The 72,089-nt window shown below is 34.7% G+C and overlaps 2 protein-coding genes across 2 annotated transcripts; both read right to left on the bottom strand.

Annotated features, from left to right (window-relative positions):
- Positions 1-13,649: 13,649 nt before the first annotated feature.
- On the bottom strand, positions 13,650-19,296 carry LOC146139058 (kelch-like protein 12). The gene is made up of 8 exons (XM_083391602.1): positions 19,076-19,296; positions 18,774-18,894; positions 17,370-17,523; positions 15,909-16,126; positions 15,304-15,453; positions 14,905-15,016; positions 14,611-14,690; positions 13,650-14,177 (listed from the first exon to the last, which is right to left on the bottom strand). The coding sequence occupies exons 1-8, from the start codon at positions 19,171-19,173 to the stop codon at positions 13,887-13,889; spliced, it is 1,224 nt and encodes a 407-aa protein (XP_083247728.1). The 5' UTR covers positions 19,174-19,296; the 3' UTR covers positions 13,650-13,886.
- Positions 19,297-32,272: 12,976 nt separating this feature from the next.
- Positions 32,273-68,258, bottom strand: LOC146139057 (uncharacterized). Its single transcript, XM_083391561.1, has 26 exons — positions 68,009-68,258; positions 59,536-59,654; positions 57,861-58,453; positions 57,199-57,360; positions 55,326-55,695; positions 54,314-54,419; positions 53,456-53,556; positions 52,809-52,954; positions 51,425-51,524; positions 49,969-50,288; positions 46,933-47,043; positions 43,380-43,517; positions 41,749-41,877; positions 40,959-41,114; positions 40,323-40,433; positions 39,557-39,760; positions 39,014-39,101; positions 38,515-38,646; positions 37,682-37,913; positions 37,296-37,382; positions 36,687-36,768; positions 34,841-34,948; positions 34,129-34,253; positions 33,618-33,712; positions 33,140-33,222; positions 32,273-32,859 (listed from the first exon to the last, which is right to left on the bottom strand). The coding sequence occupies exons 1-26, from the start codon at positions 68,227-68,229 to the stop codon at positions 32,707-32,709; spliced, it is 4,272 nt and encodes a 1,423-aa protein (XP_083247687.1). The 5' UTR covers positions 68,230-68,258; the 3' UTR covers positions 32,273-32,706.
- Between the last annotated feature and the right edge of the window lie 3,831 nt (positions 68,259-72,089).

The raw sequence follows: 72,089 nt of genomic DNA, 5'->3' as shown, positions 1-72,089 counted from the left end.
TTCGCGTCACAGCCGGCCAACTTGTATTGTTTAAAATTTAATATTACGCTGTAGTTACAATGTATGTTGAATTACAGTCAGTAGTACTTGGTGGCTTGAAATGCAGACGTCGTTAAACACGTAAATAACATTAATTTTACTCTGTATTGTATTACTTACAGCAATTGCTCTTTTAGAAATTTACTATTGGTTAAAACATGCAAGGGTGCTCAGATACTAAAGCCAGTATTTACAAAGCTAAAACTTTTGAACTTGCGGAGGAATTAAAGTCATTATGTTACGCAAACGGAAAGGAACGTGATGTAAGACAATCCGCCAAAGTTATCCATCAACTCGGCCGGGCATATCACGAAATAGCTGATGTATTACCCGAGGGCAGAGACAAGAAAATATCTCTTATTCGCAGCGCTGTGTTGTTAAACGCAGCTGTTGTGAGGAAACCTGACAACGTTGCTGAGGTTGAGAAAGATCTCGTTGAGCTTTGTTCGCGTGTTCTTCAACTTGCTGGCAGACATGACACCAGTGTGGACAGTTTGAAGCAACTGGTTGAAGCATCTGTCACTAAAGTGAAGGACTTTCGGTGTTGGATAAAGGATATTGCGCTAAAAGCAATTTCACTTGCAGAAACCGATCAACGTAGAACTATTCTGATAGAGAGTTTACAAAAAATCATCACAGAAAAATACAAATGGCTCATGGCAGATATAATGGAGTTTTGTGTGGAAGCTACAGGTCCAGCTCCTTGTAAATATGCTTTGGTTGGAATGGGATCACTTGCTAGAAATGAAATCACTCCTTATTCAGATTTCGAGCACATCTATTTGTTGGAAGAAGGTGTTCAAAATCGTTCAGATTATGAGGAAGTACTTCAATATTTCCGTTGGGTGTCTGTGATGTTTCAAGTTGTGGTTGTAAACTTTGGTGAAACACTAATACCTCACGTTTCGTTGCCATTCATTAATAAGCCTGAGGAAAATATTGGTAAGGGCTGGTTCTTTGATGCGCACACACCTCGTGGTATTTCGTTTGATGGAATGGTTACTTTTGCTTGCAAGTTCCCACTTGGTAGGTCAGCTACACCGAACAAACCCTGGGATACTGAGCTGATCAAACCTGTTTCTGAAATGCTTGAATATCTTGGACGGGATATTGACCTTAAAAACGGTTACCACTTGGGTGATATTTTAACTAAAATATGCTTTGTTTGTGGCGATGATGCAATCTACGATCAAATGAAGATAAAAACAATTGACATCTTGCAACAATCTCGTTTCGATGAGAATTTAGAAAAACAACTAAAGGAGGATACTGACAAATTCAACATAGATGAATGCTTGACTTTGATGTATATTGAAAACACAGTAAACATCAAAAGCGTCGTATTTCGAAGCGTCACTTTGTTTATAGCAGCACTTGGTAGACGACATAATTGCAAATCGTCGTCTTCTTTCGATATTCTGCGGGAATTGACTCCAAGCCAAATATCACAACAACAATCTGATGATTTTATGTTCGCACTTGCTTTCGCCTGCGAAGTTAGGTTGCGGGTTTACTTCAAATACTCCGGCCAGTGCGATTATCTTGACGCAAGATTCGAACCTTTTCATGATTTGTTGCTCGAAGTATTTGGAAAATCAAGAATTGTTGAATTTTTCTCTTTAGCTTCCACTTTGCAAACGTTCACCAACAAGCAGTCTGAACCAAAAAAATCAACTTGGATTCGTGGAATATTTTCGCTTATGTCTTTACGTTTGTATAACGAAGCAATTAAGGTCATAAAAAAATGCAAAAGTAAAAATATATTTGAGTTAAAAAAAGCAAAAGCAAACATAACGTATATGGAAGGCTTTTGTTACAATCAACTCAAACAGCATAAAACCACCTTAATTTGCTTTCAACATGCTTTAGATTTTATGCAAGAAAACGATCCAATGCGGGCTGCAATTTTATGTGACATGGGACGTTGTTACGATAAGCTTGAATTGAACTTGGATGCAATCAATTGTTACCAAAAAGCTTTGCATTCAGACAGCACAGATATGGTTAGGCAAAAAGTCCAACGTTATTTGTTCGGAGTGTATGTTTATGGAGGTTTATTTGACCATGCTGGTAACATGCTTAACCTTGTACTTAATGACAATGTTTCAGAAGGTGCACAACAACATGTTTCACGATACTATAATGGAATTGGTAAATACAAAGAAAGCATTAAATACGGCGAGAAACATCTACTTCAATGTCGTGAAAAGGCCTTCGATCAATTGCGTTGGTAGATCTTGGTGAAACTTACATCGCTATGGAAAACTGCACAGAAGCTGAAAATGCAATTAAAATGGCGGAAAATATTTCAAAGAGTAAACATTATGTTCCAAACAACAAATATTATCTCTCTGCTGAATGTAAACGGCTCTGGGCTAAAATCCACCGAATAAAGAAAAACTTTCTACGAGCAAGTGATTTGTACAAGGAAGCTTATGAGCTGTACCCATCAAGTAAACAATTTCAGCGACGCAAAGTTCTTGTCAGAGCTGATATGTATATGTGTATTGCAGTGAATAATGATAACAACAAATTAAAGTTAGATTATTTTAAAGAAGTAATCTCCATATGTGATGGACATCTCTTCATGACTTCATGATGTTAGTTGCAAATGCGCAATTAAACGCTGGAGTTTGTCTCAACCAACTCAAACGATACGATAAAGCTTATAATACACTGGAAACTTCCCTTGGAATGCTTGTAGGTTTTCATAAAACTGTAGTGCGAGATGCCATGATTGGAAAATGTTGTAGGGAACTCATTGGATGCAGCTTTGAATTTAACAAACCTGAGCAAGTTGTTTTTTGTTTTAAAAAATGGCAAGAATATATAAAACTAGTTCCATTAGAAGAACAATTTGTTTTGTTTTATTATGTCGGTTGTTCCTATCAACAACTTAACAAGTGTGAAAAAGCAATGAAATGCTTCGAACAAGGAATCAAACTTCATTCGACATCGGAATCTAACAAAGAAATAGCAATGTGTTTTGCAGATTGTCACTTGAGAATCAGTGGATGTTATTTGCAGATGAAGCTACCTGACAAAGCAATGCAGAGTTCGAAAACAGCAATCAAGTTGTGCAGAAATATCAACCATCCTTTGGCCAGTGGGGCAATTAAAGAATGTGACAAAATGATACAATTTGCCGAGCTTATTTTTAATCATTGAAAATAAACTTCGTTCCAGTTTAATTATTGAGCTCCTTTGAATGAGTTGATGTCCCCCAATTGTCTTAAGTATTCCTGTTATTGCCAAAAAACTATTTTTCGATCGTTTGTTTCGACCCCCAGTGCCTTTCAACAATTATTTACAGCGTCAATATGATTTTAGGATGTTATTGACAAAGTTAAGAAGATCTGTGATGTTCCTGACATATTATTTAATTAAATTCGAAAAAATTAAACTTTGTTTTATTTTTATTAAAACATATTTTGTTCACTTTGTTGTTAGTTTAGTTGGTAGAGCAGTGGTCGCCTATTCTAGCATACAAGTTAAATATCAAGCGAACAAGAGTTTATCGAGCTTAGCTATGACGTCACATTCTAGAAAGTATAAACCAAAAAATGTATAAATTTTAATTTTTGATACTTTACATAGGCGGTCGGCAAACTATTTTTGTCGCGGCCCAAAGCACTTTTTTCCGAGCTATTAAAGGCTCACTATGTAAAACCACTACAGCCGGAAAAACAGTGGATGATTTAGAATATTTGTTTTAATTTACGTCAAAAACAATTGTTCTTGGAAATACTTGATGTTCTCGAACAAACTCGTGCGCAAATATGAAGCTAAACGTCATTTGGCGAATCGTTTACGTTAGACGTGTATACTTTCAAAATTACCACTATATGTGAAACGTTCGCACGAAACGCAAAATTGCATACATTACGTTAATCTTGAAGTAAAATTTGTATAAATATTACTTACGATACAATAGCAATATTACAATGCTACACAAAAAAAACATAAACTAGATATATTTTTAGGGGTCCAAGTCCACACAGCGTTAGGCTGTGGACACCAAGAAATGGTGAAATATTAGACGACGCCTCAACATGCCGAAAACTCTGCCAAGCCATAGTGTAAAGCATACTATAAAACGAAGAATGTAGATGCGAAAAAAGTTGGCAAAAATTATAGTTTTAAAAATTATATACCCCTCAGGTACACTTTTGGCAAGCGGACCTGAACCACGTTGAGACATTATAACATTTCTTAGCCAGACCAACTTCAAAAATGCAATACAATATATGTACAGCATTAATGCGGCCCACAACTACATAGTGATAAAATCAGACTATTAAAAAATAGCTCGGACCACAGTTTGCCGACCACTGATTTACAGCATCAATATGATTTTAGAATGTTCAATATAAAGCTAGGTATATATATATGTATGTGTGTTGTTCCTAATATGTTATTCATTTAAAATCTAAACAAATTAAACTTTTTTTCAAATTTTAATGAAACATATTTTGTTCACTTTGTTGATAGTTCAGTTGATTGAGCAGTGGTTATTACCATGCTATTAATTCTTAATTGCATGTTGGTTTTGTTGAGTTCTAGTATGATTTATAACGTTGTAATTAGGATGTCCGATAATATCGGATCTGGGCCGATACCTGATACCAAGTGGAAGTATCGGTGCTCATTTGATATCACGGTGGTAATTTAGCCCAATAACATGAGAAAATTTATTTTTTAACGTTTTAATTGTTTTTTTTGTTTGATAACAAAACTAATGACGTCATAGGTATCGGATCGGATCGCGATAGTTTTGGTTTAAAATATCGATATCGATATCGGATCCACACGCTAAGTATCGTACATCCCTAGTTGTAATTATCGAACAAGTTTTACTGTAGAATAATTTTTTTGTTAATTTTTTTTTTTTTTTTTTTTTTTTTTGTTCCGCATACAAGTTAAATATCAAGCGATTTCAAGCAAAACCAGAGTTTATCGCGCTTAGCGATGACGTCACATTCTAGACCTGAAGCCATTGTTTGCCAACACGCGTCACAATACAGCGCAGCGCTCGGTATTGTTATGTAACACCTCCTACAATCGAGGCAGTGATTAAATAAAAACAACAAAACTTTCAAAGTTTTCTCAAGTAACCTGGTCAAGTAACTACGCAATGCTCTAAACGCACCTAAACCAACAAAAATGGTAAAATACCCGCTGAAGGGTCATTTTTAAAAATTTATTTTGTATTGGCAGCTAAAGTTTAGTAACCGCTAGTATACTAGTTTATTTATACGTTGAAAGTGTCCGCAAAAACCGGCAAAGTCATAAGATTAAAACTTTCATAAACGGATTTCTGTTGATTTTTCAAGATAAAAATGTGAAGAAACACAGAAACCGCCGGCAGACAAATTTATAACAGAAAATTAACTAGAAACGAACTAATTGTCACAAATCACACATTTTTAACTAAAATGTCCGTTTTCTTAATTGATATTTCTTTCATAAAGTTGATTTTTTGCTGCAACTACATGCCATTCATTGCCAAAAGGTAATCCCACAAATGTGCAGAGCTTTTAATAACTTACAATATTTTTGTTAAGGAAGTTGTAAATAATTCTGCATCAGTTTGAAACCTGAATAAAAAAAATATAAAAATAAACTCAATTGCTTTCGCCAACAATTCGAAAAATCTACTTAGGAACAATAATTACAAGATATTACAACTTAAAATATTTTCTAAAAGGAAAGTCTAAACGAATTAAAACTATTTTGTTTTAAAAAAAATTGTTTGATGTTCACAGATTTTAACTGAAACATAAAATGGATTATAGATGCGAAAAAAACAAGTCTAGTAAGGTAACAAAATACGAAGAATATTGATTTAAATGCAGAAAATCGTTTTATCTGCTATCTCGAATTTACAGTTTACAAAATAAAGTGCATTTTAAATAGATGACTATTGTCAAAGTTTAGCAAATGATATCACCAGACAAAGAAAAGGGCAACTTATAGGTTTTCTTACGGCTGATTGATAAAACGATTTTGATAAACGACGGATACTTTTTTCCTAGAGTTGGCGCGTTTTGTAAACTAAACAACTAACGAGCAACAAAAGTCTCCCAGCACTTCAATTGTCTGGTCGTGACTAAAAGAGGATATTAGTTCGATAAATATCTTATTGGATCTTGTCCGGGGACTGATGGATGCCGATACTACCACATAATGTTTTGATTTTTGCAAACATGGACGTTTTTAAAGACTCAAGTTCGTATCTATATTGGCTTATAATGTAAAATATCTAAACAAGAGCACTATATAGGTTGAATCGGCTAGTTTTTTGGTTGGCCAATTGAGTTGTGCTGTTTTTTTGGTTATTTATGCTGTTTTATCCGAGCTGATGTACAGTGATTGAAAGGTATTGCTGTATTTTCGGCTTTCCTAATCAGAAACTGCAATCGAAGGCAATCGGTTACTTTCAGCTTTAACCGGCGTTTGAAAAGTAAAAAAAATATCGTTCTATATTTAACTGTATTTCAACCGAGTATACTTTGCAGTATATACAAACAGAGAACGGTTGTAATTCTAGCCCAGGCTCAGCGAAAATAACTTTACACAAGCCAGCATTTGTTGTGTAAGTGCGACTTGTTAACGAAGTGATGTTAGATGAATTGTCAATCTATAAAAGCAAACAAGTTTCAAAAAAAGTAATTTATTGACAAAGATAGCTGGCGAAACACGAAAAGAAATTCGATGATTGTAGAATATTCAAATTGCAACGTTTTTACGTTTATGCTGGCGTTAGTTAACAAACGTACTTTGCGAAAAGAAGGGGGGTTAGCGTAGTAAAAAAGGACTTTTCTTTCATTGTATTCATATATTAGAGTTTCTTTATAATTAGCGTTTCGATAATTTATTTTCGTTTGTACGGTAATATTTAGTATATTTACTTTAAGCATAGTTTACTTCAAACATTTGTACTGTTTGCAGGCTTCGTATCAAATTTTAAAGAATAAATGAGGGATTTTAAAGGCCGGGCCAGTTTTGGCGGCTGTTCCAACGCCAAAATCGATCTGGCCGGACCGATTTTGGCGTGACAGGTCATTGTGAGGTGAGGACTCTAAGGTCTTCATGTATTCCCGGTATCCCTCAGCTCCTGTAACGATCACGTCCATCCATATCCGCATCTCACCACCAGAGGGAGCCACCATGTAGAAGAGTCGGTCGTAGCATTTCACGCAGAAGGTTAGCGAAGGATTGGGTCTCTGGGCAGAAAAATGGGTTAAAATGAGGGTAAAAAGTTGTAATATTTTAAACTTTATACTTTGTTAAATTTTAAAACCCTAACGTGGTATTGAAAGATAGCAGATAAAACTGGATGTTTAGACTGTTTGATAAACAGGTAAAACGATTGGTAACAGTAGTTCATAAAACTTAGCACATAAATTGCGACAATTGTTCGGATTACCTTTATGAAAATGTTGTCAATTAACTCCAAGTTCTTACCCTTTTTGATTTTTAATTTTTGATGAAAAGGTCCTCCATTGACTGAAAGTAAATTATTTTCGTCTCGTGTTTGTCTGAAAATAAATGTTACCATTGAGAAGATAATAGAGTTAGTTCCACCAGGCAACATATTGTATAGAAATATATAGAAATCGTTTTTTCTGGTGTAAACAAAGTATAAACCGACGTTTCGGCAGCAGATACCAGCTGACCTCATCAGGGTTAATAAGTAACACCAGAATGCGGTAGCCATCTTATATACTGAGAAGTAAAATACAAAAATCTAAAGTTTAAAAAAATAATTTAGATGTTGGGAAACGTAGGTTTACAACTTTAATTTAAAATCAGGCAAAGAGACAAAATATATATAAGACAAAATTGTAACAAATTATTCGAAATGCTGATTGTAAAACAACTGAGGACTATATTTGGTTGTCCTAATGTTTGTACGGTTCACTACCAACAACAAAACAATCAGTTCAAAAAAGTAAAAATTATACTTCTACAATTTTTATTAAATTAGTGTATAAAATCGTATTTCCTAAAAAACGGCCTAAAAATTGTGGGTTAAAACTGTTTGGGGGGGAATAATATGATGCCTGGTGGCAACAGCTTACATATTATTTGTAAAACTTGCATGCCTAATTTATTGATTGACATTTAGGCTTTCATTACCTAAAAATACCTGTTTAGTTTCTGTAGATTCTATGAAGCACAAAGTCTCTGCAAAACCTGGAGGTCCATAGTTGAGCAAATACATTCTTTTGAAAACTGCGAAGTAAATGAGTAACTTATCAGAAAGTCTAATTTAGTGTTTATCAAAATTGCAAAAAAAATATTTACAAAAACCTTGTCTAAAAAATACACAAAACACAGACAAAAAAATATAATTTTTGTTTTGTTTGTTCATATATTTAGATTGGTATTACAACTTTAAGTTACAAAGAAATGTTTGCAGGTCAATTGTAATTTTAGATTTCAACAAAGTTGTAACACACAAGCAACTTGAATTAAAATTTAACATTGTAAATCAAAATCTATGATTAAGTAAATGAATTATTTTTTTAACAAATGTGACAGTTTTTACAAATTTTGAACAGCATTCTGCTTAGGGTTTTCATAAGAATAAACTGTTTATTTTTTTTCACAAACTTTTTGGTATTTATAAGAACAAATGGACATATTGAGCCATGGCTGTACCACTTGCACCGGGTATTGGCTTCAATCCGATATTATCAAACATCTCTAGTTTTGCATTTCAAAAAATAAAGTGCAAATATAAAGGTATAACCTCCAGTATAGGAAGCATTTTTATGAATGGGGACAAGTGATTGATTAATTATTATTAAGGTTTCATTTTAAAAAGCTTTATTTGGTAATTTTTTAAAAACAAGCGCTTACTTTAATCAACATTATGGAGGCTGTCTGCAAGATGTTGGTTATGTTCGCTTCAGTTAAATAAATACATCCAGTGTAAATATATTCCAACACGTTTTCAACGGCAACTTCATTCAATTGGTTAAGTTCGACTTTCTGGAAATTTTGCTCCAACATCTGAAAAAACAAAAGTTTTAATGAATATGATTTTAAGTTACTTTAAGTAATAAGAGTTCCTAAATTAAAACTAGGAGAAAAATGTTAAGGCGTAAATAATGAACAAAAAAGTAAACTTCAGGTGATAAGAAAGTTTTACCGGCTCACAATTCACATCATTGAAGTTTATTGATAATAAATATTTTAACAGTAAAGAAAATAGTTTGTATGATTTAATAAGATATTGTTTTGTTTTTTTCTAAAATTATGGATCCTTCCAATATTAAGTAGGCAAAAAAGTTCGAGAACCACAACCTTAGCCCATTAAATAAAATGTTATACAAAATCGAAAACTTTCTAAAACAAAATACTCAATTTTTTCTATTATTTAATTCCAAAAGTGAATATATGTTTTTTGGAGAATAATGGTTTGAGTTAGACATAGTAGGAATGTGAAATCCCATATAAAAGTGGAAAGCATTTGAACACATATACGGAATATTTAAAATGTTACCTACTTATATGGGCTTTAATACATGCCTTTCTGTGCTACTGTACTTCCATGACAGAACTTTAGTTGAAAATCGCAACTCACATTTGAACAAAACATTGCGTTGAAATATTCGCTACTTGAAGAAAGAACATTTCTATGAACCAGGAAAATTTTGCTGTTGACAAGGATCTCCACATCGCAAAACAAACCAATCGATCTTTGCCTTTAAAACAAAAAACTTAAAATTTGAGTCAAATAAAGGTTTGTAATATTTTTGTGATTAGGCTGAAGACACAGTTATTAGTTGTTTTAAAACCTGCATCGTTTTATTGCCTATTATTTTAAATTACAACGTCTTAGAAATAAAACGTATAACTACACAAAAGCAATAGATTGTGATTTTTTTATGGAAAAGCAAAAGTTTGGAGAAAACAAAAACATTTGGAAAGTTTAACAGGCTTTTATGGACTCCAGCCTTAAGACCGAAATTAGAGCAACATAACGCAAGAACCTAAATGGCCAGAATTAGGCCGATAAAACCTGTCACCTTAACCCAATCCCAAAAACTTATTCCGACTTTTTTGACATTTTAGTTATTAATCTGTCGTCGTTAATGTGTTGCGTTTCAATTTCATGACTAGACATTGCATAAAAGATGGTCATTAAAAGTAATCTGTATTTTTTCAATTATTGAAATTAGGCATTTTTAAATGGTCCTATAGAAGCTTTTAATGATAGCACCACTCGAAAAAAATGATATAAATTTAGAACATTTATTTACTAGGACACCTGTTTCAATTAAATAGTAATTTACAGATATTTTAAATCAACTTACTCGTTCAGTTTCTAAAGAATTTCGCAAGAATGATCTTCAACAAAAACACTTTTTTCTTTCAAATTAAATTCCGAACAACTTTTAAAATCAACCTCCATAATTACAATCATATTTTGTCTGTGTTGTAAAATTAAATAGTTATTAATAAAATGTACTTATTTTAATGCTAGCACAATTTACTGTGTCATGGTGCTCTTTTTATAGCCTAATTGAAGTTGTTTTTAATTTTCTTTAATATTGTAGTTCTGTCGTTATTGTAGGTTATCCACAGAAAACCTAATAATAGTTTATATTTAATAAAATAAAAATACATTGACAGGTAAACAAAAACAATAGCTCAGTATACAAAAAATATGGATCTCACAATTTTTTTTATTTAGGCGTTTACGCGGCGCAGGTTTAGTATCCCAACACATATTTGGCCAACATTATTTCGGTAAGAGTGCTAGTTAGCGTTTATTCTCCCATATTTCATTCTTTCTTGCAATTTAAACTTTTGACAACTCGCTTCTTTCCTGTTGAAAAAGTGGCAGAATTCTAGCAAGCGCCCGTCTACGCTAATAACTTACAATTCCAACGGACCGACCTCAATTAAATACATGCCGCATAGTTATTCATATAACTGCAACATATTTTGGAAAAACGCCAAACGTTTTTAAAAGCACTATTAGCTTTGAACTATATTTGGGGAATACCCAGTACTATTACTACACACTGGTTTTAAATTTCAAGGGGATTTCTTGTAAAAATGCGACGCCATTTTTTATCTAATTGTACTAAACATGTTGGGTTTGAAAACTGTTTCTCGCTAAACCACATATTAAGTTGCGCGCGAGATTCAGTTTAAAAATAAAACCGTTAATTTCTTTCAGTTACATTGTTAAGTAGCTAAAAGTGGAAAGAAAACTAGGCAAACAGAATTAGAAAAAGCAAGCTGGGCTCTCTAAACTCAATCTTGTTGCAGGCCTACTGGATTCAAGTCTGCTTTCTAAAACTGCAATTTTTATGATGATGACTCTGTGTGAAGTGTATCGGTGCCGATTCGATGCCAAATTGATTTAAGAATGTAAGACATCGTTTGGGATAAAACGCAGCGCTTGAATTTTATTACAAAAAAAAATACCGCATTGCTTTGTAGATGAAAAACGATTGGAACGAACAATCATTATATACAATATTGTTTTTTTGCATATTAATCAAAATTAAAGCATGAAATAGAAAAACGTAAAAAAGGATTTAAAAAATATCCAAACAACACTTGTTTAACAAGAAGTGCATCTTTCTCAATATTTACAATGCTGTATTTTTGACACTGTAAAAAATTAAAGCATAACAAAGTATTCAAAGGCTTAAAAAATATCACATTAACGGAAATATCTCCAAAATAATAATTACAAGATCAGCATCTTTATCAATTGCATGTTATACACCAATTTATAATAGAAATTACCGAAAAAACAAAAATGGGTATAAACACTACAGAAAAATTTCCCAGAAAATGTTTGTAACATTTCCTTGTTTACACAATTTGTTGGTGCCGAAATAATTTTCCACTTGCAACAGTAGAGTTGGTTAAAGAACATAAACGAACATCGTCGCTTTGCTGAGCAGCTGGAAACAGAAAATTACTTGGGAGATTACATTTCATTAACATTAGAAATCATTTCCTAACCACTCTCAATAAAGGTGATTTAATAAAAGCGAACTATAATTCAGCCTATTAAAATTTATAGAGAGCCAAACAATAACTTTATTATAATTAATTTTTTTATAATCTTCTTCATTGTTTATTTTTTCTAACTCACAAAACACCAGATATATTGAGTAAACAGACCTGGGCAGATGTGGCCCAAACAATTCAATCAGACTGGCTTGTTTTTAATAAAACTTTTTACACAAAAATAAGTCTATTTCCATCTTTTAGAATATGTTGGTAAATAAGTTACACTTGCAAGGCATCCTCACCTATTCCTACTATTACCAGCTTGTCAAAATTAGGATATTGACAGATTTTTTTAACAAAATCACACTTAATATTAGGTCCAAGACGTTTTGTTCCTAGAGCGACCCTTTGTCTAAAATAATTGCGCACTTGGTTTAAAACACCATAGATTCAGTAGATGCTGGTTACCTGTTGAACTTCTGGTAAAATTATCTTTCCAACTTTGGTCCACGACATCAAAGCATAGAGCTTTACCAGATCTACACAAAAGCATAACGTAGTATTGAATATATACAAATGTAAAATACATCAAAATTAAACATGTACAGCATAAAATAAGCTTTTAACTATCCAACACATAACATAATATTAGGTATTTCTTTAAGGTTCTAGGCAAATGCGGGTTTATATTGTGGAAATATATTATCAAGTTTCAAGTTTGAAGTATTCACAAATAACACAACTCACCGTCCAAGAACCAGCACTTGGTTGTCTGAGTAAAACTCTGCAGAAGTAATTCCAAGTTGAACACTGGGTGAAGTCAATCGTGTGTAGCGGCTGTTATTACCAGGATTTTTACAGAACTCGGCTGTATTTAATAGCTGGTTGTTTTTTCCGACACCACCTGAAATAGTAATTGATAAAACTGATATAGACAAACCATTAGTAGGATTGATACCCGCCAGATACTAGTGTGGTTTTAGTGCTGACTTATTCTTTTAAATTTTTTGTCCAAAAATCAAAAAACAATTAAATTCGTCTTACAAAAAAAATATTTTCATAAACTGAAGCACAAAAAGGAATTATTGGTCGCCACATTATACTTACCAAATAGAAATATTGTTGTGCCATTTACAGCACATCCAAAGTTAGCCCTAGCTTCAGTAAGATAGGAATAACAATCAGTATATGCTCCAGTTGGCTGTATATGCTCTACGTGTTTGTAAGCGGCAACTAAACAGGTCAAACCAATTTATTGGTTGTGTAAGAAAAAAACAAAATTAAAAACTAAGGTTACCAAAAAAACGCTTTGTACCTTGTCTTTGATTTGGCAATGTAGAAAATCCTCCAATAACATGAATCATACCTAACGAAAAACACATAATTTCAATATTTTCATTTAGTTTGGATAAATTATATAAACTATAATACAACCATTTAAATATACAGCTGATCCACATAAACTGTTATACAACCATTTAAATATACAGCTGATCCACATCTTCTGTTATACTCCAAGCTTTCATTTGTGTGAATTTTACAAGTTCCATTTTTTAATTCCTCGGTCATGTTCACAAACTGTCCATTGTTTTCACCACCAAAAATAAAAAGGCTCTCTGCAAATTATGCAAGCAATTAGTTAAAACAGTATTTACAAAGTGTATTATCGGATTTAAATGGCTACGTTTGTTATTGGCAACAAATTGCTTTTCGAAAAGTAGCTTGCAAAAAAACACATTTTGCAATTTAAACAAAATATCAACTAAAGGTACTTGGTCACAATTGTTGAAATTAATTATCGCTTTGTTAACTTCAAGAAAACATAGAGTCAGTGTTTCCAATTTGATATTTTATTGTTAGTAAGAGATCAAAACAAGTAATGGGTGAAAATCCCAGTTAAAAAATAGATTAATAACAAAACGATAGAATAGAATATTTTTGTAGATACCTCCATAAAACACAGCCATTGCATTAGCTCTTGCATACGTCATATTACCAACGACTTTCCATGTTTGACCATCAAATGAAATGATGGTGTTTGAAGCTTGTGTGTTGCTGTCTTTCACAAAACCACCACAAAAGTAAACAACATTTCCTCGAACAGCAACCGCACTTGAGTAACTTATGTGCATTTCGGGAATAATTTCCTGTGAAACACTCATTTAAAATACTAAAAGGTAAATTTATAGTTATTAAAAAAATCATCAGGCTTTCTTATTGCAAATATCTGATTACACAAGCAGACCAATTAGTAGTATTTGAGCTTAATTTAATCAAATTAAAAGAAAAAATTTATTCACTGTTTGTGCTCGGCAGAATTAAATGATAACTATTGGTGACATAAGACTTGTTAAACAGATTTTTAGGCTGTGTTGCATTGGCTGAAAATTTATTGTTACTTCCATTGTTATAAATAAGTCACATATTAGTTGCAGGAATGAAAGTACTCCTCAGTTTCAGCATTAACAGACAAATCTAGGATTTTTAGGGTATTTTTTTAGGGTTCATAAAGGGCTATGCAGGTATTTTTAAGGACTATGAAGTACAGAACTTTTAAATTCTAGTAGTGTAGTACTTTACCTCCCCAGTTTGCAAAGTGTCTCTGAAGTGCAAAGGTTGTATTGCTGATTGTTCGTTCAGTAAACACATGCGAATTGGATCTAATATAAACATTTCTTCTTTTCTTACATAGATCATAATTTAGCTTTACTATAAAAATCTAAAAATTAATGCTAATTTTCCAAGCGAAAAAAAATTAATGTTATATAAATTTTTGGTATGAAACACAGTTTAAATATATACATGACATAAATCAAATTTTCAAAAAGGAATGACTCTAATTTTACATAAGCTGCCAATATGAAAGTAGCATACCATTGTCAGTGAAACATCTTCTTTTCTGCTTCGCAAATTTATCAGGTTGAAATTGAAAGTGAAAAGCATCGTCTACCAAATCTCTACAGCCATGGTCACCCTTAACAAGTTTCTACAGAGTAAAGATTTTCAATATAATAATGTTTAAGTAATAGTTAATTATTAACAGTTTTGACAACGTTCACAACTTGAAAAGATGGAATGGCTAAATATATCTATGCTTGCCAGCAATGTAAGTGATATTAACAATTATAAAATTAACAGTTAAGCATAAAAATAATGAATATATATATATAAAAACAAATTAAAACGGTGAACCAGACATAGTTATGAATATAAAAGCCTTCCTATAATTCTGTATTTAAAAAATGACCACAATTTTGTGACTTTGATAAATACCTCATTCCTGATGGTGTTGAGCAGAAAATCTTTGGTGACATGTTGGAGACGAATAAAGCGAAAAAGCTTGCTGAAATGTTCTTGCCTTTTCATCAAATCACTTGAAATCCAACTCATGAGTGCTTTGAACATAACATCTTCAGTTTCAACCTAAAAAACACAAATACAATAGGACACAGATTATGTAGCACGAATAGCACAAATAAAAAAGGGGGAATTCTTAAAGTGCAGACTTCTTGTGTGTTGCTTAAACTTTACAAAAAGATTTAAGTTTCCATAAAGATGATTTTTTAGGCAGTTGTTTTTTATGTTTAACTTTTTTAGCTGTACATCTCTATATCGCACATGGCGGCCCCCAAAAAAGTTTTTGTCGCAGCGCTCATACAATTTTAACCAGGCCTGCTTTACATGTAAATATATAATTATATGTATGTATATAATTATATGTATGTATATAATTATATGTATGTATGTATAGTTCAGTAAAAAATAAACAATTTAACTTTTAATGTGAAATTTCAGTTTAGAATATTTATCAACTGTCACTGTGGACAAAAATATAAATTTGTTATTGATAGAACGGAATAAAAATAAAATTACTTAACCTGTATTTCATTGGAGGCAAAATAAACTTTCACATCGTGAAGTGACAATTGTTTGAATTCTTCCTGGTCACTAACAACAGCAAAGTTTTCCAGAATGCAATCTTCAACTTTCTTCTGAAGTGAATCCAATGAAAACAAAATCCCTATTTTTCTAAATTTCAGACAATTTTCAGGACAAACAGATTTGAGCAAAAAGTTGTCGATTTCTTTCAACAAATCTAAAACAATTTGAAAGAGTCATTACTATAAATAGTTATTATAAATGACAAAATATGATAAACACATAATAACCAAATGCAATGTCATGTTGCTTAAAAATTAATGAACATACAATGTATATCAAAACATGTGCACTTATTTCTGGATTAATTTGTAAAAAAAATTTCAATTTTTTTAAGAACACAGTAGCTTGTGGGTTGAAACATTTTTTGATTATTGCCACTACAACATCCTAGTTTAGAAAATAATCTCATTCTCTATGACAGGGTTATACAATGTTACCAGCATATAGGGCCACCATAGTGTTTACAAATTGTTTGCGGTAACACACAGCATGCTTTATGAGTGCTAAGAAAACATAAACAGCTTATTTCACAGTTTTATATGCAACTGTCAACAACCAGTGAAAAATTTAAACATTTTACAAATTGAAATACCAAAAATCATTTAAGCGCAAGTTATATTTGTTTAAATTACTTGAAATGAACGGCAGATTTGGCGTCTAATAGCTGGAGTAAGTGAAACTTGAACATTCTAATGTTTCAATAAAGGTTAAACACAATGTTATTATTTCTTATGATTTGTCAGTTAACTTATGATGCTTGTACAAGCAGCTCATATTTGTGCCTTTAGCAAGACGTTGTTTCAACAAAGTTACAAATGTAAACACCAAAAGTGGTTCGCAACTTCTGTATCACTAGTGATATACGATTCTCGTTTTGCCACAATAAATTGACCCATAACCTAAAATTTGTGACTGGCATTAAAAATAAGTCATTTTATATCAGTTTTTGGCCTTAATTGATAAAAGTAATTTAATGTAAATATTTTTCGCAGCCATAAAATGTTTAAAGTATAGTGAAAAACAATGTTTGTCAGTTTATATGCAGAAAGTAAGTGTAATGTTATTAGCTTGAGAAGCGCATCACTTCAAACAACAATCAGTCAGAAAGATCTAAAATTTTTAATATAAATATACTTTCAACATATAATTAAATGGCATCATCAGTTTACCAATAAAAGTAAATAGTAAAAAATATTTAAAACTTTAATGTAAAATAAATAAATAAAATACATACAAGACTAAATGATAAGTGTAACAATATTGACAAAAGAGGTTTAGAACTACTGCTCTAAAGGTGGACTGTAAGCAAATTTATAATTACTGAACTAAATAATGTTCCGCGGGCAACATATAATAAAGTGTTTGGACCACCCCCGTGTAATTCATAACAAACTCACTTTTAAGTAGCATTACAGATGCAGCTTGAAGTAAGTCTGAAGCATTGCTCTCACTAATTGTGGTTGTTCCAGTGTAAATGTAATCAAGAACCTCTTTCACAGCATTTTCATTCAATTGCTTCAGCTCAACTTTTCCCGAATACTTTTCTTTCATCTGAATTGTGTTGATATTAGTAAAACACAAGTTTTTTGTGATTTTAGTGAAACACTAATAGTTAACCAAGATTCAACATTTACTCTTAATAGCTCAAACAATTTTGTCAATGATGAATCGTCTAGAGATGATAAACAAAAGATTCTTTCTTTGAATCAATTAAACATTATTATACCACTAGTGCAGGGTTTCTCAACCGTGCTCTCTAGCTAGGTAGGATTGCAAAACCAAACTGTCACTTTGTTTCAATCTGCTAGTTAGTTAACTGCAAAATATGTTTTTTCTAACAGGTTATTTTGACACATCAGTGAAAATGTTTATAGTAGAATATTGGATCATTTTTTTCGTTGTATCGCGGAAATTTACGCCTTAGAATATGCGATGGGAAAGGTTGGATAAAGGCCTGTCGCTGTGGTGAAACAATTAGGTTACTGTGCTGCTTTACATGCAGCCAATGAGTGCGGGGTCAGCTTTCTTTGGGGGCCAATTACTTAGCGATAACCTTCACCGAATTAATAAATTTCTGTGAAATGCTGCTGGGCGAGCAACCATGATTTTGCAATTTCCTTAAAGGGCATGCATAAAGTTGCAAAAGAAGCATTCCATCGTAGCTTATAACACAAGTAAGCTGCAGGGTTAATCAAAGGGTAATTTTAAGCCAATATTTAGCGCGGTTATGCACGGCGTGCAAATATTAGTAACGCATTCATAAAACGAAAATCGATCACTGACTGAGTAAGTTAATTAATATAAAGGGACTGATTTGTTAAATTTTTAGAAAGCAAGTGCATTTATTCGTTGATTAATTGCCGTGTTTGTTATTAACGTAAACAAGTAAAACAAGCGAAAAAGTTAAACACAATGATAGGATTTTTATAGGCAGGGGGCAACGAAGCATAAAACGTTGAGAACCACTGCGTTAGCGCTTAAAACCATGATTATAATTTTTTGTCGGTTGATCAAAAAAGTTTGTTTTAATTTGTTAAATTTGCAAATTATGTTTTTTTGCAAATTAAATTGGTCAAAACATTTTTGCTAGTTTTTTTTTATAATAAGTCATCTTGGGAGAATCTATTTAGCATAGAGTGAACAAAAATTTCACTGTATAAATACATCATTTGTTATCATTCAGGAAACTATATTTATGTTCATTCTTAAAAAATTCTATTTATTACCTGTTTTTATTGAACATTCTAAATGTATTTAATGCTATAGTAAAATACTGGAATATAAAAAATAAATAAACGTACATTAGTGCTAAACATGGTCCTGAAGTATTCGCTGCTGGCTGATAAGACAATTTTGTGAGCTGGAAAACTTTTGCCATTTACAACAATTTCCGCATCGCACAAAAAGCCAGAAGACCTTTTTCTGAAAACAAAAATGAATTGAATTTTCTTTAAAGTAACTATATATATATATATATATATATATATATACAATTTATTGAGTTTAATTGTAATGGCATTTCATTCAAACTTTAATTTAAAACACAACAGAAGTTAAATTGGCGTTTTATAATCATAACTAAAACAAATGATATTATACCCACTCATTCAGTTCTTGCAACAAATTTGTTGCGTACCCATCCACTTTTAAATCTTCTTTTCTTTCATCTTTGTCAGCTGTTTTTTCAGGAAAAGTCTCCATTTTTTTACACTGAGGTTTAAATACTAGAGTGTCAAAGAACAATAAAATAACAAAAATAGCCTTTAGGAATTACTAGCACAACTTTATAGAAGTGCAATTGCAAGTGTTTTACGTTTACATGTGTGTTTAAAATCAACACAAGTGTAATATATTTGGAATAACGAAAGTACACTTTTTGGCTCTGGTCTAGAATCCTACCACACTTTCGTGTGCTCTCTCATATTATTTCTTTCTTGCAATTTCAATTTAGAGAACTCGTTTCATTACTGTAAATGCTACAGGCGTTTAAAAATTATCGCAATCGGTATGAATATAGATATCTTTACACCAAGGTTTAAATACTAGAGTGTGTAGAGAAACGACGCATGTCTGTTTGTGCTTGTAATTATAGCGTGTTCGCCTGGTAAAGTGTTAAATATTTCACCTAGATACTCATTTCCTTTCGTGGCCGTTCTGGCAAATCTAGCCGACATTCGACTCAGCTAATCTCCATCGCAGTCGCTCTTGTGCTATATAGTGTCACGCTGCTGTTGGATTAAACACTACAGTCAACTGATGCATGCCTTACTTGCGAGACCCGTTTTTACTGCGCTGTAAGCTCTTTTATTGAAAGCGAGCTATGCTAAATTATGTGAATGTACAATAAATCTATAAGCGACCTGACAGTATGCACTTTGAAATGCAATAACAGTTTGTTTTAGTTTCGATTTAGTTGAGTTCAGATAGCACGGTGGCAAGTGTCAAAGAACAATAAAATAACAAAAATAGCCTTTAGGAATTACTAGCGCAACTTTATAGATGTGCAATTGCAAGTGTTTTACGTTTACATGTGTGTTTATATTTGGAATAACAAAAGTACACTTTTTGGTTCTGGTCTAGAATCCTACCACACTTTTGTGTTCTCTCTCATATTATTTCTTACTTGCAATTTCAATTTAGAGAACTCGTTTCATTACTGTAAATGCTACAGGCATTTAAAAATTATCTTTTTTGTCATTTATGACGAATATTAATATTGAATATTAATTTTTTTCATAATTTTAATATTTTTTTCATATTCCAAAAATATAGACCATTAGGATTATGGTAGGCCCTATAAATATAAATTTTCTTTTTTTTCGTGCTAACTCTTTGGTGCTGTGTAGTTTCTGGTTAAAAAAGTGGTAAGATTCTAAACAAACCTCAAAAACGTTTGCATTTTTTCTCTAATAACAAGCTCTAAGATAAAAATCTGTTTTAAACTTCAGATAAAACTCCTAACATTACCAACTGTGGAAACAACTTTTAAGTCAACAGGAAGTTCTGAGTGCAAATAATAAAACGCCTTTTAAATCAACAAAATTAAAGCAACCACAAAATCTACAAAGGCGTTGTTTCTCTGGATATATTTTGATAAAAATTTGAAAAAACAAAAATCCATTCTATCTTGATGGGGGAATTCCCTAGAAGCTTCAGTTAGATTTCCTTTAAGGAATTCCTGGGTAGTTCCCCTAATGTGTCTACAAAGCAATCCTTTTATATAAATGTTAACAGAAAGCCATATTAGACTAATTGCATAAAAATGTTTTATTTTATAAAATATAGCGTCTAAACTGGGATATCTTATAAATAACTGTGGAGTCAAAACCTGTTCAATAAGGTAAATAGCCTTGAACTACGTAAAAGGTTAGAGTCCGAAAATAAGTACTCTACATCATTATTATTATTCAAAACTAGCAAATGCAAAAATTAAAAACTAAAGGGCCACATGTTATCTTTGCTCTACGGTTGGTCTGTAAGTAAGCAAAATATCTCTAGTCGACATAATTGTTAGATTTTTTTAATAAAGCTTATTAAGAAAATACAATGATTGGTTTTACTTACAAAAATTAAAGGCAACAAGCTGTCAGCTGATGAAAAGTCTTTGATGAAATTCCAACAAGTTCCAAATATCATGGGAAGTTTTAAAGTTTGCCACCAACATGAAGTGGTGAGTAATGCCAGAAAAATGTTCAGAAAATGGTCATTTCATCATTAATGAGTAAGGTGTGTTGAACAATTAATTTAGCAAAGCCACAACACCTATTGCATTCCAGGGATTCACCTTGAAACAGTGATTATAAAATGCTTACCTCAATATTGGACACTTGCTGATAACTTGGACGTCATCTCATGGTTGCTATGGCAGCGGTGACATCACATGATAACGCGTCATAATGACGTAACTAGACCAGCTCTGTTGTCTAAAATACTTCCTAGTTTTTACAAACAATATTAAATCAACGAGAGACTGAATATAATTGTCAATGTAGAGAGGCAAGCTGTAAATAAAAATAACAATATTACACTGACAACAATGCTAATAAACATCGGCCAACATGGCACTGCCACCTGGTAATGACAGCGACCACCAGCCACCTGCCACGTGCAAACATAACACTGTCAACTGGCACTGGCCACCTGGTAATGACAGCGACCACCTGCCAACATACAACATAACACTGCCAACATGGCACTAGCCACCTGCCACCTGGTAATGACAGCGACCACCAGCCAACATACACTGCCACCTGGCAAACGCTACCCAACATTTCTCAAAACACTACACCTGCATAAACTGCCAACATAACACTCGCCATCTGCCAACTTGACTACGGACATAAAAAAAAAAACATGACACCGACAACCTGCCAACACCACCTGCCATCTGCCAACTTGACTACGGACATAAAAAAACATGACATCGGCAACCTGCCAACACCACCTGCCATCTGCCAACTTGACTACAGACATAAAAAAAAACATGACACCGACAACCTGCCTACACCACCTGCCATCTGCCAACTTGACTACGGACATAAAAAAAAACATGACACCGACAACCTGCCAACACCACCTGACATCTGCCAACTTGACTACGGACATAAAAAAACATGACATCGGCAACCTGCCAACACCACCTGCCATCTGCCAACTTGACTACGGACATAAAAAAACATGACACCGACAACCTGCCAACGAACACCTGCCAACTTGACTACGGACATAAAAAAACATGACATCGGCAACCTGCCAACGACCACCTGCCAACTTGACTACGGACATAAAAAAAACATGACATCGGCAACCTGCCAACGACCACCTGCCAACTTGACTACGGACATAAAAAAACATGACATCGGCAACCTGCCACCTGCCAACTTGACTACGGACATAAAAAAACATGACACCGACAACCTGCCAACACCACCTGCCATCTGCCAACTTGACTACAGACATAAAAAAACATGACACCGACAACCTGCCAACGACCACCTGCCAACTTGACCACGGACATAAAAATAAACATGACACCGAGAACCTGCCAGCACGGCATAGAACAAAATGGCAACATACTTGGCACATGACAATGATCACAAGCTAGAGACCAAATGCTAACAATAAACTGATCATCCTGGCAACAGCGATAACATGTCAACAATAAAACTGACCGTCGTGAATTCGTTCAACAATAGCAACTGATCTACTTTAAGCCACAAAAAGCTGACAACAACATCCACAAGTTGTGATTATAACAATAAATGTATATAAACGTTCATTGTATTCACCTTGTCTCCATCCAATGAATAAAACTCGTCGTCACTTGGATTCCATCTTGTCCATGAAACGCCAGGAATCTTTAAACAAAAGTAGAAATAAATAAAAAGCTATAACCCGACAATAATTACCCGATACTGAATCTTGGTCTTTATTTATGATCATTGTTGAATTCCTTCATGTTGGTGATCTGCAATTTTAATTTAATTTTAAAACAAAATTGTCGCACGATTAGCGGACTTGATTTCCATATGCTCATAAAGTTGTCATGATAGTAAATCACAAGACTCTCATTCCACACTTTCCTATTGCTACAATCAGTTAGTCCAAGTAAAAACTTCAGAATAAATTGAAAAAATGTTTTCAAAATGTTGCTAAGTTTATTATAATGACCTTGTCTCCTTCCTTGATGAGAAGTTTAACTTCTTGAACTCGCGTTGATTCCAACTTTTCCAGGGAAGAATCTTAAAACAAAACTTAATAAATTCTGGTTTTAAACTTGACAATTATCACCTGATACTTAATCTTGGCCTTGTTTGGTATGTTGGCTGGATTCTAGTTGAAGAAGTCGAACTCTGAAATGAAATGAAGAAACATGACTGGGTAAATATTCCAGCTTTCTTTGTATAAAAAGAGCTTGGGTTTAGCAACACTTAAAAGGCAAAATACATGATTTGAAATCCGTGGAAAATTGACTTAAAATACAATATAAGAATTTAAGTTTTCTAAATAGTATTCTAATGAGTGGACATTGATAACATGGTAAAATATTTTAGTAACATGTAGCATTTAACATGCAAAAATACTAGGTTTTGCCTAATTGACGTCACTATGCACGTGACCGTTTTCCACTAATGCGTGACCTAGCGCCGAACTGTGTGCATGCGGCTGGAGATACGTATTACTGATTGGCGGCCTGAAGTATCGCTTCTTTATATCGTGTGTTTCTGAGATTTGTAAATATATACTCAACGGACAATATCTACCGATTGAAGTGACTTTGTCTCAGTACAAGAAGTTAACGGTTAAGGACAGGTATTCTAGCAGCCTGCTACTTTGAGGTCAGATTCAATGACGTGCAAGCGACTGAGGCAGCCGTCGGCTCTCCTATTAAGAACCAGGGCCTACTTACCCGTAACTACATCACCCACAATCGCTAAAAACAAAAAAAATTATTTTAATGAAATCCAACATTTGTCAGCAATATATTTTCATTAATAGAACAAGGAAGGGTTCTTTGCTGGCGTTTACATTCAATTAGTGCCAAGGTTAACTTGTGCGGGTTGGCGCTCAACACTTATAGGAAAAATAATCTACTGACGGACTGTGAAGGTCATTTGATGTCTTACATGTGCAAGCATAATAATGATTGAAAGTTATTCTTTAGGATTGTTTTTATTTAATCTCGATATGTTATGCTTAATTATTCGAGGGGTGCGTCATAAACATGAAATGCAGCTGAAAAGTAGATTTGGTCTAGTATCGTGAAGTTTCTTCATGTACAGATTTATTTCATTAAAGGAAAGTTATTTATTTTTACCTTCTTGGGAATCAGGTGTGTCCGGTAGGTGGCAGCAGTAGGAACATGTCGAATCTGAAATCAAACAAAATACGCGAGAAATTTGATGCAGTTTGCAACTAAAGTTAAAACGAAACTTACCCGATCTCAATATGACTCCGCAACTTCGGTGGTAGTGCTTTCTTGCTGACTCAGCGGAATTTATCTAAATTTTACTTCTAGCAAATCCTTTTTTTTACTAAAAAGTGATTTTTTTCTTTTCTACGATAATCCTGAATCGACAGAAACAAAATAAACTGCCTGCAATTTTATGATTCTGTTTGCGCGTGTTCTTTTGTAATCTTCTAAAATCTTCATAACTTTGAATATTTCGGACATTGTTGTTTCTAATCAAGCAACATCTTTCTAACCAACTGGTTCCTAAGTTGTCGCTATCCACCGCCATTATTGGTCCGCGATTATAATTTAAAAAAATATAGACATTCTAATAAAGCTAATTCTCACAATTTGATGAATGGAAATTTATCTTACTGGACGCGATTTACAATCTAAAATAAAAAGTATGATGACCGGTGACTTTAAATGCTTGGCTATTAGCAAAAAGAAATAAAAGCTGTAACGCGCCCATGGTTGTACCTTACTTATTATCATTAACATCGAATTCGTTTGAAAAGTTTTTAAATTATTATCAATAACAACAAATGTCAACTTCACTTGTGGGACAAAAATATTGATAATGATATTTGTTTATAGTGTTTTAAGGTGTTTGCAAAATTTGTTAAAAAAACGACAAAAAACTAGTTTGTTGCGAAATCTTTTACGCGTAGTAAAGATATTCCTTCTGAATAAATCTTTGTCTCAAGAATCTGAATAAAATACAACTGAACCTGAAATAACTGGGTTTAGGTAAGAAAATTACGCAATACGAAACCGGAATTACGCAACCTAGAACAGAGATTATGCAATGATGAACCGACTTTACGCAGTATGGAACTGAAACTGCGTAATATTATTCCAATATTACGCAAAAAATGACCGATTTTACGCAGCACAGATGCGACGCATTGTAGAACCGGTGTTGCGTAATGCTTAACCGATATTGCGCAACATACGAACGAGATTACGCGATGTTTGAGATTTTAACAAATAAATATAAAATCCCACAAGCGAGGTTGACGCGCGCTACAGCCAATACACTATTGTTACGTCACTTGGTTAAAGACGATGCTTTATGACGTCATACGAAGTTGTTGTTGAATTTGGAGGAGAGTGGTGAACAAACTACAAAAACAACAAACGCTAATTAAATTCAAATTTTGTTGTTGCAAATAACATTTAAAGCTCCAACTCGACACCGGATTATTTCTGTGAAAAACGAAGTTTGCGAATAATTAATCTCCCAACAAGCCCCACAATCTATAATAATTAATGCATGTGGTAGATGAAATGCGGGTCTGCTACATAAACGCCATTTAATTAAAGTTTGGCGTGTGACGTCAATGTTCTAAGTTAACTTGAGATTTCACTCTTGTGGTTGTTACATTTTTAAATATTTGGGATGATAAAAATTCTTAATTTTCGGACTGAAAAACATTGCTGTTGTGTGGGCAGTCGAAAAAATATCAAATTTTACAATTGCTGCAAAATAAAAAAATTAGAAATTTGCAAATTTACACAAAAAACTTCACTAGGGATTAATGGATTTAGTTTAAGTAAACATGCTTTGTATAGAACTAACCCTGCTTGTCCTTTCGTTTCATACTATGTCTTATCACGACTCTTGTGGGATATATCCGGTAGTCGAGGATTGTCTTCTCTTGCTTGCATCGGCGATATTATTATAGTTATATTCGATTATGTTTAGGATTATATCATTAAATCCGGTAAGTGTCGCCAATAACAGTTTCGCAAAATAATAAGGATGGTTAAGTTTAATATGACTTGACGCTCAATCACCAGACTGGCGAGAGAGAAAACTTGGCAAATTATGTCAAACGCAAAAGACCGATTATTGCGTAAATCGCTAACCTTACACGTAACTATTAAATTAAACAAGCACAATCCAACTTACCAACAAATAGCGTTTTACAATACAGTTAACGGATAAAGTTTGACAGAGTAATGTTCCTTTACGAACAAACATTAAACGAATGGATTCCGGTCTCATTCTAAAAACAGTTTTTGTAAAAATGTCTCAAAAAAACTCCGTTGAAAAAGCAAATTTCAAACAAGCATAAAGGTGTAACAAAATACCTAAAGTACAGTATGATGTTTCTAATACAAGAAAACTCTCTTCACCACATTTCGCACTCAAATACCTTAATTATGTATTAAGTGTATTGTACTACACTATTCAGCAAGTTATTTAAGTGAGCGATTGTCACAAATCTAATTGCACTGGCATATTAGGCACAATTTTTGATTCGCATTATTTACAGTTATTGCTTACTTGGGTAAGAAGTTTGTTAAGATTTGTGACTTAAGCAGAAAGTACGACCCTTTTATAGCACGTTTTATTCTGAGGTAATTAGAGCATTTAAACAACCAACTTTCCATTACCTTGATGGTGAAACATTATGATGATTCCGTTGTATAGTTGCTCCATCTTTATCAAATCAGAGGCGCTTCAATCTGCGTATCTGAAACCAACGTTAAATGTGAAACAAGCAAGTGTTGTGGTCCACGCAGGAAAACTTACCAGCTGCTGCGTGCTCCGCTAAACTTGCTGCTCTTTCCTTGTTGGCTGCAGTCTTCGGTATGAAGTTGATGTTCTGCGCAGAAAAAACAGCTTGTTGAGCTTTCTGTGAGTATATGTTGTCATGTTGCAGATTATAGAACAATAAAGGCCTAATATAATAGGTTATATACATTTAACGCCACAAATCTCAAATATTTTTTCAGTCGCGCGCACAACTTGTACGACTACAACATAGTTTTCGTGGAATAAACACGCAGGCCATAAACTTCCAAATTATTTATTGAAAGAAATGACACACTACGATAACAATAAAATTATTCTGAAACGCCAAAAGCAATTTTAACATAATCAAAACAAACCACCAAGCAAAAACCAAACGCAATAAGCATAAGATGTACATAAAATTATGTCTAAACAAATAGTCAAAACACTTATTATTCAACAAGAAAATCCGCCAAACAACAAAAAAGTTAGAGCAACAAAATCATTCATCATGCAAAAAGTTCAAAACAAAATATCGCATACAAATAACCATAAAATCTAATAATAAAATCCTACAAACAACCAGCAAAGACAATAACAAAATCGTTTAAACAACCGAAAAAAACAAAATCCATTAAGAAATGTCAAAACAAAATCCTAAAAACAACTAGAAATTAAAGAACAACATCCTTCGAAAAAACAGACAAAAGAAAAATCCTTCAAACAACCAAAAGGACAAAAAAATCTTTCAAACAACTAAAAATACAAGAACAACATCCTACGAATAAAACAGAAAAACATACAAGAACAAAATCCTTCAAACAACCAAAAGGACAAAAAAAAAATCTCCCAAACAACAAAAAAAAAGACACGAATAAAATCGGTCAACAATCAAAGTAGACAAAAACAAATCTTTCAAACAACCCAAAACGACAAGAACAAAATCTTTCAAACAACCAAAAAAATCCTTCACGAACTGTCAAAACAAAATCTTTCAAACAACCGAAAAGGACAAAAAAATTCTTCGAACAAAAAAACAAAAACAGACAAAAACAAAATTAAAAACTGACGCAAAAAATGTATTCAAAGACAACAGCTAACAACCCAAAATATGTCAATAAAACCTTAATCTTACGATCAAGGCATAATGTACAATCAACCAGAAAACAAAGTAAACACATAATTTAATTCGTCTTTGATAAGATTTTAACCTTTTCTAATACAAATATTTGAAATAACTTCAAAATATTCTGCATGCAACATCTTTTTATTATATTTTTTTATACAGTTCCATATATTTTTACATCCAATTCTTTTAACATAAAATTATACATAACAGCAAAACCAACAGCAAAATTTTGGTAGATGAAAACATCAGGTGACAAAAAAGTGGCGATACATCTAGAGTTGTACAACCTTTGATACAACACGTCAGCTACGCAGTGTAACAACAAAATATAATGCATACTAACAGAAGGTCAACATAAAAGTTAGCGTTTTTCTGGAATTAAATTACTGCAACAACTTATTTTTCAACCAAGGCCCGCTGTAGAAACGCTTAAATGAACAAGGTTTGTTGAACCGTTGCAACAAACTGACTTCTTTGCAGCCCAAAGCATGCTGGAAGCCACAAGAACGCAATGCTAGATTGGCAATTAATTGATTGCCTTGAGGTGAGTTTCGAGTAAATTTTGCAGGAATTTAATTTATTGCTGTTCATTTTAAAGGGCGTGTGTGAAGATTTATTGATGTAACTTGCAAGAAACTTACATATTAATGTATAACGCAACTCCCAAGGTCGTGTTCTTTTCAAGTTTAAATAAATTACAGGACGACACAGAACTCATTTTATTGTTGTTTTATCATTATGGCTGGAGGTTTTAGTTGGATGTAATACACTGGTCTTCATATTTTTTTAACTAGTTAAACATTTTACAAAGCTAAATTGTCACAGGTATTACGTTACAGTATGTGCTTTTGTGTCAATGCTATTGTATTATTTGAAAGTTTTGACATTAATTGTCAGTAAAACGTTGGTTACTAGAGTGTATCAGGCTACAAAAACGAAGTTTATAGGCGCTTTAAGCTAAGTTTAAGTCGAAGTAAAAAAAATAAAAAACCAAGTTCAGTAAAAAATCAACTAATAATAAGAAATACCCAACATATATGATAATCGTTTTAGGCGCAAAAAATTAAGTAAATAACTATATTTTAGAGTAAAATGTTGAATAAACACAATTCATTTCAACCCAAGTCATGTGACCAAACCGCACATTGCACTTTAGCGGTTTTATATGCAGAAGCAAAAATGTATTTGAATTGAAAGAAGCAAAACAACTGAGTTGCATTTTTGAAGGTTTTTGTAACTGTAGAGTTAATCAGCTCGAAACCGCTTTAAAGTGCTTTCAACATGCTTTAGATTTTATGGAGGACCGCGATCCAAGTCGGGCTTTTACCTTGGATATGATGGGAAGATGTCACAATGATTTTGGAATGAACTTGGATGCGATTAATTGTTACGAACAAGCTTTGCATTTTAGCACCACAGATATGGAGATCCGAGAAGTCCAATGCCAGTTGTTCGGGTTGTATGTTGATACGAATATGTTGAAGAAGGCTGGCGATATAATCAACATTGTTCTAAACGACAGTGTTTGGGAATGTGCACAACTTTATATTGCTCGGTATTACCGTGGAATTGGTAAATACAAAGAAAGCATTGAATACGGCGAGAAATATCTACTTCAATGTCGTGAAAAGGTCTTCGATGAAACTTCAGATCACGACACAGCAGTTGCGTTGCTAGAACTTGCTCAAACTCACATCAAGATGGAAAACTACACAGAAGCTGAAAACGCGACGGAAAATATTTCTAAGAGTAAGCATTACGTTCCAAACCACAAATGTCACCTTCCTGCTGAATGCAAAGCGTTCCGTGCTAAAATTCACGTAAATAAGAAAAACTTTCTGCGAGCAAGCCATTTGTATAACGAGGCTTATGAGCCCTATCCCTCAAGTAAAAATTTTCGTCTTAGCAAAGTTTTTGTCAGAGCTTAAATGTATGAGTGTATTGGAATACATTATAATAAAAACCCAAAAAACTACAAATTAGCTTTAGATCAGTTCAAAGAAATAAACTCCACATGTGAAGGACACCAGGGACATGACTTTATGCGGTTAGTTGCAAATGCGCAATTAAACGCTGGAGTTTGTCTTAACCAACTTGATCGATACGAGGAAGCTTGTGACACACTGGAAACTTCTCTAAGAATGTTTTTGGGATTTCATAAAACTGCAGAGAGAGATGCCATGATTGGAAAATGTTATGGGGCACTCATTATTTGTAGCTTTGAATTTAACAAACCTGAGCAAGTTGTTGCTTATTTCGAAAAACAGCAAGTATACATAAAAATAGCGTCACCAGAAGAATATACATATCCTATAGCTTATATATCCTATTTGTTATGTCGGTTGTTCGTATCAACAACTAGGCAAGTTTGAAAATGCGGTGAAATGCTTTGTACAAGAAATCGAACTTCATTCGACGTCGGATCCTGATAAAGAAGCAGCGATGCATATTGCAGGTTGTCACTTGGGAATCAGTGAATGTTATTGGCACATGAAACTACATAAAAAAGCAGTCGAGAGTTTTAACACAGCAATCACGTTTTGGCAATATAAAACTTGCCGAGCTTTTAATCACAAAAAAATAAACTTATGTTTAATTATTGAGCTTCTTTGAATGAACTGGTGTCCGCCAATTGACTTAAGTATTCCTGTTTATTGCCCTTTTTAATTTGTCGCGTATAAATCAAAAACTATTTTTCGATCGTTTGTTTCGACCCCCAGTGCCTTTTAACAATGATTTACAGCGTCAATATGATTTTAGGATGTTATTAATAAAGTTAAGAAGATCTGTGATGTTCCTGACATATTATTTAATTAAAATCGAAAAAATTAAACTTTCTTTCATTTTTAATAAAACATATTTTTGTTCACTTTGTCGATATTTCAGTTGGTAGAGCAGCAGTCGCCTATTTCCGCATACAAGTTAAATATCAAGCGATTTCAAGCAAACCAGAGTTAATTGCGCTTAGCGATGACGTTATGTTCTATACCTGAGGCATTGTTTGGCAACACGCGTCACAATACAGCACAGCGCTCAACATTGTTACGTAACGCCGACTACAATCGAGGCAATGATCAAATAAAAACAATAAAACTGCTGCCTAAGTTTTCTCAAGTGACCTGGCCAAGTAAATAAGCAGTGCTCTAAACACCTAGAGAAAAATGTTGATTTTGCAAGATAAAATAACTATAATTATGACAAAATCGTAATATATTTTGCTAAAATGTCAATTTTCTGAATTGGCATTGCTCTAATCAAGTTGATTTTTGCAATTGCTGCAACTACACGCCATTTCTTGCCGTGAGTTAATCCCCACAAATAACTTACAATATTTTTTAACTGTTAAGAAAGTTATAAATAAATCTTCAGGCATAAATTTCATAGTTTAATAGCTGAATATATTTTAAAACCAATAACTCAATTGTTTTTGTCGTATAATTTGAATTATTTGGAACCTCAATTACATAATGTTTCAATTTAAAGCCTTTTTTAAAAGTAAAACCATTTCGAATTAAAACAATTTTGTTTTTGACTTTGATGTTCAAAGTTTTTCACTGAAACACAAAATAGGTTTAATACAGCCTTTAAACTCATATAGATGCGCAATATTAGCCTTCTAACACAAGAACAAAATTGTCTACGAAGAATTTCAATTTAAATGCATCTAATCATTCGTTATATCGGAATAACAAATTACAAAATGAGGTTCATTTTAAATACATGACTGCTCGTAAAGTCTAGCAAATGATATCACCAGACAAAGAAAGGGGCAACTTATAGGTTTTCTTACGGCTGATGTAAATTTTGATGAACGCCGGGTGCTTTTTTCCTAGAGTTTGGCGCGTAACTAAACAACAAACGAGCACCAAAAGTCTCCCAGCACTTTAATTGTCTGGTCGTGACTAAAAGAGGATATTAGTTCGATAGATATATTATTGGATCTTGGTGGGGACTGATAGGATACTAGCACATAACGTTTTGATTTGTACAAGCATGGACATTTTTTAAAGACTCAAATTCGTATCTATATTGGCTTATAATGTAAAATAGCTGACAAGAGAACGGTTGTATTTCTAGACGAGGTTCGGCGAAAATAACTTTACGCAAGTCAGCAGTTGTTGTCGTTTAGTGCAACTTTTTAACGAAGTGATGTTTGATAAATTGTCTGTGTATAAAAGCAAGCAGGTTTCAAAAAACGTAATTTATTGACAAAGATAGCTGGCGAAACACGAAAAGAAATTCGATGATTGTAGAATATTCAAATTGCAACGGTTTTACGTTTATGCTGGCGTTAGTTAACATCACGTACTCTGGGAAAAGATAAAAATGATAAAATATCAAAAGTAACACCATTTCTGGTAAAAATCTTCTAACCGAAAACACCTAGATTGATAATTGGTCCAATTGGGCGTTTTTTAATACATCCGCGTTACGTAAAATTTGTACCTTAGAAAAATATTGCGAACACACATTTCATTATCGCGCAAAGCGCAACAAACAAGTCTTAAAATCGAATAAAACCTTTAAAAAAACTAAAAAAAACGCTAAATGAGTGAAGAAAAAAGCACACAACGGTTGGAGCCGGCCTGCATTTGGTGTTAGCGCATTGCAGCGTGGGTCGTTGTGAGGTTAGGACTCTAAGGTCTTCATGTATTCCCGGTATCCCTCAGCTCCTGTAACGATCACGTCCATCCATATCCGCATCTCACCACCAGAGGGAGCAACCATGTAGAAGAGTCGGTCGTAGCATTTCACGCAGAAGGTTAGCGAAGGGTTGGGGCTCTGGGCAGAAAAATGGGTTAAAATGAGGGTAAAAAGTTTTAATAATTAAACTTTTTGTTAAATTTTATTTTCAATTCTTTTAACATTAGCAAAAGCACGCCAATCAATGTGATTTTTTACAACTGTATAATTAAAAAGATTAAAAATCAAAAATTGCTTTACCAAACTGCTGACATTGGTTACAAAGAATTGCTGCATGCATTTTGATTAGTAAGAGACAAAACGGCTGCAACATTTTATTTAACTTTGCATAAACAGCGCTAACATGGAGATTTCTCACCTTTTTTGCTTTTAAATGATCGAAGAAAACGTCCTCGATTGTCTGAAAGTAAATTATTCCCTTCACTTTCGTCTCGTGTTTGTCTAAAAAATAGAAATGTTACTATTTGAACGACTTAATTTCAAAGCAGATTTGTGGTTAACAATTTAAAGAATCGTAGTTCAGTTGAAAAATGTTTAAAAAAATTAAAACATTCGAAACGGTTTCAGCAACTTTACGTTGATTAATTCCAAAAAAACCTAAAAAAATTCACTTATAACGGCGACAACATATTTAACAATGTCCTTGTTATTGCTGCTAGTTATGTCATTAGCAACTTACTTCTGTAGCAAGTGAGTTAAATTAATTCGATGTTTAACTAAAAAAATGCAACCTCCTTTTTTGACGGCGACAGTTAATTGTTTCACTGGAATGTTTAAACAATGTTACCTACTTGTATTTCTATTATTGCTTTATGCATTGTTGTTAGGAAACTTACCTGTGTAGTAAGTAAGGCTCTTCATAATGCGATCAAACACAAACCATCTTCGTCTCCACGTTTTAATGCGACCTCCCATCTTAGTCAGGTAACCTCTAAAAAAACAACGGTGTTTCTTTTACTATTTGAAATCAAGCAAAAAAAACTTTTTTTTACCAAAACTAAACCGTTTTAAAAAATTATACACATCAGAAAATTGTACAAATCGCTCGCAATGCCGATTTTAAAACCACAGTTGACTATATTCGTTGTTGTTTTAATGTTTTTACGCTTTCCTACAAACATTAAATTAACAGAAAATTATTTAAACCAAGAAGAAAATATACTTCTATCACGTTTTATTAATTTAGTTTATAAAATCTTAACATTTCCGAATAAAAACTGTCTTAAAGATCGTAGGTTAGTGGCGCTGGAATGATTGAAAACAGTTTTAGCAGTAAAATTCAACCCCCGTTTACTCAATGCTGTAAAAACAATACAATTGCATAAAATCATCAAAGCGTCAATTTACCGACAAGAAGTTGCGTTGATGGTTAAGTTCCGGCAGGTAGCAGGCGAGTGCCCACACGACTCGATGTGATGACGTAAGTTGAACTCGGATGACCTCACCGGAAGGTAGCGGGTCATTGGTCGAGCCTAAACCAATCAAAACAGAGTTCAGTGACCCCGCAGTTTATTAAATACTCAATTTCACAACTTTGCTGAAATTTAACCAAACATTTAACGTAAGTTTTAAATATGTAATAAAAACTTATTCGAAACCAAAAGTACCGATCAAAAAATTAAATGCAAAGAAGGAACGACTAAATTAAAAACTTTTATGTTTTTATTTCCATCAGTTACCGCGATAAATACAGTAAATTATAAAGTTCACAATTTTGGGTTTCTTTTATCGTTACAAAGGTTACAACAGGAATTTTTTTTGTGAATGCGAACTTTTTTATTGTTTTTATTCGCTGATAGTAATTCAGCCAATTGAGGCGTTATTTTTGACTAATAATGTTTTTTAAATATTTGTCGCCAACTTTTTTTAAACTAGATAAGCACGAATTTCATTTTACTTCAAAGATGTTGGAAGTCCTATTTAAAGTTTTTACATTTAATCCACCTTGTTGCAAACCTTCATTTTTACATTTAACACTAATTCGCATCCTAATTCAAGGTCTTATGTTGAAACCTTACTGTTCGGTGTGACGTAATAGCTACGCATACAATGACGTCACCTGTCTTTTGTCGCCATTGTTGGAGCGGAGCTTTACAAGTTGTGTGACGTCATCACTAGAATCGTCGAGGTTGGAGCTTTGTCGCGAGGTGTCGCTGTTGCGGCTTGCCTGAAAGAAAAAAAAAAGTTAATAAAACAAGTATTTTGGAAATAAAGGAGAAGTTATTTGAAAATAATTAATTTACAGTCAGGATTTAAATACAGAACTTAAGGTAAAATACATAGAAAGTCACATATTGCAGAAATAATTAACAAAAACATTGAATCATAAAAAAAGGCCAACAGTTAAAAAATGTTTTTGGGTAAATTTATTCGAAAGTCATTTAAAAGTTATAAAAAAAGAAGTGTCTGTCGAGGAACCGCAAAAATGAATTACCGGATCAGATGAGCTAGTTACATCGTTTCAGGCATTTACCAAATATCCTATCTTTTTAGATTTACCCGAAAAGCTGACAGTAGGTTAGGGTGAGGAGAACCTAGCGATCATCGGATACAAGCGTATTTAAGTAAATCCAATGAGGTCATTAATAATTTACGTCGGGTGTGCAAGGTTACATTCCATCAAATATCGATCAGGTTGCTTTCAATTGATGTTATTTTACGGCATTAAAAATGATAATATGCCAACGCTTAAACGTTTTTTGGTTTCACAAATAGCTGGATAATGAATATAAACCAATAAAAAATATAGTTAACTGACTTAAGTCCAAATCTCAGTCAGTAGTAAACGATCGGTTATGTTGTCCAAATATAATTAAGTAAGGGCATCGCCTATTAGTTTTCACCAAACGCGTGGTTCTCAAACGTTTAGGTTTGTGGCGCACTTTTTTTTTCTTTTTTTTTGAGAGAAGCCTTGAAAGCGCGTTCGTTTATTTGTGTCTACACAGATCGAGCTTGTCAGTAGAGCGTGCACAATTAACGGAAAAGCCTACATTTTATTATACAAGGTTCGGCGAATAGACCGTAACATTTTCGGCACACGACGACGAACAAGGAAATCTGCCACTATACCAAAGTACACCAAACGGGCGTGGTTGACGGGGTCGTTTGTGGTCAACCCAAGTATATATTGGTTTAGCGGAAATAAGCAATCATGGTTTATGAGTGAGAATGTGTCACTTGCAAAGGGCACAATGAATCGTGTCACTTGCAAAGGGCGCAATGATTTAAATCAACTAAAGTGTCTAAGAATTATTAACATTCCTGCTTCTACGCTATTGGGTATTTACGAAAACGAATGTGGTTGATTTAAATTTAGCCTTCGAGTTTAAGCGTCCATAACAAATAGATATTTCATATAAAAAATGTTTTTAGACTTCCTTGGTGTTAAGGCGACTTTTTTATGTAGTGTGGCGCACTGAGAGGAAAACTTTTAACAACAATATTACAACCAAAACACCCCTAACTAACTAGAGTACGAGTCATTTTTATTGGATTTGTGGAGCTGGGGCAATGTTATTTACTGTGGCACCTCAGCCCTGCTTAATATACGGCAAGGCAGTAGGTAAATATATACCATAGTGTTATCAGTTATATATTAAATGGGGTGTTTTCGATGCACGCATGTTTGTAACACATATATTTTCTTCAAGATTGCTAAAAATCCATCGGAATAGTTTAACAAAACAATAATACCATATCTTGACAATCACTCCTAACAAAAGCTAAGGCAATTGAAAAATAACTTATTATAATTAGTTCTTATCGCAGTACCAGCAGGTTATTTTTGAAATAACTATAACGACACACTTGAGAATCTTTTGAGGCACATTAGTGTGCTGAAGTACAATCACCGACTTAAATAAAGTTCCCAATTTAAACTAAGCTCCAAACATCAAGTGACTTACCACATCTGCGAGCAACCTTTGCTTTTCTGCTCTCGCTTGTGCGATCAACTTCTCCATCTCAACCAGCTTCTTCATATCTGGGCTGCAAATAATATAAGGAGGGTGGTTATACGCGAGCATATAGTGAAAGACGGGGAAAGTGTGTTTATACAGGTAGGAAAGTGTATTGTATAGCTACGTACTTATAACACAAGATGCTTTTAGGTATATGGCAATGACGTGATGTAATATGAAGCAATGGTTTACAAAGCAATATAACCAATGGTCAGTAAAGCAATATACTGTAGAAGTATGGAGGTATTTGAAGCAAAAAGTTACAAGTAAATCAAGCATATTGTCGTGAGATTTCAACGTATCCCAGCCTTATCGACGGTATAGGTCTTTGTAGAAACGAAATCCCAAAGTTCTGTTGAAAAGTTATCTTAAAGGTTCCTTGTTTTTTTTAATAATTTGCTACATATTCGAAACTGAGTTAATCCCTCTTTATAGACCATCACGCGAAAGAGCGAATGCAAATGTTTGGGGCTTGGAATCTTAATCAAGAAACATTTGTGTCATCCAGAAATATGGCAACCTTAATAATATTTACATTCTAGTTTTTGTACCCACCTTTCCTGGCTTTGCGTGGACCAAGCTGACATGGTCGTGTCCAAACTATCCAACGAACTTATGCTGACGTTGTCCGAAGATTTGAACCTTAAAACAAAAACAAATTTGGCATTATGTGGAAAATAATCGGAAGCCGTGTCTAATATATGATGATAAAATAACATTACACAATCATATTGTCTGGATTGGAACTTTACTTAAACTTAACTAACTTATGTTGTTATTAAAACGAAAAACTAAGTTAAACTAAAATCTTATTCAAACAAAAATCTGTTTGAAGACGAAATTTTTAGGTAAAATTACAAGTCGAGGTTTTTGGAGCTGTGATTAGATCAGAAAACTGAATTCTAGTTTAACCACGTGATCACCAACGACCAATCACAAACCTCGAATCAGAGTCGCCCGAGAGCGCCCTCGCGTGGTTTCCCGCGCTATTAAGTCGCTGATAAGTCGGATGAGCGGTGGGACTCGGCTTGTTGTTTCTATGCTTGGGCGCTGCCGACCCGGACAGACTGCTCGTCTCGAATGCCTTAATCCGTTGCTGCAGGGCATTCAGCTGCTCGTCAGTTGTCATGGCAACAAGGGGACGAGTTGCGACACCTAACGGCGAGGATGCGGCTGGAAAGTTTTTTTGTTTAAATTAAGATTTGAAATACTGTAAGGCAAGCGCCATGGGACAAATATGGATTTTTCATGAGCAAATATGAAAGTATTGACAAATAGTACCTCGAATGTGTATTCATCTCTGTTAAATCAAATGAGCTGGCTTGACACTTTATTTTTTAGTGAAAAAAGGTACTTTAAGGTAAAAAGACTGTAAAATTGGTTAAAACAGTGTTTGGATTTCAACATTTTTAACAAATTATACCCATTTTCAAACAATGTTAGTCGACTTTAAACTGGGCAAAATGCACGAGTCTTTTGGGATCCCGTAACAATTACCTAAGGCTTATAGTACAACAAATGATTCATTAAAACTTTGGGATTTTATCGAACATAAATGTGGGTGAAACAAATTACAATCACGAAACATGAAAACACCAAAACTCGAGTTAACCTTAATCACCAACAAACACCATTTCACAATGATTACACCAACAACACAAGTGACGTGTGTGTGCATTCAGACATGACGTGATCAGTGAGGTGGAACGGACATGACGTCACCGGGTGCATGTGAACATGACGTCACACAAAGACAACGTTATGACGTCACTACCTGACGAGCTACGGCGAATCCTATTGGTCAGAGGTTTTGGGAGGGTGTTGTATTGCTTTGGGGGATATTTTGAGGCCAGGGCCCGATCCCGGGTCTTTATGGCCAGGACGAGGTCGTCCAAACATCGGGGACCTTTTCGGCAGGTTTGGTTCGTTATTAGGATTTGAGAAACGGAAAAAATGAACTCTGTACCGGTATTTAAACCGTAAAAATGAGTTTTGACAACAAAAATAAAATATTTCTATGTTGACAAAAAAGTATGGAACACTAAAAATAAAAAAATTAATTTATTTCCAGGGTAGTGCGTAGTTTTGTGAATAAAAATTAAAATATGTATAAAAACTAAAACTAAAAATAGGTATATTTGTCCAAAGTTTCGCTTAAAAATGCACTGAAAACAAAACTTCAGGTTAAATGATTAAAACAAATAAGTAATCTTAGAATGACATTTTCGTCCCCAAAAAACTTTTGATCGAACAAATGTTACGTCACAACCCACCTTGTGTCGATTGAATGTCGCCTTTGTCAAGGCTGCTCGTCACACTGGACCTCTTCTGCTGTGACGTAACAATAGCGTCATTGCCAACCTGCAATAGAAGTGTTACGTCGCTTTTAAGTTTAAAAGTGACTAACTTTATAAAGAACAAAATAAAAACAAACCAACTCGAAATATTCCAAAGGACACAAGTTGGAATTTTACTTAAGTTTAATAAATCCAATTGTTGAACAACATAATGAGAATTAGATTAATTTTTGGTTAAACCTGAAAAATAGCAGTTATTGAAAGCTACTCTGCAGAAATTACTGATATATTTAAAATAGTACCCTTCCAATTATTTTAAAAAAAGTTTGCGTATCTCTGTTAACAAAAAAAAGGAATTAACAGGTTATAATAAATTTTGTCTATTTTTAAGGGAACTTTACAAGATAAGTAAACATTTTACAACAAATGTAATTTTAAAGGAGAAAAATTAACTTTCAGTTTTTGAGGTAACGAAGCTACGACATAAATCCGCATCAAAAAGCTGAAACCAACTCTCACTTCCTCATTGAAGAACTTCTCTGATGATGATGAGTTTCTCCCAACCGATCCAGAGCTCACTCTTTTCCCACTCCTTCTCATTTCTCCTCCCTGCTCCTGGAGCACTCCTGGTGAGGAGGGGAGTCGGTGGTGGGAGCAAGTGGGAGGGTGTTCCCCAGTGAGCTGGAAGAACTTTTGCTCCAGCAGAGTCGTCTCCTCTCGTTGCTTTTTGGATGGAAAGGAACGGTTTAGTAAACGTAAGAATAAAGTATCTTGGGGCAATTATTTCTAACTTATTTTCAGGCTTAGTATATTTTTAGTCTTCTCTCGTTGCTTTTAGGATGGAAAATTGAATGTTAGAAAAATATTGTAATTGTTTTCTTTTTATTGGAAGAAAGAAAGAAATGTTATGTTTGTGCTATTGTCGTAACTTTTAAAATTTTAGTTTTTAGTATATTTTAATATTTGTTGGTAAGTTATATTTAACTTACCCTAAATTTGGTAATAAGGTGGAGCTGTTTTAACACAAATTGTATTACAATGATAGGAGCGTTTACACCACCGTGCTTCATCAGGTAATATTGCCTATATTAAACTAATTCTATATAAATAGGAAAGTGGCTCGTTTACAGTCAGGAGTAAAACTGGGTTTCAAAACATGTCAAACCACGGTTCTGAGGAAGTTCAAGAAAAACTATGAAACGAACCCAGTTTACACAAACGGTTCAACGTGTAACCTTAATGTATGATATTCTAAAGCTGAAGAGCTAATAGTTTTTAAAGTTACCTCTTGTAGAGCAGCTATGGCTTGGTCCCTCTCGTTACTCAACCGTTGATTGTCGGTTCTTTGTTGGTCTGCAACATCTGCAAGTTGGTTCTCTAGCGCCGTCACTCGAATCTACAACAACAAGTGAATTAGAAGTTGCTACTTCTACAAGCTGCGAACATTTGTGAGGAGTTTAGCGACAAGTACGTTGTTATTTATCTGGCGTGATGTTTTTAAGTTTTGTTGGAATGTTATAATTGAAAATTTGCAGAAATTCGAGACAAAATGTACGAAATATGTCTGGTTAAAAATGAGGTTTTTTTAAGTGTATGTTGCCATTTTCAAAAACTTTTTTACAACACTTTTCACTTTTAAATTATTCTATATGTGTGGAATATTTTATTTCTGGTTCCATCATTGAGTATTATTGTAAACCCGCTTTTTGAGGAAAAACTTTCAATCTAATAAACGTTTTCAACTTTTGTCTCATTATTATTATTACTGGGCTTGACGCACAATTTCGTGGTTCTTCGTGGATCCTTTGCTACTGTGTTCGCATTGTAGCAACAAATAAACAGTTATCAGTTGACAGAGCAATGAAAATTGCTGATACAAATATCGCGGTATCGTTATCGCACGATAATGACCGATCCTTACTTTTCTCGAATCGATCTGAAGTTCGAGCTTCCTCTTTTGTCGGATGAGCGTTCTTTGTGCTTGTTCCTTGTCCTCATCCAGTTTGCTTAAAGTCTCCAGAGCTTGGAATTCTGCATCCTCGAAATGACGGCTCTCCTGCTCCATCTGCTCCTGCGCCTGCACATCAGGAGGAAGTGAGAGGAGAGTGGGAAAGAGGTCTCAATATGTTAGATAAAATATAGACATGAAACAGTATTAAGTATATACAAAAATATTTGGGCATTTTAAGTGGTAGATTTATTTTCCAAAAACTTTCCAAAAGTAGCTATACTTTAATGTACTAAAAGACAATTTAGGAAAAAAAGTGTTAAAACGATTAAAATAAATCCATCAAAACAATGTTTTGAAATTAGTAAGAAAGTAAACAATGAGTGGCATATAAACAACATGGAGAAAATATCGAAGGTGTGGAAATGTGTTTGTCCGTGGAAAAAAGTTGGATTTTATAAAATAATTAGTAAAAAATGGTTAAATAGTAAAAATAACGAGCGAAAAGTGAAGTGTTGATGTGTTTTTGTTGTGTACAAGTAAAAAAACAAATTCCAATGTAAGCAAATGGCTTAATTTGAATGGGGTTCAACACAAGAAGGGCACGAGCATTTATGGGCGAGTACTCGCGTAATTTACTTCGTGGTACAATCAAAACACAACACGTTAAGCAATTACGAATACATAACTAGAGCATGCTGCTCAGGGACTGCGGGCAACCTCTCGCTGTAGAAGCACGTGATCACTACATCATGACACACACCTTGTGCAATCTTTCCTCCATGGAACCTCTCATGCTCTCAGGACATTTATCAATCTGTCTTCTAGTGTCCGAGATCACCTGATGGAGATCACTCAACTTCTTCTTCTCTTTGTCGACGATTCCCTGGTGCTACGGATGAAAAATTATAGGTTAAACCGGGGCATAGTACGAACGATTTATTTGATTTACTTTAGTGTTCAGATCAGGGCAGCCTTATCAACCAATCTTTTGCCCGCGATGCGTGGTGTTAATGGCCAGGTAGGATATAGTTTATCAATATTTTTAACAACTGGAGCTTTTATATGGACTAATCAAAGTCAGTTGATATTTCGGATTTACAACCAAGGACGTAGTACATAAAAATCTTTCCAGAAAAACCACTAGCTTGTGGTAAGGTTCGAGCACATAACGGTTTGGCCGGCGGTTGTGAGTTCGAATCTCACAGCACGCTTGTTGTTTAGCCTTGCCTTGCTTGCACTAAATCTTTGCATGGCCAACTGATTTCAGTTAGCCCCTATGTAGGTTCCCGTTGTACTAAAGTGAGCGGTTATCGTTGGTCAGTACCACTTCTGAAGGCCGGATCGCAGTTGAACACACTTGTGCATAAACGTTGCAGTTAGTTTTCTGATATATCGTTTACATTTCCGCAGCACTCATATAGCCTAATCTATGCAAAAAATACGCAACAACTTGTATACCGAAAAGTAGCGTATTTGCCTCAAGTTGTGTTGACTATTTTGTGCAAACTTTTATTACGTCAAGTGCGATTATTTAGTTATTAGTTAGCAACCATATAAAAGTTGTTAAATAAAAAATTAGTTAGATACAACAAACATGCAAGATTCTCGAAACGCTATTTGAACAAATTTAGCTTTGTGTGCCGCTAATATGGTAAAACAATTTCTGCATAATAGTGAACTTTTATAGAGCTTATATACCTATAAACGTCTTCTTGCAACGATAGGGACAAAAATACGGAGGCCGCGTTGAATCAGAAGTGTCAAGTTTTCGCTCAACACACAGCTTAAAGGCCCGGAGCGTTCTAGCGTGTCGGTCACAGTCTGGTGCACGTGCTTTGTAAACATAAGGATCCAGACTTTGGCGCGATTTGTAAATAAAGCGACTTTTAATGTTTCGACGAGTTTAACAATTGGTTACAGCTTCATCGCAAATAACTTGGTCAGTGAAATTAATGTTTCATTGAAATTGACACCACAAAGCAGGGCTATAACGTCAAATGAGCATCTATCTTACAATAGTTAGCCAACGTTGCTTAAAATTGTACTTGGCTATTTTTTTATTGAAACTAAACGTTTTTGCTAGAATTTGAACAGCAACACAATTGTTTCGAGTTAACTGACACTATCTTCAGTAAAACCTTTCGATAAAAACTTGTATCAGCTATAATGAATACGATACGTTCAATATTGGCTTATAACAGGTGAAACGCCAAAAGTAATTTTAAATGTCCTTAATGTGTTGGCCTAGAAATATACCCAATCGATTTTAACTAAAAAACGACGAGAGGTTAGGTAGCACGGTAAACTTTGACCATATTCTTTTTATGTTCGTCAAACCATCTAGCCATATACGCATGCAAACGTTCTTGAACACTTGTTATGTGTCCTCACCTTTTCCCGTTGTGCCATGTATTCTTCTTCCAGTTGTATAATCCTGTCTTTGATTTGTTCACATTCACTTTCTTCACTTGCAAGCAGATTACGTTCAGAGCTAAGTTCACCTTCCACCAATGCTCGTTCCATCTCAAGCTAACAACAAATAAAAAACGGAATTTGAAATGCAAAGGTTATATTTTTGTGAAACGCAACGATTGTTGAAAATGCTACTATTATAACACCTTTTGTTTGAATGTGATTTTTTTCAAAAAACTTATTTTGTTTTGCCATACGGCCACCTATATAGAAGCTTTTTGAAATGCAGTTACACATTTTGAAGCTATTTTTGCCTGGCAATTGGTCCAATACATGAACTTCAAGGAAAGCAATTTGATTTTACTCTAAACTTTTGCTTGTGATATATGTCGGTAAACTACGGTTCATTTTGCATTCAACTAAAGCCGTGTAAAATTTGAATGTCGCATTGTTTAACAAGCAGTTAATGTTAAATGCACAAACTAGTACAAGAGAAGTTTACACAATTATACTGAAATCCACAAACGTTCAACAAAACACAATACAACAAACTAGACAACTAGTTTTGCAATTGCAACTTTAACAGTAGTACAAACTACATATTAGTGCAGCATCGTGGCTTACTGTAACACCCTATAATAGAAACAGCAAAAACACATTCACCATTGCGCTTACCATGTCAGCAGTCCTAAATACACTACGTACAAAGCACCTGAATGAAACCGAACTAAATTGTCACCCAAGAGCGTTTAGTTACGGTCAGTTGCACTCATGCACGATATTTGTATTGCTCCGTAAAGTCCGTAAAAAAGCTGCGTAAAATCGTAATTTCCTATTTGTGTGACAAGCAGAATTCCATTTAATACATGAACTGATACAACAGTGTTTGAGACATCTGTACTGATTTAAGTTACTGTTGAATCTTTAAACGTTCATCCAAACACAATTCAACTTGAATTTGCAAATGCAAGTTTAAAATAGTTGAACTGGATATCAGTGCACGATTGTACCTTTACTATAACTCCTAATAAAAACCTGTAAAAGATACGATGCCTTTACTATGGAGCTAATGATATCAGCAACTAACTGTAAAACACAAAGTACTGTGCACCTGACTGAAACTGAACTAGATTGTCACCCATAAGCGTCCAGTTATGGTCTACACAGGCATGAGTCAACACTTAACGTGGGACCCTGGTAAGATAAGCTGAGCAGCGGAAACCTATACTTGAGCGACCCTTTATACGTGAACTATAGGCAAGCTCACAAAACAAATAACAGGCCTGGCCTTATCTCACCACAGCTAAAAGCAAACACTCGTGTTGGCAAAACATCGATAGCTGCTTTGTAAGGCTACAGCTGGAATATATTGAAAAATAGTTGAAAATTATGAGCGTTCAGGAATAACATTAAAAATACCGCATCAATATATTTTAATACCCGCCTTTAAACACTGAACAGCACCTAGCTACGATAATAGCACAAACTTTAGGAAAAACACTTGAAACTTATCTAAATATAATTTTACTAACCGGTCTTAAAAAACTAAACAGCAACTAGCTGCGATAAGAAAAACTTTAACGTTTAGTTTAGTGTAAAATTGCGAAGCAGTTCTCAGTAGACCCTTAAGCTGTTAATGGTATTTCATAAAACGATTGCTTTAAATTGAAACGAAGCGAAAGCAAACCGTCTCGTCCGTGAAGCGTTGAAAGACGAGGATATTATCGCAATATAAAGGTCTTTTGATGTTATGCTTGCTCGCATTTGAATATACGCTTTCCTCGACCCCTTTATATTTCCTACATGTCGATTTAATTTGACCTTTATAGAAAAATCGATATTAAAAAAAACGATAAAAGGTGAAGCCGGATATAACTGAAGCATTGTGATAAGGAAAAATAATACAAACATACAGTTTGTTTATTTTTTATGGCGAGGAACTGTTTGTAATTATTGAATGGCAAACAGCTGAACAACTTCTTCTACTGTACAAGGGTTCCTGTGTCTACACAAATCCCAGGCTAGAACTAAAAAAACGCTGATAAAACTATCTATTCATCTAAAAAACTAATCAACTAAGTTTCAATTAAATCCAAGTCTGCATTTTGTCAACTTCTTCATTTGTCTGGATTCTGTCTAAACTACAAACTACTGGTTTCGGTTGAGCACATTTACGTTTGTGACGTGATAGTTATCGCACAATGGCCACTTGTAACGTAACACTCGTCGCACAACAATCAATCGGCGCTAATGGAACAATGACGTCACAATCCGGGTGGGAAAGTTCGTTTGTGATGTCACAGTTAAGAGACAAGCGACACTCCTATTTGCAAACAGCTGATTAGATTTGAGTGCAAATAGGTATGCTGTAGTTTTTCGGTTCTAGATTACCATTAATTCGTTTTCTACAAAGACCAAATAGCTCTACGTCACATTTAACGAAAAAACACTACAATTTTCATATATTTTGATCTTAAACATCTCTAAACTTTTTTATTGTAACACTCTAATATTTTATCTCAAAACTAACTAACCTTCCTCATTTCAAGTAGGAACAAATAACTTTGTAAAAAAAAATCGTCGAAAAGCTATAAAACCAGGGTCGTTGCCTAAAATACTTCCAATTAACTCAAGTCACTCAGAAACTAGATTTAAATTTTCGCTCCATAAGGCAGTTTTCATTCTGCCCTTTGGTAACTGAGGTTCAAGTAAACAAGAGCTCCAGCAAACACACACATCACACAATGTGGCGCAAGTATGGAGAAACTCACATCAAGCATATCTCCTTATATGGGCGAGCCTGGAGCGTTTATGAGCGAACAATAGGCGATATTTTAAAAGTAGCAATTACAGCATTAACGTGATGTTATTACGACCTGGGACTGAATATAGCGTCGTTCGTGGCGTAAATGTGATTATTTTGTTGCAAGTGGTAAAGTAAATAACTTGATGCTGAGTCAGTTTTCAAGCAGAATTCTGATGACAACCAGCGATGGTTGCAACGTCCGTATAGCTCACAATAACCAAAGCAAGGCTGCTGCTATTCAGTTAACATACGCAACAAATAACCAAGCATTATTATCAACCTATTTTCGCGGCTGCCAATGGGTAACGCGATTTTTCTTTAGAGTTTTTGTCAAAAGGTCGAAAATATACAAGACCTATTAACAAAACAGTCAGAGGCAATTAATAGGAAACCTAACCATGTAAAATACTGCATTCGGCCACAAGCCAAATAAAACTTTACACAGGGTGGCGATATATTGCTGGAGAAACGCTGAATTAACTGCTGACACGAAAATTAGCTTTTTAAACCTAAGTAAACAGTTCTCAAAAAAGAAAAGTTTGGATTTAAAATGTTAATCCCGCACCCCAAACCGAATAAACGGATTCAAACTTCACGACTCACAACCAACAATATACTCGCACAAACGGTGCACCCCCACATGATGACGTCACTTGGACGTCACACGTTACTTGATGACGTCAATAAAACTTTATGACGTCACTCAAACTTTATGACGTCACTCACCTCGCTGACACTTTCGCTCAGCTGAAGTTCAAGTTCGGAAATCTTCTTTTTGATGTCATCTATCCGGGAAAGTCCCTCTTCTCGGAGCCTCCTGACCTCTGCTACGTCAGCCTGGAAAAGTCAAGATCAGAGGTTACTAAAGGTCACTAAACCCTTGTATACAAGCATGAACAAACCGATTTATTCGCATTGAAACCAACACAACGCAGGATTCATAAGAGATCATTCACACCAGAAAAAAAAAATGTTTGTTCGCAAAGGTCATTGAACCCACCGATTAATTATCAGTGCTTTTTGTGAAAGATTTTTTCAGCTATTTGCAGATTCAATAAAAGTTACTTTTTGGGGATAGATTAACTGTCATATTCCATTTCTGCCGTGAACACTCTTTGTGCAAGAATTATCATTAGAAACAAATACAATAGTGACTATAATTGCTAAACCTACCCAAGGTTATTAACTATGGGTATTTAGAACCACTTCGTAGAACGAGAGTTGCAAGTGACTTGTTAATACTATTCTATGTAATTTGCACGCTTATGTTGTTATCTGGCTGTGAGAAGCTTCCCTTTCAACATAACAACAAGGTTGTCCACTTATGGATGCATTAATATTTTATTAAATGCTTATTACCGAGTTTATAAGTAATAAGACAAAGCAAAATACGGAAAGATGCATTTATTAGCTCGTTAATCCACCAATATCCCGATATTAAGCGACTTGTTTTATTTAGTACAACTTGGACGGACAACGATGCTGGCAGAATACAGAATACGTGCGGAGGCATTTCCTATGCATCGAAAACAACCTTAAAATAGGCATTTTAGGTGTACAACAACTTGCACATGTTATTGCAGACTAATTCAACACTCCAAACTGAACTATCTTCATATTTAAAACACACTGTACAGCAATCTAGCCAACTTACCATTTGTGATTAAAGCCAGTTTTGAATCAGGGGTAATTTACCCTTAACAACTACCACGAGCAGACTAATCAACATAAAATTTAGGCTACTACTCAGCAATTATTCTAAATTTTAGGCAATTTGGCTGAAATCTCAACATTCCCCAGGCTGTTACTTGGCGCTCAACTAACAATTTGAATCCCTTGATACTCTGCACTTAAATTACTGGTACACTAAAACAACACAGTGGGTCACGCCTGACTAAATCGAATGTAATAACAATTAAAGCTTCTGTAAGCTTTAACCAGTGGTTTGCAAACTTTTGTGGCCCAAATAATAGTTGTTATGCAGTTTCTTAATTTGTACGTTTTGTTACTTTTTGTTAATTTAAAATAATTATTTCGCAAACTAGATTTTCAACTACAAAAATGTAAAACAAAGTAGTAAAGGTTAAGATTTATTCATAAACAAGCAATTGGTTGGGTTTTACCTGCAAAATAACAGTCAGGGGCTCTCAGTTTGGTAACCCTGGCCTACGGCTCACTAATTCTTTACTGAAACGATTACATACTTCATCTAGCAACAAATAGTTACCTGCTAATAAAGACTTTTTTACCAACAAGCTACACACAGCGGTTTTTTACCCACATTAATAAATTATAGCGACCAATGTAGAAAGCACATGAGAAAAAGCCATTACCAGCTATTAATAATGCTACTAGCAACAGTAATCGGACCAAGTACACATGAGCCCTATGGAAACCTAACAACCATTAAAAACCTGTTACTCCCTGCACTACATAATTGTGCCAGTACTAAGCTCAATCAGGCTTGGATTACGTTGAGTGGCGTGAAATGTAAAGTGATAGGCTGGGCTGAAGTGAATGGATTTCATTTGAACAAGGAATTATACACAACGATGATATATGTTTAATCATTGTTACTTTCAATAAAAAATAATTTACGTTTAACCAATTGACGTACATTTTTATATAAAGTGTATGAATTAATTTTACCCGCTTCCCGAAAAATTAAACCAATATTTAATAAAAAATAACCACGTCGGTTACGATTACAGCAATTATTTTAATAGGCTAATTATAAAAAAAAACTTTAAATTACTTGGACAGTTGCACTGATCCAAGGGAAAATAAAACTAATAATATTATATCTTCGATTTCCGGTCATTATTATTTAAAAACTCAGAAATTCATGTGGCTTTGTAAAACTTACAAGATATTTGTAAGTCTCAAAAGCATAATAACTCTTACAATCAAATTAAATCTCACGTCCCACTAAATAACAACCGACTGACACAACATAGTGACAAATCATTCAGTCACAATACAACAATAAAAGTTTTGCCATTCCCCCGTTTTTATTGCTTTACTAATTGCCCGAAGCCGCGCAAAACGTGGACCCGCTTATTAAAAGTTATTTATACCTGTAATCATACCCTACTGACATGCATGTTGTAATGTTGTATAAAATACAGCTTATACGACATGGTATATAAACATACTATACATTACATGACTGCATGAAACTGGATTTTTCACTTTTTTTGGATTTTTTTTAGTACAAATTGCTTTTAGTGCAGTATTATTACTTGCGTATATTTAGTTTCTACCCATATTTATTGGGGTGCAAACCCATTTAATGAATCAGAAAATAATTGCAATAAAAACGTAAAATAAATGAAATAAAAAGTTCGAAAATCAAGTTTTAAACCGAAAGTTTAAAAGCCGCTTGTATGACGGATTAGCTGGCGTTACAGTAACTTTAAAAATGTGTTTTTGTCGAAGTTTAGGCGAATTTAGTTCCAACATATAACAAAGCTGATATATCTTAAGGGACTATCTGCAAGGTTGAGATGACTAAGGGCCAAGTCCAGTAATTTGCGAAATGTTCGGAGTCTTTAAGTCATAATTAGAAAAAATTAAATCAAGATGTTCTCACAAAAAAATGGTACGCAATGGAATAAGATGTTAAGTGTTTAAAATTAACGGTTAAAAGAAAACTTAACTTGACGTTTTTGACCTAAAACGATCAAAAGCCAATAGAGAAGTTAAAACTAATTGAAAATATTCGAAACTTTTTTCAAAACTAAGAGCAAACCATTCACTAACCGTAGGTCTGCTCCATCTAGCTTCAGCAGCAACACAGCCACCAGAACCCGCAACATTAGCAGCTTTTAAAGTTCCTGGATCGAAATCCACAGCTTTGAGGGTTCGCTCCGTGGCGCCTCCAGTGGTGGGTAGCATCGCGTTGCTGGTGGCAACCGGGTCGCGTCTGCGCATGTGCAGAGGCTGCTTGAGAATGTCCTCCTCGAACGACGCTAGACGGCGGTAGTGAGTCTGCTTTGATGACGTGTGCGGAGAGGTTTGTGACGTCATAGTGGGTGAAGTGGCGGGAACCGATGTTGGTTGTTTGCCAAGGGAAGTTTGGCCTGAATGGAAATATGCGTTGAATAAAGGTTAAAACATTATCTCAGTGTTTCTTATTTTTTTTTACGCACATGTAGACTGACTGTAGACCCTATAAAATATTTTTTAACCTAAATTGCCTTTTTCCTGCTTCACAGTTTGTGTTGCAAAAGCTTTATTATGGAATTTATCTTTAAAATACTGTGGGATCAATTAGATAAGAAAGAAGTAAATGAAGTTATCTTTATATATAAGAGTATGTTTCTTTAAGAGTAGCGACATGATTTGTGACATTTATGCCTGATCTCCGCAAAGGAGAGGAAATAAACGCCGTTTGTTGTAACAATGTATTTTAATATTTTAATTTAACTTTTAATGCCATTGCTGTTACTTAAAGACATAAGCGATATATAATTCATTTCGAATCAGTGTAAGCAGTGTAGTATTGCTGTTTAGTGCGTTTAATAGCGTCTCACTTCATGAAATATTCATAACTGAGAGGATGGAACAAGACCACGACACAAAAATAACGTGTACGACCCGACAATGACGGGATCATGTGAAAATTTAATGGGGAATTTCCTTGCTCATATTATTATCGCTAACAGAAATAGAAAGACGTTCTTTCAGATTGGAATGTAAAGGAAATGACCCGATTTATTTTAGTCTGCGCAAAATGTGATGATAATAGGGCCGACTAGGTGGCCAAAATATAAGGACAGAATGTATTTTGATGAACTGTCAATTATTGTAGAAAATCTTAAAAATCTTAATGCTCTATAAATATATATACCAAGATTATATTTTAGAAAACCGTTAAAATATAACATCTTTAAATTGCATTAAGACGTTAAGAGTACCAGTAAAATAATTTTTTTTTAAATATTTTTTTTGGTAATTTTTTTTTTTAATTTAGACTTTTTAAATAAATAAAGATAAATATATGCCGGCGAAAAATTGATGGATTTATCGCCATCCTCCCTCAATAGAATTCGTGCGTAAAGATTAAACTTTCAAACGATTCCCAACTAATCCCTCAAATAGAAATCAGGGTTTTCTTTTGGGAATAGCTTCCAAGTCGTGTTAATGAACTTCTCGCACCAGACAGCAAAATCAATGCTCCCCAGGAAAAATAAAATCGATAATTTAGCGCGCCTACCCTTGCTCTCATCCGGTTTATCGAGCTGCTGATTTTTTTCCCGGGTTTGATCCATGAACTCAGCGCACAAGTCCAAGATGTTCTGGAGTCGATCTTTCTCCTGAAAGTAAAATAGTTTGCGAGAAAAGTTAAAAAAAATATAAAAATACATTAAACCCAAGATCGTGTTTCTAAATAATGTTAAGTTATAATGTAGAAACAACCTATTCCTTTCAACTTAGCAAAGTAGTCACTTGGCCAAAAGTAAGTTATTCTCCATTAGTTTTAGAATATATTTTTACTTTTGGTAAATCATAAAGGGTAGTTATGACTAAACGAAATTTTAGCCGAAACATGTTGTAATTGGTTTAAACGTGAATCTAATTTATTTCTTACTTCTTCATTCATTTTTACACACTCGATGAAACGACGAAATCTGCTTCTTTATTGATAATGTGTTTTATAAAGGAAATTCTATTTATTCTACCAAGATGATGAACCGAACATTTACTTGTAAACTTTAACTTTGAACCTTAATAACTTAAACCGCCTGACTTCCAGAATACGACATATCCGTTTTTAAAGGTTAATTTTTGCAAAGTATAGCTTTCTGTGGTAAAATTATAACATTACCGGTTCAGTCAAAAGAGCAGCCAAAATATGTAAAGTTTTCAACCATTCTCACCCCACTATTGCAGCAAATACAAGCCTAATGCAAGTGGAGATGTCGATACTTGTAACGCAAACATCATATGGCCACTTGTTGATCATTAACGTGTGTTTCTGACCTATGCAACCACTGTTAAATATTTTGCCATCTGAATAAACAGGACTGAAAGCTACCTTTAATCGATTTAAAAGGTTGGCATTAAAATACGTGTTTTGAAAAAATTAGTGACAGATGACGAAAGCTTTTCAAGTGAAAAGAGTGTTTAGGATTCTGTGTCCCCTTGCTGTGAAGGGTGAAAGTACTGGAAAGTTCATTTTTTTGTTTAAAACTGAAAAGGATGCCGATTTTAAACTTGATTATATAATGAAAAAAATACAATTAGTTTTTTTTTTCTTAATTTTAACTGGTTTTCCACGTTTTTTGCCAAGCTTTGTCAGTAATGTTTGTATTTCTGAGAAATAATAAGTTTCTCTTTGTATTATAAAGGTCATTTTTGTGCTCTGCTGTTTCCAAATCCTCTTTGCTGGCATAATTGGCCTAAGTTGAAATATGACGCATGCTAATGCGTTTATATTTTGACAACTGAGTTAGATGAATACCACTTGTATTCTCACATAAATTAAAAAGCGTGATAACTTAGCTTCGTACAAAGTTTATGGAAGCGAGTTTTAGATTTGTCTAAAATCTTTGCAAATTTTGTCCCGAGCACTTCAGTAACCACATTTCCAAACTAACCGAAGCGGCAGCGGCTTGTTCCTTCTTCCTTTCTCTCACTGCGTCATCGTGAAGTTCTCTCAAATCTTCCTCGTAAGCCTCAGACTCCAGAGAAAGCAGTGAAGCGGAACTACCGACCCTCCTTCCTCGCAAAGACCGAACTGAAACTGAAAACAAGAAAGTTTTACAAAAAACACCTGATCGCACAAGTAGTGTGTCAAGTTTTCAAAAGTTTACCTAAAACGCTATATTAAGGCCAGTGTTTCATGCATTTTTAATGGAATTCGACGATTTTTTTTAACAAAACGTAACTTTCAAACTGTGATTACTGTACAAACTACATGAATAGGAAGTTATTCTAAGTTCTATCCATAAAGTTCAATGACAGTCACTATCCAATTCATTTCTGGTCAATAAAGCAAGAAGAAGTTATAGAACATTTTTGGCTTTCAAATTTTATATGCAGCTCCGGGAATATATGTATTTTACTCTATACTTCGCTTAACTAGGCTTGATGGATCAAAAACGAATTAAAAAGCCCTGATTAAACTCATATCAAAAATAAATAGGTAATTAAGTGAATAAATGAAAATATAGTTTATTTTTGTTCAATCAGCAGCATTTGGGAGCAAACGAATACGAGTTGATTACGTCACAATGCAACTCACTCGATTTCTTGAGTCCGACCGATCGTTCCACATCAGCGGGCAAGGTTGATGACGACATACTTCGGTTGTACCGCGAGGGGGCAGCAAAGACAACCTCGCTCCTGGAAATTAAAGAAGTTGAAAAACGCAGAGCTCGAAATGTTTAATCAACTGGTCACTCTGATGAAGGGATCGAAATGTTGCAAGTTTGGGTTGGAAAATAAAAAGCCGGTTTTACTTAAAGTGGTAATTATGCATTTCAAATTAGTTTAATTACAAAAAAATGAAAATTTTTCATGACAATTGTCTGTTCAATGTTGTTCGTCCATGGTTGACAACCTTGTCCTTAAACAAAGCCAGGCTTGACATGCCACATAGGTTTGTTTCAAAATGTTTTAAATGTTGACTTTGAATTTAGAAATGAAAGGTTATTTCGCGTCAAGACGCGATTTAGGAGTTTTTTAATTTCTTGACACAACTTTAAGAACAGGGCGTCCACCAATCGCAGTTGTTATTTTACAAATAGCTGGTTGTAGTTAATTTTATGCTAAAATATAGCATCATTTTAGTTAAATAAAAAAAAAATTTCAGACAACATTACCTAATAAGTTATATCCGAACAATATTACAAAACGTTGGAAAGTATACAGAGCTATAAGGCTTGGTAAAATAATGCTGCTGGTGAGCCCAACCCTTAGATCTGAAGAGTAGTAATACCCAAGAGAATAGTCTCTATAACTATCCATTGCTAATGGTTGCTGCGAGGTTAGAATTAATTTCAAGCGAGGGATACACTTGTTAAAATGTTTTCTTTCAAACGACCGCTATTGTTTTACGATCCTATGACGTAACAACAAGCAGGTATGACGCCATAATTACCTGGACGGCGAGGGGCTTCTATCGCGAAGGCTTGTTGTGCTTGTGTGGCGAGTTCGGTTCGAAATGAGGTTTCTTGTCAATGTCCGTCCACTTCGACGACCGCTCTCTAGAAGGAAGGTTAGATTGACAGTTAAAACGAACAACTTTACTGTTTATATTGGCCTAGAATTATTTGAGGGAAACCTTTGCATGCAGGTAGTACATAATCATTACTAGGAATGTCCGATACTAAACATTTAAATCCTATACCGATAGCCGATATTTTGGACAAAAGTATCGATCTGACACCAAATGACGTCACTACTATGTTTAAATACGCAACAAAGATAAAGTTCAAAAGTTCAAAGGTAAAGTTTTAAGGTTAATATGTCTGCATTTTTTTGGCTGAAATTTCTTTACAAGTTTGGTATCGGATCGGCACCGATACCTCATAGTATCGGACGAGTAGCGATACCTCATAGTATCGGACGAGTAGCGATACCTCATAGTATCGGACGAGTAGCGATACCTCATAGTATCGGACGAGTAGCGATACCTCATGGTATCGGACGAGTAGCGATACCTCATAGTATCGGACGAGTAGCGATACCTCATAGTATCGGACGAGTAGCGATACCTCATAGTATCGGACGAGTAGCGATACCTCATAGTATCGGACGAGTAGCGATACCTCATAGTATCGGACGAGTAGCGATACCTCATAGTATCGGACGAGTAGCGATACCTCATAGTATCGGACGAGTAGCGATACCTCATAGTATCGGACGAGTAGCGATACCTCATAGTATCGGACGAGTAGCGATATTACCACCAGGTAATACTGAATATGCGAAACTTAACCCATAACATGCAGTTATATCAAATCGAAGTTCTTGAGTAAAGGATCAAAAGCAAGCAATCAACATCCAAAAAACACAACTTAACGTTAAAATTAGTGAATGAATTTTCCAAAATCCTTTAATGAATTGCAACGCACAGCAATCAGTTGTAATAAAGTCAGTTGCATTCTCACCCGTATTAAATTTCCTTGTAAGTGTTGGACTGGCAGGCGCACTGCTCGACCTCTGTCGCGCTTTGGCCTTCTTAAGGGCCAGAAGTTCCTGATGCTTCAGGCGCAGTTGTTGGGTGACCAGCGCAATGGACGGCATGCTGGAATCCACCTTACGATCATTGGACGATCCCCTGGCGTTTACATTGCGCTCATGGGACGTAGAAGATTTGGTGATTTGCAGAGAAAAGTTGTTGCTTGCTGTGGGCGATTTTTGCGCTTGTTGTAATTGTGTTGTTTTCTGTTGTTGTTTTTGTTGTTGTACTGATTGTTGTTGTTCCTGTTTGTGTGGAAACCCTGGATGTAGATTGTCGTACGGACCAGTAGCATTGATCTAAGCACAAGTTATAGTAAGTTATAAACTGTTGCTACCACGTATAATATTAATCAAATCATAGCTCCAATTAGAATTACCAGAGGAACTATTTTTTGTTTAATTGTTATAGTACGTTATTCGCCTATTCTTAAGCAAGGCTGAATATTAAAACAACAAAATTAGTTCTACAGAACTTTTGTTTTTCCTGTAGTGTCTGTAGCAAGTTCCTCTAAACTCACAATTTCTAATTTCTATTACGCAAAATCTGAAAATATCTGACCTTGTCACTGATAATCCAAAATTAAATACCAATAAGTTGTTAACCCTTGACCTATTGACCTCTAGGACGTGACCTATTAGTTGAACTACCTAAGCTGACAACATAAAGGTTTAGGAGTCTTTTAACATGCGATGAACTATTGAAGGTTCATTGCACACCACGTTCACCACAAGATGCAAATACCGCGCGATGTATTTTGTGACGTCACAACGGATGACAGCGTCACAACTAAGCGGTCAGGTTAAGTTGGATTGTGTTATCGCAGTTATTTGGAGCGATACGTGTGGTAAAACGAATAACTCGTTTTCTGAACCTAATCGTAATCAATTAGTTCTAAAAAAACGTAATCATAAGTTCTTAATTTAGTATTTAAAACTTTTCGGACAAAAAAAAGCCTATTGAATTAACATTGATTTGCTTGCTTTCTGGATCTGAGACTATTCGACCAATTATAACCAGTTTGAAACGATGAAAGCTGACTGAATCCATCAGCAACTAACTACATCCGCCTTATATGTTGATTAACTTAACTACGTGAAAGGTTAGAATAAAAGGCCTTTATGTTTTGTCTGTGGAAACTTTCATTTGCACAACGATAAGGTATAATGATCTACCTTAAACCACTGATACTGTTCAATAAACAATAACGTTCGCAATATTCCACATTAGAACGTCAACGGATGAAAGCGCATATGCGCCGTTGCAATCGACTTTCACGCACCTTTAATTATTAATTACAATATTAAAAGGACCAAGTATAGATTAGCTGTAAGTCAGTGTTCTATATATAAATGCGTTACTGTACGTATAAGTATATCAACCATAAAAAATCCGAAAACTGGCAGTTCTATCGATATATGGGTAAAAAATACAAAAACGATGTGTTAAGCGGAAATTATGTAGCTCCATTTTCAATTGAAAGGTTAACTTAATCAACACATATTTGATGAGCAAACATCTAGTCTAACCATTTGTTTTTCAAGAGTTCAAATTGTTTCTCAATGCTGAGTTTGGTTTAAATAGCAACCTCGTCAGTATTTTATACCCATGTTGATTTTTAGATAAAATAGCATTATGATTTTAAATTGTGAGGATCAACGGACTTTAACCATTCCTGTTTTTCGTTCGTCGTTTACTACTTAGGATACACTTGTGATGATAAAATAACCTTATCCCCATCAAAGCAATATTTTTTCTCATGATGCAGAACACAGTTCTATTCAGACACGAAGTTTTCTCACCTCGTAATAACTTGGTTTTGCAGGTTGTTGTTGGCCTGGGTTCGTTAGGGGTATTCCCTGGGTGGGGAATTTCCCGGGTTTATGGGGCGGGGGTCTGTTGGGGTTCGGGACCCGAAGACCATTCGGGGGCCTCGAGGCCAACACAGGCTTACTGGGGTTCCTCTGTAAAAAAAACAGTTAAACATGTTTTAATGTAATAACAAAACATTGCATTCGCCTTTGATAGTGACACTATAAATAGCAGCTAATTAGGAACTGCGTATGTGGCTGAAATCGTAAAGGGTTGGCGTCGTAAGTATGACGTCACGACATTTTACGTACATTGAATGACGTAATGTATATGGGAGAAGCCTGGTCCCTAGAGCAATTTAGCGATATCGGCGTAATAGGGAGATTTATAAACTTATATCAGTTCTTTAATATATGTTTAGTTAAAGTGAATCTTCAAGTAATATGTTGCAGAGTTACAACAGAAAAATCAAACTTTGAAGCACAATAGTGAGAAGTTACAGTCACACGAAATCTGTAAAACCGCTTCATGCATTATAAATAGCTCTAGATATGACGTACGAAGCAATATATCAAAGCCCATACAGAAGCATTGTGTGAACGTTCCAATAAAACAATAAACCCTTATGACGTCACAAACGGTATTGACTTACGTCAGCGGATTGTCGTGGTGATCCTTGCGATCCAAACGAGTCGAGTGAAGTTGGAGAGAGCGGACTCGACAAACTACTCGTATCACTCGTATCAGAGTTACTCGGCGACATCGCTACTCTCTCAGAGCTCGATTTAGGCGAGTTACTCGTTCTAAAACTCGCGAACTGGTTGAGTTCCGGGCGAGTGACCTTTGGGGAGAGTTTAAGAGTCGCGCTCTTGCTCGAATCTGATTGGTCGTTGGTGAACCAATAGGAGTCTCCGTTTTCATTCAACATTGCGTCGAGTTCAGAGTCTAGTAGCTGACTCGAGTAGGACTCGCAGCGACCAGCGGTTTTAAGCGCCACTCGCGACTTCTTCAAAACCACGGGCGAAAAACTCGAGTCGAGTAGAGAAGTTTCTGGACTCGGCTCCGAGTTGACTTTCGAGTAGATTTCTTCACCAGAGTTGATCGGAGCTACTTCCAAATCTTTCATCCTCCGATGCTCGTTGCTAGGAAACCGATGCTCGTTGCTGGGAAACGGGATGGGACTGAAGGTGAATCCCCCGGTGTGCGTGACGTCATTCACTTTCGGTTGGTGTATCGCATTCTCTGCTGGAACAATTACGGGCGGTTTCAACAATGTGTATGACATCACAATCTTTCGGTATTAAGTGTGATGTAATACGAATGGAGAAGACACACAATTGGTGTTACTTTAGATTTGTTTACGTTTTCAAGTATACTATGCCCGGATCTGTTTGAATCTTTGAGTCCAAAAGGTCAAGTAACTCAACATCGTCTTGATAAATACGTTTAGATACGTCCTGGTATCATTATTATCAGTAGATGTTTTTCTCTTTATTAAGGCCAGTATTTTTGATATTCTAGTTTTCTTTAATTCCTAAACTTTTGAGTTTATTGTTAACCTTATAACTTAAATTTTACTTCGTCTTATTTCTGTTTTTTATCCAAGTTAACAGCTAGCAGTTCGATGTGCTTCGACATAGTTATTTTTATATAAGCAAAGTACGCAATTAAACATTGACTTGACTTGGTCGGCCTTTGCGTCTGATAATAAAAAAAACATTGAAGTTGTGTTCGACATTAGGCCGCAAACTGTAAAGCAGTGGCCTAGATCGTGATCAACACAAGACTTAAGTCAACAGCAAATGTCATTAACACGGTTGTATTACTGCTTCGCAAATAAGCAACTAAACCACAACGTAACTCTACTAAATAAATCACTGCAATAAACGTTAAAAGAAACTAGGTTTCAAAGTCAAATCGTTCATAATTGGGGTTAAATAATTGTTATAAAAAGATTTATAATTGTGTCAGTCTCGTGTTGCAAAAACATTTTAAACATGGATGAAAAGCTTTTGTATTTAAACTATGACCAGTCACTTAATGCAAAAACATTTAATAAGTAAACTAAGTTTGCTCGCGTTTTTACTTTCATTTATTTCTGTATGCTTTTAGATATGATGTGCTACGGGCGTTCGGTGCTATTCACCCTGAAGAAGGCGATTTAAAAAGGTTGCCGAAATGTTGGTTAAGAATCTCAATTACCAGAGGAGCTATTTTTGATTATTTTCGATAACTAATTTTACCCAACAACAACAAAAGCTGCAACACGAAAGCTGCAGAACAAAATAGAAAAATACTAAACTCTAAAGTAAACTTAATCAACTTACGATTTTTAGGATTCTTTTCTTTCAAGTTGTAGTCGAAAACTTCGTCGGCAGATTTGTAATTGAAGATTGGGCTCAAGTTATCGTAATCGGGAAACTCTAAGTCAAGGTCGGCCACGATCCTACAACAAACAAATAATGAGTAAAATATAAGTTCCTATACATGGTATATGTGCCACACATTCTTATCGGTCACTAAATCGTTTAAAAAATAACAACACCTCTGATTTATCAGCACAAAATTACTGCCAGAAGTAGAAGCAAGCTGCTAGTTTAAACCTTTTTTAACAATAAGTAATAAATCGTTCCCTTAAAAACATTAAGGACGTTAGTCCTTGTTTCGTTATTTGTTCAACCTCAATTTTTATCGCTGCAAATAATGATTTGGTATAAATATTGTTTATTTTAAATATATAAAGCGTAGTAACGTTAAGTGAAGGCAAGAACGATATAAAAACTGGCATCGATAAGAAGCTGTAATGCGCTGATAAGACACACTCGCCACAGGGCTTAAAAACTCAAATTCGCTTTTCAAAGGTACATTTCACATTTTTTAAATCCACATCAACAAATTTATTTTGAACTACAAATTGATCGTTAAGTCAATATCTAAAATAAATAAACATCGAATTAAAGACAAAATTCAGTAAGACCAAAAACTAAAATTACCCATTTTTGTATTAACTTGAACTAAACTTATGTAGAGAAAATCAGTATTTAGAAAATCGTCTATTTTTCGTGATTACAACGTACGATTAGCAACAAAACAAAACTGAACTTAAAAACTGTGAAAGGAATTTTGATTTTCGTAAATACGCAGATGCACTAAAAGCCTTTGTTTCACTTTTAAACCAAGCCAATACCAATTTCTCCTAAAGTGTGATTTTATCGACCTTAGAAGCAGCTGCGTTTATGCATTATCAGGGTGATGGAAAGTGACAAACAACTTAAATCAACCTACTTTTGTATGGGTGTCTACAGCTGCACAACAAGCTAACGAGCTCGTTTTATTGGCGCCTGACCTATCTGTGCAATTAGGTCGCTTATAAACTGTGGCTAGAGATCGCCCAAGGCTTCTGCTTGAGGTAATTGGATTTCTACTGAGGGAAGAAGAATGCAAAGCGTGAAAATTGAACTTCCTGTAACTGTTTGCGCAATAAACATTATTAGAAGCCAATATAAGTTTGTAAAATGATTTAACTTTCAAATTCAACAAATATATTTTTTAAATCACAAAATATTATCCTTACAGAAATAACAAGTTTTTTCAGGTTAAAATTCAATAAAGAGATATTCGAAACGTTCAAAAGCCTGGGCCTTGATATTCATTCTACATCTACCTAAAAGCTCCAGCCATTATCTTAAGATTTATTAGAAACGTTTAAAATGGTATTTCCATCGTTTGGACTTTAATATTCTTACTAGGAAGTTTCCACAAGCGGAATTAGGTCCATTTTTGAGGATGCCATAAAACAATGCCATTATATAACGATTTATACATAAAACAGCCTGTAAATTATTACAATAAATTCCAGTGTTTTCGTAAGGCTGCCTACGGGCTTTAATTTTTTTCCTTCGTTTTTTTTTCTTGTGTACACGCCAGCCGTACTTTAGGTCTTTTCTGTTACATAATGTTCTTCAATATTTAAATTACATTACTGGGTTTATTAAATCTTGCAAAGAAATATTGAATTTTGTAAAGTATCGTAAACCAGTTCTTAAAGATCCTACATTTTATACCGTTTCTATTGATCACTTCCATAACAGGGAAATGCCACTGCTTTTTGATCGACCCGCAAAAATCGTTGGAGTGTTTTTTTGTGATGTGCTACAACTCTAACTTAATAAAACAACCTAGAACGTTGTCTCACTTCTGCTTTCTGTTTGCATAATATTTCAACAATGCCGAGATCTTGTTTACTAAACCAGTTGACGATCGACGATGATTAAGTGCGGCGGTAAATTGATGAAATAATACTTTTACAGGTCGTCTTCAAACACGATGACACCGAGTATAGGTAAAGTAGCAACGCCACAACAGGTAACGTACATTTGTAGCCAAACAACGTTGACACGAATCAGCAAACATAATCTACCTGAAGTGTGCTACACATGACTTGTTACTTAAGTTGTTAGGCAGGTCACCGACCTTGGGTTGCATGCTTTGTATTAGAATGAGTGAAAATCGAAATCACAAACTGTGCATGACAACAACATATTCCGAAATAACAGTTCATACAATTATCGCAGAAAGCCGAATACGTCTAGTTACAGGGATGTTTTTAATGCTAAGTAACATTTGTTCTGTTCTTGGATTGCGTGTTTTGTATTTGCGCCAATGATCGAAAAGCCATTTGCCATTAAATCGACACTTCAGTTAAGCTACGTATTTGCATACAGCAGAACGACCCTTTAAAGTAGCATTTCTGCGGTAAGAAAACCTTTTATAATTCAAAAATCTTTTATTTACAAGTAAAATCATATAAATCATCAAGACCACGTCTCAATTTTGACACAGCAAGTCTGTTATAGTAATTTAATACAAATTTCTATAATAAGTTTACTTGAAGTGGAATGCGAATTTAATGGTAAAATTACCCGATCCGCGCCCGGGTTTGTTACTTTCTCAAATGGTTCGTGGTTTACTCAAGAACTTCGCGCCAAGTTGTGAAACGCACAACGCAAACACAAGTATTGAAACGCAAGTGACGCTCCACGCATTCCCCGCTTAATATAGCTTACTTGCGGTAACACAAGGATCGGAATAGGAAACTAGAAAACATTTTCCAAAAAAATTAAATAGATCTGCTAAGATTGCAAAATAAATTTATTAAACGAAAACGACTTTACATTTGAGTACACGTGACTAACCGTTTAGCAAAACACAAAAGTTAAACTTCATGCAAACCACCTAAAAAAAGATTTTTTACATTCTAGTAACGTTTCTAGATTAGGATTTCGAGCTTTTATCTCGCTTAACAAAGTTACAAAGATTAATTAATTGTCGAAAAGTCCTATTTATTGATCTATGGCAAAATACTTCACACGCGCAAAAAACGTTCACTCGTTTGATAAATAAAATACACCAAAGCAAACTTATTCCAAAACTACTTGAAATCCAGTAAAATAAAGTGATGTCCTCGAATCTACACTTATACCAAGTATAAGAAGAGTTTTAAGTCAATATTACTTCGGTCAACCCTACAGCACCGCTCAAAACCTAACGTCTGCTACACGCCAACCTCAGACACCTTTAAAGCATTCATTTTAAACCACATCCTAAGAGAATTGACTGGTCGTTGTCTGTCTCTGGGGCAAATCATACAACTGAGCAGTCCGCTACAGTCAAGCCGTTGTAATATGATCCAACGCACACAAGCAAGAGAAACGACATTTAAACTGGAAAGATGGCATCCAAGACGGGGCAGATAAGACACGAGATAACATACTTCGCTAAGAGTGGGCTATCCAGGAAAATAGCTAGACACTGCCAACCAGAGACAAGATACAAATATGAAATCTGTAGTGGTTGAATATCTCCGAAAATATAAACACTACAGAGCTCAAAAGTATACACTTTACTCAGAGTAACATTGGTTGTTGACAAATTAAACCCTTTTTAGTTTGTAACGAGAGTTTCAACACTGAACATTTCAGAGTTTGCCCACCGTATCAAAAATAAAACAACAACCCAAGTAGTTATATATCCCTTGAACTGAAAGTGCTGTAGAACTTAAAATAACACAGTATACGTAGCAATATAAACTTTCTACCATCACACTATTTTCTACTGTAAATGCCAGCAAAATGTACAAATTTCAGCTCTGTACAACCAATATTCCAGGAGTTATGCAACCTTTTACATTCAATCTGCCAAATTCGCCAACTGAAGCTGTGAAGCTAACAACGCTGCTGTGTTTCCATCTCGTCTGGCCTTGTACGTAGGAAACCGCTCGACACAAAAAAGTGTGTTTCCACCGACGCACTCAAGCGTGACGAACGCGTGCCTCGTTCCGAGTGAGTGGTTAGTGGTCACGCACGGCTGGCCACGATGGCAAATCACGTTTTCGCGTCGTTTGGGGGCAAAATTTGACTTTAAGAAAGCTTTCTTGAAACATATTTGCGAATGCGTGGTAAAGCTAAATGGGGGTAAAACTTTACGACGATGAAACACGAGCAACACAAGAACTAAACCTGCTTCAAAATCAAAGTAAAGCAACAAATGTAAATCCGAAACAAATTGAAGGAAGAAACAACACACATGGATTTGGATACAAAAGTTTGCATAATTATATCTTTATTCGTTCCAAAGCAGGGTGTGTTGTTCGTAACGTTCACATAATGTCGAGTTTTTCTTGCTGTACAGCCGATGAACTATTCTGTTCCATATTTTAAATCCAACCATTACGAAGTCGATATTGCGTATTTTGGAGCATAATGGTTGGATCTTGTAGTAAGACGTAATAAGAATATCAAAGCCCATACATTTTGCGATTATTGCGTAGAATTTATAACAAGGTTCAAACTATTATAAAAATTTTATAGTTAATACAATGTCAATATATTGTTTTATTCGGAGCTAAACTCATTAATTTTTGTTATTTTAAACAAGTGACATATTAAACGTGTTTCTCAAAAACGCAATCGGGTTTAGCTCGGCTTATTTTCAAACCGAACAATTTTCAAGGTGATATTGCATATAGCTTCATTCATAGGGGAACACACAATAAGACCTAAAAAGCAACAATACCTAAAGCAGAAAAATCTATAAAACCAAAGTATTAAAACCAACGACATACTACAGCCAAATGCGGCGTAATATCCACAACAGAATAAGAACTTAATCGTCTGAATAAGGCATACTGTCGGAATAATTTCTAAATTTATCGGAATAAGGCCTAAATGATCAAATAACGACCGAACCTGTGGGTAGAGGGTATGGGGCGATCGGGGGCCATGGGTCTGGCATCGGCCGTTATGATGTCGCTGTTTGGGCGCCCTAGTTTAAACGGCGCCGTTGGGGCGCGCTGTCTTGGCACCAGATTTTTTGGGCTGTTTAGGGTTATGGATGGGGTTAGAAAATGAGTTAAGGTTGAAAATATTAGAGGAGTTAGTGATGTACTTAGGGGTGGGGTTTGGGGCTAGGTAAAATGTTGTATAGGCCTGATCCTGGCCTTTTAAGTGTTATTCCGACGGTGTAGGTCTTAATCCGATATTTTTTGTATTGCGAATATTAGGTATTGGTCTTATTCCGAACTGTGTTTTATTCCGACGTTGATGTTGTTCTTGTTTTGGTCTTATGGCTGGAGTCCTTGCAAACGTTAACACATTGCTGTCGCATTTTATACATTAAAGCTATATTCATTACTTTGTTGTGAGTTCTATTTTGATGATACCAACAACATACGTTGCACATTAGAGCGCTCTCTAGTTTATTGACTTTCTTTAATACGAATGTGGGGATAGCTCAAAAGCAAATAATTCAGACTTAATTACCACAAACCTCGGCCCCTGCGTTTGCTCACAGCATTATTTCGAGCCCTGTGTTGCAGCCAATTATGTTTCTCGACAGGAAAACACTAATTGCCAATTAAGCTCTTGCCGCACAAACGTCAAACGCGAGATGCTGCGGTGCACTACGATTCAGGAAACGACAATAAACTTCACCGACGAGTGTGAAAATAGTCACCGCTGTTCTTTAATGACGTCACAAACAGCTTCGAATGACTTCCGATGGGAAAGAAATAGCTTGTTGAGCGAAAAGTGTAAAAATATCTTCAACTTTGCGCATATTTGGCGATGAAACCAGCTGCTGGTGAAACGTGGCTCGGACGTTTTATGGTGTTTTCTTGCAAACATTTCATTAAATACAGCTCGCTTACAAATTAGGCTTGAAATTATTTTCAAAACACACAAAAACTATTTATATTGTGGACAAACCATATTTACATTTATAAAAACATCGCACATTTAAAATTTCTGTGAGAAACTGTGTAACTAGTTGCCCAACAAACTTAACGAGTATTGCGACACTTTCTTAACGTACGACCTTCAGTGAATTTAAAAAAACCTGTAGCTATCCACATTTTTATACTTTTCGCTAATTTTATTAATAAATAACAATGTTCACTGCTTTAACAGAACAAATGTGTAGATTTAAGTATTATATAAGAGCACTGGTTTAACATCACTTAATTTAACGTCATAATAAAACAATAATGACGTCATACAATAACGAGTCAACAAGCGGAAGTTCGTGACGTCATAATGGGTTGAAGAACAGACAAACACGCCGAGGTAAAAAATCAATTAAGTTTAAATGGGGAAAATAAAAAGTCAATATTGAAGCGAAGTGAATCGATTTTGTGTGAAGTAAGTGCTTATCAGGAGATACTTGTCATTAAATATTGAATAAACTGCAAATTGCACTTCGCAGAGGTTTGAGTTTAATTATATTTTCTGTGGATCAATATTGAAAATCAATTAACGACTTTTTATGAAGATTACAAGTAAGTATCGTGTTGCTGCCAAATTGAAATGTAATCCATGTGAAGATTTGTGTAGTTTGGCTGAAAACTCATATTTCTATTATGGTAGCACTGGTATCTTTATAATTTGAATATTTTAGCCATGGAGACCATTACTTTCATTGTTTTTTAAGCTTTCCGGTCAAGTCACCAGGACCAAATTGATGCAAATAACGAATCACCGATCACTGATCACCAAAATCAATAACCGACAAACCAACAACAACCAATTAAAAAATGGCTGTTGTTACAAGCATAGTACAGACTTGTAACTTTAGTCAAAAACGAGCATGTAGTTCTAAACTACACTTTCATACACGATCATATACTCCATACCTCGATGTTTAGGATTTACAAAGTACACGACGTTACGTTCATTTTACATCGGTGAAGAGATTTTGAACTTATTTCTTTAGCAACAAACTTAAACAGCCTTTAGTCCCCAGCACGATGTCAGTTGACGCTCAGCAGACCCCATAAGTAGGTCACACGTTTATGTCAGCTGCTTCTGAAGTAAACGTTCAAACAAACCAGTTGCCGCGACCTTTGAACTCTAGCGGTGGTAGACGCTTATTCCTCGCATATAAGTGATACAAAAGGAAATTGCTTTCCAGGATTTTAATGAAACAAACTGAGTGCGTTTGTTGCTTTTTAAGTTTAAGAATTATATTGAAGTCATGTAACGCGTTCGCAATAACAAAATGCTTACGATATTATCACGGATTGAAAGACATAACAGCAGCACAAGCACTGGTTTATTCAAGCATTTACATATTGCCTTTTTTCAAATCGAAGAAGAGGTATTTTTTATTTGATAAACTCTCATGACTTGTGCTTGAAAAATGGGACTTGTCAGACGAAAATACCAATAGTTAAACACATTAGGGTAGGGTCTTTGGATGATTGATGTTGAAAATGAATAAAGAGTTATTCAAAACGTTTAAAAAATGCTACCTGCTTCTGTATGGGCTTTGATATTCTTATTGCGTCTTACTACAACCTCCAACCATTATACCCCGAAGCATAAGGGTCATTTAAAGACATTAATTTTAATATTACTTCACTATTTTTTATTCATTATTTTATTGTAGGTTATAAAGAATTTCTAACATATGCTAGCCTGAATACTCAATGGGTTAAAGCAACTAGCAAGCTAAACAAAAACTATTGCTATGTTTGATAGCTATACTTATCTTGGCTGGACACTCAAGATATTTACGATGTTTACTTTTGAATCTTCGCATTCCTCGTTATTTGTGCACGCGCTCACCACGTGCTTTCAGCTTTTAAAAAATATGTGAAATGTTTCTTACAACAAGCTTCCGTGAAACTCTTACATGGTTGTTTTCTGGCACATATTACTTTCTTTAAAGTTCCAAGTTCAACTGTCGCATTCCACAGCTTTCTTACAACTTTTTGGCAACTATTTCTTATTGTTGCATTCTGACATGTTTGACATTCTCACAACAGTTGCTCTTACGATGTCAATGCACCCAATCCACCCTTGACACGCGATGGAGAAACACAATACAACGCAGCGGGTGGCGAACGAATGGGGCCTTCTACGTTGTAGACGTTTTGTGGTTTAAGACTCTTTCTCCTTGGGCTAAGAATGTTACTATTATACTGACTGCTGACTTGTAAAAAATGTGCATTTTATGACTTCGTCGTATTATAAAGCACTATCGATTCACACATTTTTGCTCAAATGATTAAAAAACTTACAAACGCGAAAGCCTAACGTCATTTAAATACATTTTCATGTCAGTTGGAAAGTGCTAATCAAATACCTAAAATAATAGTGAAAATGAGCATTTTTTATCGAATAAGTGTTCGCGAGGCCTAAGATAACTTCTTTTAAAACGCACTTAACCGCAAATAATTCAATCAGTCCATTCCAAAACACCCTTAATGGATTCCCAGCCAATAAAATCACCACAAGCACTTACTTCTCGCCAACCAATCTTCCCTTGCATTCACTCGAATCTAGGGCTGGCTTGTGCATGACGTCACACAGTGCTGCGCTGCCATTGGTCGGTTGGTGGGCTTGATTGACACCCACTTGTTCAATGGTGAGAAGCAGTTGGTCCAAGTCGTGCTCTATCGCCCTCATCAGGCCGGAATTCATCTCGCCGAACTCGGGAGCACCACCACGCGGATCGACTTTCATGGTTCAAGTGAAAGCCGATGTTAATTATACATTTAAACCTGCATGAAAAGTAGAAATGGTAAAGGTTATGAGTAGAACACAGAGTACAATTTCCTGAAGGTAATAAGTTTGCGTTTAAAACCTACTGGAAATTAAAAATAGGTCAAGATCAAATAGTTCAGTTCTTGGAATATAAAGCTGTATGGATTAGCACTACAAGGGAGGCTTTCGACAAGGCTTATTGAAATCTGCTTAATCAGGATTACATTGCAAGCGAGATCAGGCTAAAAAACCAACAAGCCTGTGGTGTTTAGTAGTAAATTAATAGTAAAGACCTAAAAGTTTTGTTAATACTTGAAGTTTTCACTTAAAAATTGAAAGAAAATAACGCAATGCTTACGTGCACAACAAAAGAATAGCCTTTAAGTGTTACCATGTTATAAAGATTTTAAATAAACAAAAAAAGTAAATAAATGAAAGTTTACCACGAAACGCTGAAGTATGTATAAAGACACACTTTAAAATAAAGACAATATTGCAGTGTTCTAATTTATACACACATTTTCTGTTATTCAAGACAATTACAAATTTTTTTCTAAATGTTCTAAACAGAATTACGAATAACAACGATAAATATCTTGTTACAGTTATGGTGAGATTAAATCTGCTTTTAACGCGATAATAAAGCAATGCTTGTTTTCAAAACCCTAACTTCAAACGTCCAATGCTCATATCACAGCCACTGATCATTTACTGATTTCTCCACTACATCGTTTCAACAAACCCACAATAAACTGCCCGTCAACAATAACATGCAATTTGTTTCAGGGATCTTGCAAAACACAAGGAACCTATTGTGCTGTACATCTAGCGATTTTAAAGTGATTTAAAATGGACAACAAATAGACCGATATCATGTATTCAAAGTAAATTCGTATCAGGAGTTTGAAAGTTTTAAGATAACCGAATCAAAACGTTGTAAATTGGATTTAGTATTTTCGGTGCAACATAAAACTAAGATTTTTAGATTTGCGCAAACTAAATCAGTAATTGAAGCACGAATAGATATTATACATAAAAGGGACATCAAAATATTTATTCATTAATTAATCTGTAAACGCTTGGTAAAACAATGCAGTAGAAATAGCGTTATGATAGCTGAAGATTTCTCAAGTTGAAAATACGTACAAATAGGCGATCCTGACAACGACCAAAGACGAACTTTAAAAATAGTTCCGCTCTACTTGAAAAATATATCTTTTTATTTAGTCATTTTCTACAACAAACAACAGATAAATAGTTGATTTCAATAAAAAACAAAAATAATACGTGTAGCAACAAGACAACAACCTACGAATACGATAATTTCATTATAACCCTGGCGTCAAAAGTTATTTCTAGAAACAAAAACTCACACTTTCGATTTATCCTCAACGAGTTCAAAACAACATCAACTACTACAACTGCAAGTAACACAAAGCACGTCCATTGTCCAAAGTGAAAGCAGACTGCATACGACCCACTAGCCCTTGCAACCATTCATCATCACGCCCTAATCACCACCCAATCACATCTCCGGGGGCTCATTAGAAGCGCTTTGTCACCCGATGTCCGGATAACAATGGAGAACAATAGGAAACAATGGGATCGCGCGCTTCAGGCGTGTTCCCGGGGGAGTCTGGCGTCGAGTACTTAGCGTGGTTGGATTTATTCGCGTGACAGATGCGAGGGGATTGTTCGTTTTGTTTGTTCTTTGTAGACTTTCTATTTCGGTTGCAGACAACTGGATGTGTATTAAGTGTGAGTAAGATGTCCTCTGGGATTATTGGAATGTTACTATAGGGTAATTACATTACTTATGGTGAATGATATGAGATAAACGTTTATAACTTTAAAATATTCGTGTAATTTGCCTGACGTCATAAGAAATGACAGATTTTTGTATACTAATTGTCGATAAGAACTGCACTTTAAAGAATGTTTTAGCGGTTGGGTAAAAACTGGGGCGAGATGTCACAATTACCATTTTCCACAAATACACTTGCCAAAGTGATAAATGTTACGGGTGCCAAATAAAAATAATATTTGCCTATTTTGGTTTAGGCCTCAGAAAATAAAATCATTGAAATTTACAAAAACTTGTTATATAAAGCTTTGGGCGTTGTTTTAAATTTTAGGCTAGCAATAGCAACATATGGAAGCTGAGTTTCATATTATGGAATGTAAATAAAAAATGATTATTCGTTTTATTCCGTTCGATAGAGGGAAACCAAGATAGTTATGTTTTAAGGTTTTCGATTTAATATAAAATATAACGAGTCTTTGTTGTTTTTCTTGTTTTAAACAAACGCGCAGATCGAAAACTATTTGTTTAAAAAAATATATCTATTTAGGAAAAAAAAAATAAAAAAAATTTGGACGCTAGTTTATCGACCTACCAAACAAAATCCGACGATCAATTACTTCGTTTCTAACAGGCTCAAAACGTCTTGAAAATAGACATTTAGCATCCGACCCGCATTCCAATGTCAGAAGGGTTTAGTTTGTTAATGTGAGATCTCAACGCCCAAGATCCCAGGACATATGGCTCCGTGGAGCGAATCGAATCAAATTGATTGAATTTCAACGCTTTCTGTCAATCTGACGCCAAATCATTTCACCGCGGAATCACAAATTCGGCCTGACGTCACAGTTATAGTGGATCAAAGGAAGAAAGGGAGAAATGCAATTTGTTATTTGGTGATTTTACATTCGCAGTACAACACGTGGCTGAAAGTATAGGAACTAGAAAGTTTTAAATTTTAAATTATGGAGAAAGTTCTTTATTCTAACAAAATATATGGAGCTAGGAATGACCGATAATTTCGGATTGGTCGCTATACTCGATAAAATGTGGTGGTATCGGTACTCGTCCGATACTAGGTTGGTATCGATGTTGATTTAGAACTAAATCATTTGTGCAATATGTCTATGGTTTGCGATCTGAAGCATTTTTTGCATGGAAAATTAGTTCTGCCAATTTTGAACCACACTAAGTCATTTGTTTAGCCGGAATATCAGCCACAGAAAAATAAACAAAGCGTAAGACATTCCGATGTATATAACTTTAAAATATTGAATAGACTAGATTTAAATAAATATTTGTAATCACTAAAAGATCGCTTTTAATTCTGTAACGCTACCAATACCAGTTGTTGTCTTTGACCTATATTCTGTTGTATAATATCCCAATTTAATTTTCTCTGAATTTCGAATTTTACTTAACGCTGTGCATTACAACGTCGTTTTTGCCAAATAGAAAAAGAGCTTGCTGGGAGATATTTAGAGAAAATTATTTTTAAATCTTCACATAAGTTTACCCTGGTATTTTTAGGTGGGATATTATTTTACTTTCTTGATTAACTATCCTGTTTGTATATGTAATGTCTGCAAGGTATGGTTAAATAAAATGACATTTACTAAACTAAAGTTTTCTTAAAGTCTGGAGCAAATATGTGGGCTTTGTTGACAAACTCCGACCACCCAACTTCCACAAAGTTACTCCTGCGCAATCATGTGGAACCAAGCGTGACCATAGCTCCGAAAACCCTCAAAGTGCTTTTGATGTCATGAAGTTAACAAATCAACCAAGAAGTAAATTAATAAGAAAAACAATCTTAAAAATGCCATGAATGCCAATTTGGTAAAAACATTAAAGCCCGAAAGGTATTCACAGTTAAGCATAAGCAAACAAGCATGTACTGTACGCTAACTACCATTTGGTTAACGATCTGATGTAATGTTTTTTGCGTGTTAAACTTGAGTTTACATGTTGACATACGCGCGTCAGTGAAGCAGTGGTCGACAAGCAGAAACCTGTTGCCAATAAGACCATAAAAAAC

This window comes from Ascidiella aspersa, chromosome 6 (genome assembly GCF_963924565.1).
Source record: "Ascidiella aspersa chromosome 6, kaAscAspe10.2, whole genome shotgun sequence".
Classification (NCBI taxonomy): Eukaryota; Metazoa; Chordata; class Ascidiacea; order Phlebobranchia; family Ascidiidae; genus Ascidiella; species Ascidiella aspersa.
This window is presented reverse-complemented; position numbering and strand designations above follow the sequence as displayed.

Coding starts and splice junctions, on each gene's coding strand:
- LOC146139058 (XM_083391602.1), bottom strand. CDS start 19,173: ATGGAGACTTTTCCTGAAAAAACAGCTGACAAAGATGAAAGAAAAGAA. Junction 15,454..15,908: donor TTGCCTCCAATGAAATACAG/GTTAAGTAATTT, acceptor TGTGTTTTTTAG/GTTGAAACTGAAGATGTTAT. Junction 15,017..15,303: donor TCAACACCATCAGGAATGAG/GTATTTATCAAA, acceptor TTTACTCTGTAG/AAACTTGTTAAGGGTGACCA.
- LOC146139057 (XM_083391561.1), bottom strand. CDS start 68,229: ATGAAAGTCGATCCGCGTGGTGGTGCTCCCGAGTTCGGCGAGATGAAT. Junction 57,361..57,860: donor CACCACGACAATCCGCTGAC/GTAAGTCAATAC, acceptor TTTTTTTTACAG/AGGAACCCCAGTAAGCCTGT. Junction 52,955..53,455: donor GGTCGGACTCAAGAAATCGA/GTGAGTTGCATT, acceptor TCTTGTTTTCAG/TTTCAGTTCGGTCTTTGCGA.